Source organism: Macaca nemestrina, chromosome 1 (assembly GCF_043159975.1).
Source record: "Macaca nemestrina isolate mMacNem1 chromosome 1, mMacNem.hap1, whole genome shotgun sequence".
Classification (NCBI taxonomy): Eukaryota; Metazoa; Chordata; class Mammalia; order Primates; family Cercopithecidae; genus Macaca; species Macaca nemestrina.
In genome coordinates, this window is record NC_092125.1 from 142,192,241 (window position 1) to 142,264,329 (window position 72,089).

Genomic DNA, 72,089 nt, shown 5'->3' on the forward strand with positions numbered 1-72,089 from the left:
TCCTGTAAGTCAGCTTGCTTAGCTGCGCAGTCACCTTGAAATCAGGACAGAAACTTTTCTTCTTTACTTTGCTGATATATTTCCATAAAGCAAGGCTGGACCCTGGTTCTCCACCCCATCAGTGCAATGGCTGATCCAATGTTGTTTCTTGGTAGCGTCGTAGATTTTTTTTTTTTTTTTTTTTTTGCAATGGAGTCTTGCTCTGTCACCCAGGCTGGAGTGCAGTGGCACCATCTTGGCTTGGCGCAACCTCCGCCTTCCAAATTCAAGTGATTCTCCTGCCTCAGCCTTTTGAGTACCTGGGACCACAGGTGTACACCACCACATCTGGCTAATTTTTGTATTTTTAGTAGAGATGGGGTTTCCCATATTGGCCAGGCTGGTCTTGAATTCATGACCTCAAATGATTCACCTGTCTTGGCCTCCCAAATCACAGATTCTTTTTAAAGCAAGAGTTGTTCTAATTTATCTATCAGTCAAGTTTTATGTGTAGATGCCTCTAAACATTTAATGTCCATGTTACCTGGTAATATAAGTCAGCATTGCAGCAATACTCCTAGAAAATTGTTTGACCAGTTTTCGGAGATTTTTTGGGGGAAAAATTTTGTTTAACTTTGACTCAGGCAGGGAATATGGCATTATGGTCTACACAGAGAGGGAGATTTTGGCCTGTGGGTCTGGAAAGCAGGGTCATCTACTTCTCACCAGACTTAATCTAGGGCACCCTAGAATATTCCTATCAGAATCCATATTCTTGCACTGAGAATAGTTATGTTCTTGTGCTATGACTATACAGTGATTTGGCCATATGTGAAGTGTGAATTGCTTAATGTGACCTCTTCTCTGAATTTATTTACAGAAAATGAAAGTGTTTATGAGGAAGAGGAAGAAAAAGGGCCAGTGTCTCCCAGGTAATGCTGTGGAATTGTGGGCTGTTAATTCAGTAGTGACACCAGGAGATTGTAGATTTAGGGAAAATGAGGAAGTGATGAATAGAACTATTTCTTCCATTCACCCAGTTACAAATTGTCCTTATTAACAATGTGTGTTATTTGTGGCACTTGTATTGGTTTTAATTTCATAATCCTCTCAAGATAGGAACTTGCAATCAGATGAGCCAGATGAACTAGCCAAACAGGGTTTTCTTGTTGATCTTTTCAGAAAACCAGCTCCTGGATTCATTGATTTTTTTTGAAGGGTTTTTTTGTGTCTCTATCTCCTTTAGTTCTGCTTTGATCTTAGTCATTTCTTGTCTTCTGCTAGCTTTTGAATTTGTTTGCCTTGCTTCTCTAGTTCTTTTAATTGTGATGTTAGGGTGTCGATTTTAGATCTTTCCTGCTTTCTCTTGTGGGCATTTAGTGCTATAAATTTCCCTCTACACACTGCTTTAAATGTGTCCCAGAGATTCTGATACATTGTGTCTTTGTTCCCATTGGTTTCTGAGAACATCTTTATTTCTGCCTTCATTTTGTTATTTACCCAGTAGTCATTCCAGAGCAGGTTGTTCAGTTTCCATGTAGTTGTGCAGTTTTGAGTGACTTTCTTAATCCTGAGTTCTAATTTTATTTCACTGTGGTCTGAGAGACAGTTTGTTCTGATTTTTCTTCTTTTACATTTGCTGAGGAGTGCTTTACTTCCAACTATGTGGTCAATTTTAGAATAATTGTGATGTGGTTCTGAGAAGAATGTATATTCTGTTGATTTGGGGTGGAGAGGTCTGTAGATGTCTATTAGGTCTGCTTAATGCAGAGCTGAGTTCAAGTCCTGGATATCCTTGTTAAGCTTTTGTCCATTGATCTGTCTAATATTGACAGTGGGGTGTTAAATTCTCCCATTATTATTGTGTGGGGGTCTAAGTCTCTTTCTAAGTCTGTAAGGACTTGCTTTATGAATCTGGGTGCTCCTGTATTGGGTGCACATATATTTAGAATAGTTAACTCTTCTTGTTGAATTGATCCCTTTACCATTATGTAATGGCCTTCTTTGTCTCTTTTGATCTTTGATGGTTTAAAGTCTGTTTTATCAGAGACTAGGATTGCAACCCCTGCTTTTTTTTTTTTTTTTTTTTTTTTTTTTTTTTTTTTTTTTTTTTTTTTTTGCTTTCCATTTGCTTGGTAGATCTTCCTCCATCCCTTTATTTTGAGCCTATGTTTGTCTCTGCCTGTGAGATGGATCTCTTGAATACAGCACACTGATGGATCTTGACTCTTTGTCCAATTTGCCAGTCTGTGTTTTTTAATTGGGACATTTAGCCCATTTATATTTCAGGTTAATACTGTTATGTGTGAATTTGATCCTGTCATTATGATGTTAGTTGGTTATTTTGCTTGTTAGTTGATGCAGTTTCTTCCTACCATCGATGGTCTTTACAATTTGACATGTTTTTGTAGTGGCTGGCACCGGTTGTTCCTTTCCATGTTTAGTGCTTCCTTCAGGAGCTGTTGTAAGGTGGGCCTGGATATGAAATTCTGGGTTGAAAATTCTTTTCTTTAAGAATGTTGACTATTGGCCCCCACTGTCTTCTGGCTTGTAGGCTTTCTGCCTAGAGATAGGCTGTTAGTCTGATGGGCTTCCCTTTGTGGGTAACCTGTCCTTTCTCTCTGGCTGCCCTTAGCATTTTTTCCTTAATTTCAACATTGGTGAATCTGACAATTATGTGTCTTGGGGTTGCTCTTCTTGAGGAGTATCTTTGTGGCATTCTCTGTATTTCCTGAATTTGAATGTTGGCCTGCCTTACTAGGTTGGGGAAGTTCTCCTGGATAATATCCTGAAGAGTGTTTTCCAGCTTAGTTCCATTCTCCCCGTCACTTTCAGGTACACCAATCAAGCGTAGATTTGGTCTTATCATGTAGTCCCATATTTCTTGGAGGCTTTGTTCATTTCTTTTTACTCTTTTCTCTCTAAACTTCTCTTTTCACTTGATTTCATTAATTTGATCTTCAATCACTGATACCTTTTCTTCCAAATCACCTACTGAAGCTTGTGCATGCATCATGAAGTTCTTGTGCCATAGTTTTCAGCTCTATCAGGTCATTTCAGGTCTTCTCTACACTGTTTATTCTAGTTAGCCATTCATCTAACCTTTCTTCAAGGTTTTCAGTTTCCTTGCGATGGGTTTGCATATCCTCCTTTAGCTCAGAGAAGTTTGTTATTACCAACTTTCTGAAGCCTACTTCTGTCAACTTGTCAAACTAATTCTCCATCTAGTTTTGTTCCCTTGCTGGTGAGGAGTTGTGTTCCTTTGGAGGAGAAGAGTCTTTCTGGTTTTTGGAATTTTCAGCCTTTCTGCTCTGGTTTCTCCCGTTTTTGTGGTTTTATCCACTATTTTGGTCTTTGATGATGGTGACCTACAGATGTGGTTTTGGTGTGGATGTCCTTTTGTTGATGTTGATGCTATTCCTTTCTGTTTGTTAATTTTCCTTCTAACAGGCGGATCCCTCAGCTGCAGGTCTGTTAGAGTTTGCTGGAGGTCCACTCCAGACCCTGTTTGCCTGGGTATCACCAGCAGAAGCAACAGGTCCGAGGTGAGTCTGAGAAATTGTGGACAGTTAGTTTGATGTTGACACCTGGAGACGCCAAGTCCAGGGAAAACAGTACATGCTGAAAATAATGATTTCATCTTGTCAGACAAGTCTGAATTATACCTACTAACATTGCTTTTGGTTCTCATTACAGTAAATGTTTAGGTTTCCATTTCTTCCTACCCTTATCATTTACTAACCTAGTGAAGGTTGACCATACCTCAAAAGCTGTATTCTCATGGTGACTGCAGGGAAACTTAAGCACATTTTATGCAAAATTATTGAGCCCACTCTTTTCATGATCACTGTTCACTGTGTGTCCTGAGGGCACAAATGCAGAGTGTCCTTTGACTCCCTTATCAGTGTGTCACCTGGCCAATTCACTGAGCTCACTGTCTCTGTGTGTGTGTGCGTGTGTGTGTGTTTCTTTCTCTCTCTGTTTCTCTTTCATGCTTTTCTACCTGGTCCTGGTCTATCCCAACATAAAGGCAATAATTTGTTACCTCATTAATGGATCTGTCCTTTTTCTTCTCAAACACTTCCTTATGTTACCCATGAAATCTAGCTGGGGCTGTGTGGTTTCTGATTCCACCTGGCTTATTCTTTACTTTTTCCTCCTTTTCCAGGCTCAGCAGGGAGCTGCTGGAAGAGAAAGAGCTGAAGTCTTACAGAACTCACTGGATAGATGTTATTCGACTCCTCCTGGTTATCTTGAACTGCCTGACTTATGCCAGCCCTACAGAAGTGCCTTTTACTCATTGGAGGAAGAGTACCTTGGCTTGGCTCTTGACGTGGACAGTGAGTAACTTACTATGAAGGAGATAAGGCTCCACCCCTTCCAGATAGGGGTGATATTCCTCTTCCAAGTGGCCCTTACTGACCTGAGAGATGTCATTGCCGCAGGCAGGACCTATGGGCGCATATAGGTTGTAATGAAACTGTAGTTTCAGTTGGAAGCCCAGACATGAAATGGGTCAGTGAGCATGGCTCTATTCCTAGTCTCCAGCCATGCCTGTGGCAACCTGATCCCACTGTCAGCACATTGGACCCAGGCAGATTTAAGAAATTCACAGAACTATGATTTGGACTCAAGGGTTTGTAGATTTCCTCCTTCATTCTAATTTCAGTTTCTTGGAACCATGAACAAGCTGGGTATTTGATGAGACAGGGCTGGATACTGCAGCTTTCCTCCTAGAAATCATCTGGGGCATTTTCTTTGAATTGATGGGAACAATAAGGCATAACTGTTTGCACAAACTTGGGATAAATGATTTTGGGATAACAATCTACCAGAATAGGGATATTTCACCCTTGGTTCTGAAATGCAAACCAAAGAATCTCTATCATGACCGACTTTCAGACCTCCTGATGTATATCTTTCACATTGTCCTGTTCTCATGCTGAGGAGCCTGAGGTCCCCATGTGGGGATTAGACAGTGGACTGTTATGGGTTAGGTAAATTGGCTTATTTTGTCTGTCCCTGTCTGAATTTGTTGCAGGAATTAAAAAGGACCAAGAAGAGGGAGAAGACCAAGGCCCACCATGCCCCAGGTAACTTTGAGCAATTGTGAACAGCTAATTCTGTGTTGACACTTGGAGATTCCTGGTTCAGGGAAAACAGAGCGGGCCGACAATATCGATTACATCTTTTCAACCAAGCCTGAATTATTCCTACTAACATTGCTGTTGGTTTTCATTGCAATAGATATTTAGGTTTCCATTTCTTTCTCCCCTTATCATTTACAAACCTACTATAGGCCGACCATACTTCAAAAGCTGTATTCTCATGGTGACTACATGGAATCTTGAGCACATTTTATGGAAAATTATTGAGCACAGTCTTTTCATGATCACTGTATACTGTGTGTCCTGAGGGCACTAACTCAGAGTGTCCTGTTACTCCCTCATCAGTGTATCACCTGGACAATTCACTGAGCTCTCTCTCTCTCTCTCTCTCTCTCTCTCTCTCTCTCTTTCATTCTTTTCCATTTGGCCCTTTAGTGTCCCAATATGAAGGCAATAATTTGTTACCTCATTAATGGATCTATCCTTTTTCTTTTTTAACCACTTCCTTATCCTACCCATGAAATCTAGTTGGGGCTCTGTTGTGTCTGATTTTCCCTGGCTTATTCTTTACTTTTTCTACTTTTCCAGGCTCAGCAGGGAACTGCTGGAGGTAGTAGAGCCTGAAGTCTTGCAGGACTCACTGAATAGTTATTATTTGACTCCTTCCAGTTATCTTGAACTGCCAGATTCATGCCAGTCCTACGGAAATTCCTTTTACTCATTGGAGGAATGACACATTGGCTTTTCTCTTGATGTGGACGGTGAGTACCTTTCTATGAAGGTGATAAGGATCCACTGAGTCTTCCTTATAGAGATCATATTCCTGCTCCAAGTGGCCATTACTGAGCTGAGAGATGTCATTGCTACAGTGAGGACCTATAGGTACATGTAGGTTCAGTGAAACTCTAGTTCTACGTGGAAGCCCAGAGATGGGATGGGTCAGTGAGCATAGCTATCTTCCTAGTCTCAGGCCATGCCCATGGCACTCTGATTCTACTCTCAAGACATTGGACTTGGGCAGATGCACAAATTCAGAGAACTATGATTTTGACTCAAGGGTTTGTAGATTTCCTTTTTCACTCTAATTTCAGTGTCAAAAATCCTCACAACCATGAACAATCTGAGTATTTGATGAGAAAGGGCTGAAGATTGCAATTTTTCTCCTAGAAACCATTGAGGGCATTTGCTTTAAATTGATTGGAAAAATATGGCATAACCGTTTGCACAAACTTGGAACAAATGATATTGGGATAACGATCTACCAGAATAGGGACATTTTACCTTAGTATCTGGGACAAAAACCAAGGAATCTCTACCATGACCAGCCTTCAGGCCTCCTGAAATATATCTCTCACAGTGTCCTATTCTTATGCTGAGGAGCCTGAGGTCCCTGTGTGAGGATTAGACAGTGGATTGTTATGTGTGTAGGGGAATCAGCTTAATGCATCTGTCCATGTCTGAATTTATTGCAGAAACTGACAAGTACCAAGAAGGGGAAGAAGATCAAAACACACGAAATTCAAAACCCATCAGATTCACACATAACAATATTAACCTTAAATGTAAATGGGTAAATGCCCCAATTAAAAGACACAGACTGGCAAATTGGATAACGAGTGAAGACCCATCAGTGTGCTGTATTCAGGAGACTCATCTCATGTGTGAAGACACACATAGGCTCAAAATAAAGGGATGGAGGAAGATCTACCAAGCAAATGGAAAGCAAAAAAAAAAGCAGGGGTTGCAATCCTGGTCTCTGATGAAATAGACTTTAAGCCAACAAAGATCAAAAGAGACAAAGAAGGCCATTACATAATGGTAAAGGGATCAATTCAACAAGAAGAGCTAACTATCCTAAATATATATGCACCCAATACAGGAGCACCCAGATTCATAAGGCAAATTCTTAGAGACCTACAAAGAGACTTAGACCCCCACACAATAATAATGGGAGACTTTAACATCCCAATGTCAATAGACAGATCAACGAGACAGAAGCTTAACAAAGATATCCAGGACTTGAACTCAGCTCTGGACCAAGCAGACCTAATAGACATCTACAGAATTCTCCACCCCAAATCAACAGAATATACATTCCTCTCAGCACCACATCACACTTCTAAAATTGATGACATAATTGGAAGTAAAACACTCTTCAGCAAATGTAAAAGAATAGAAATCACAACAAACTGTGTCTCAGACCACAGTGCAATCAAACTAGAACTCAGGATTAAGAAACTCACTAAAAACTGCACAACTACATGGAAACTGAACAACCTGCTCTAGAATGACTACTGGGTGAATAGCAAAATGAAGGCAGAAATAAAGATGTTCTTTGGAACCAATGAGAACAAAGACACAATGTACCGGAATCTCTGGGACACATTTTAAGCAGTATGTAGAGGGAAATTTATAGCACTAAATGCCCACAAGAGAAAGCAGGAAAGATCTAAAATCGACACCCTAACATCACAATTAAAAGAACTAGAGAAGCAAGAGCAAACAAATTCAAAAGCTAGCAGAAGACAAGAAATAACTAAGATCAGAGCAGAACTGAAGGAGATAGAGACATAAAAACCCCTTCAAAAGATCAATGAATCCAGGAACTGGTTTTTTGAAAAGATCAACAAAAGAGATAGACTGGTAGCAAGACTCATAAAGAAGAAAAGAGAGAAGAATCAAATAGATGCAATAAAAAATGAAAAAGGGGATATCATCTCCGATTCCACAGAAATACAAACTACCATCAGAGAATACTATAAACATCTCTATGCAAATAAACTAGAAAATCTAGAAGAAATGGATAAATTCCTGGATACATACACCGTCCCAAGACTAAACAGGAAGAACTCAAATCCCAGAGTAGATCAATAAAAGGTTCTGAAATTGAGGTGCTAATTAATAGCCCACCAAGAAAAAAAATTCCAGGACCAGACAGATTCACAGCCAAATTCTACCAGAAGTACAAAGAGGAGCTGGTACCATTCCTTCTGAAACTATTCCATTCCATAGAAAAAGAGGGAATCCTCCCTAACTCATTTTATGAGGCCAGCATCATCCTGATACCAAAGCCTGGCAGAGATACAACAAAAAAAAGAATTTTAGGCCAGTATCCCTAACGAACATCGATGTGAAAATCCTCAGTAAAATACTGGCAAACCAAATCCAGTAGCACATCAAAAAGCTTATCCACCATGATCAAGGCAGCTTGATCCCTGGGATGCAAGGCTGGTTCAAAATACCCAAATCAATAAATGTAATTCATCACAGAAAAAGAACCAATGGCAAAAAACACGTGATTATCTCGACAGATGCAGAAAAAGCCTTCGACAAAATTCAATACCTCTTCATGCTAAAAACACTCAGTAAACTAGGTATTGATGGGACATATCTCAAAATAATAAGAGTTATTTATGACAAACCCACATCCAATATTATACTGAATGGGCAAAAGCTGGAAGCATTCCCTTTGAAAACTGGCACATGACAAGGATGCCCTCTCTCAACACTCCAACTCAATGTAGTATTGGAAATTCTGGCCAGGGCAAACAAGCAAGCAAAAGAAATAAAGGGTATTCAAATAGGAAGAGAGGAAGTCAAATTGTCTCTGTTTGCAGATGACATGATTATATGTTTAGAAAACCCCATCATTTCAGCCCCCAAACTCCTTAAGGTGATAAGCAACTTCAGCAAAGTATCAGGAAACAAAATCAATGTGCAAAAATCACAAGCATTCCTATACACCAATAACAGACAAACAGAGAGCCAAATCATGAGTAAATTCCCATTTGCAATTGCTACAAAGAAAATAAAATACCTAGGAATACAACTTACAAGGAATGTGAAGGACCTCTTCAAGGAGAACTACAAACCACTGCTCAAGGAAATAAGAGAGGACACAAACAAATAGAAAAACATTCCATGCTCATGGATAGGAAGAATCAATATCGTGAAAATGGCCATACTGCCCAAAGTAATTTATAGATTAAATCCTTTTCTCATCAAGCTACCATTGACTTTCTTCACAGAATTACAAAAAACTACTTTAAATTTCGTATGGAACCAAAAAAGAGCGTGCATAGTCAAGACAATCCTGAGCAAAAAGAACAAATCTGGAGGCATCATGCTAACTCACTTCAAACTATACTACAAGGTTACAGTGACCAAAACAGCATGTTACTGGTACCAAAAGAGATATATGGACCAATAGAACAGAACAGAGTCCTCAGAAATAACACCACACATCTACAACCATCTGATCTTTGACAAACCTGACAAAAACAAGCAATGGGGAATAGATTCTCTATTTAATAAATGGTGCTGGGAAAACAGGCTAGCTATATGCACAAAACTGAGATGGTACTCCTTCCTTACACCTTATATAAAAATTAACTCAAGATGTATTAAAGACTTAAACGTACAACCTAAAACCGTAAAAACCCTAGAAGAAAACCTAGATAATACCATTCAGAACATAAACATTGTGACTAAAATACCAAAAGCAATGGCAACAAAAGCCAAAATTGACAAATGGAATCTAATTAAAGAGTTTCTGCACAACAAAAGAAACTATCATCAGAGTGAACAGGCAACCTGCAGAATGAGAGAAAATTTTTGCAATCTATCCATCTGACAAAAGTCTAATATCTAAAATCTACAAGGAACTTAAACAAATTTGCAAGGAAAAAAACCCCACAAAAAAGTGGGTGAAAGATATGAACAGATGTTTCTCAAAAGAAGACATTTATGTGGACAACTAACGTATGAAAAAGAGCTCATCATCACTGATAATTAGAGAAATGCAAATTAAAACTACAATTAGATACCATCTCAAGCCAGTTAGAATGGCGATAGTTAAAAAGTCAGGAAACAACAGAGGCTGGAGACGATGTGGAGAAATAGAAACGCTTTTACACCGTTGGTGGGAGTGTAAATTAGCTCAACCATTCTGGAAGACAGTGTGGCGATTCCTCAAGGATCTAGAACCAGAAATACCATTTGACCCAGCAATTCCATTACTGGTTATATACCCAAAGGATTATAAATCATGCTACTATACAGACACATGTACACATATGTTTATTGAGGCACTATTCACAATAGCAAAGACTTGGAACCAACCCAAATGCCCATCAATGTTAGACTGGGTAAAGAAAATGTGGCACATATACACCATGGAATACTATGCAGCCATAAAAAAGAATGAATTTGTGTCCTTTGCAGGGACACGGGTGAAGCTGGAAACCATCATTCTCAGCAAACCAACACAGGAACAGAAAACCAAACACCATATATTCTCACTCACAAGTGGGAGTTGAACAATGAGAACACATGGACACAGGGAGTGGAACATCACACACCAGGGCCTGTCGGGGGGTGAGGAGCAAGGGGAGGGAGAGCATTAGGACAAATATCTAATGCATGTGGGGCTAAAAACCTCGATGACAGGTTGATGGGTACAGCAAACCACCATGGTACCTATATACCTATGTAACAAACCTGCACGTTCTGCACATGTATCCCAGAACTTGAAGTATAATAAATAATTTTTTTTAAAAAAGAAGGAACAAGACAGTGCTAGGAAGACTGTCTTTTCTTGTTAAAGACGTCAGTGTGTAAATAGTTCCCTCTGTCATGCAAAGAGCAAGATGGCTGAGGTTATTATTTATAATTAATATGTATATATCCACTTACAGTTTATAAAGTTCTGGCATAATACATCATGTCATTTGATCCTCACATCTCAGAGGTAAGGAGGACAGATATTATTATACCTGAAGCAATGAAAAGTTAAGTAATATTTTCAAGGTCACACAGATAGCAAACAATTGTGTGCAGATGCATTCTGGTTTCTTTATTTCAAATCTTGGGCTATTTCCTTTGCACTGTCTATGAAGTTGGATCAGAGAGCTGTGACAATGTGTGGCCCATAAAGCTGGGTTCGTCAGCATGACCAGGAAGATAAAGATGAGATTAATGAGCTTCTTAACTAGGCAGCTGGGGTGGCCTTCCAGCTGTCCTTAAAGGGCAGGTGGCCAAAGAAAAAATTGCAGCCTTGAGAGCAAAAGCAGAACGCAGCAGGGGCTGAAATGATGAGAGAATCTGGACCCAGAGCAGCGTTACCAAAGAATGGGTGCCAAACTCGCCAGTGCAGCAGTTATCTGCAGAGTTTGTTAGCAGTGTAGCTTCTCCAGCTGTAATTTAGGACTTCAGCTTAGAACTGAGTCTGCCGATTCAGCCAATCTGGGCTGGTGGTGGGGGACATGAAGAACCCCCTTTCCCACCCTAGAAAATCTGATAGAAAATATCCATTAAATAAGCCAGAGGATAAAAGCAGCCGAAAACATCTACAGAGATTTTTGATGTTAGGGTAGCAAAATGTTGGCAATATAATAACATATTTTTAAGAAACAGCAGAGGGGGTCTAGGCCTCTTTTAGAAAGTAATTTAATAATATTTGTTAACACCTGCCTTGTGCACAGTAATAAGCTACATACTAGGAGTGCAGAAGTGAGTAAGCAATTAAGACAGACTTGGTCCCCATTCTCAGGGAGCTTACATTGCAGATGGAAGACTGATATTAAATAATTATATAATTATTGTATAATGTTTTATTATGCAACAGTATGAATGTAACAATGGAGGATGTCAAAACAGGGACAGACAACAGGGGAGCCTGACTCTGGGAGATCAGGCCAGGACCATCCCCTGAGGAAACAGCATATGATTTCAGATCTGAAGAATTAGCTGGACTGGTCAAGAAAAGGGGGTGAGGAGGACAAAATAGGTACCCCAGTAGAATATTAATTTGCTGCTTCAAAAAATATTTACTGAGAACCCACAATGTGCCAAGTATTCTTCAGTTCCAGAATACAGCATTAAATAAAAGGAATAAACATTGAGCTTTATATCCCAGTTTATGAAACAAGACAAAATTTTAAAAATTACTAAACAGGAAATCAGCTCATAATAACAATATTGGAAGATTTCAGTTCTCCTCAAATCAATCTGTTGACTCAATGCAATGCCAATAAAAATCCCAGCGGGACTTTTTGTGGAATTTGACAAACCAATTCTCAAATTTATATGGAAACTCATATAAAAAGGAAGTCTTAAAGAATAAGGTTAGAAAACCTCTATCACTGAATACCAAGACTTATTTTAAAGTGGTAATTTAGACAATGTGGTATTGGCATAAGGATAGAAAAACAGACAATGAAATACTACAGAGCTCAAAAACAAACTCGCCTTTGGCATATGACAAAGGTGCCACTGTAGTTTTGTGAGGGAAAAGGTGGTCTTTTCAATAAATAGTGCCAGATTAATTGGATATTCATATGGAAAATTAATACACAAAATCAATACTTGTGCAAATGAAAGCAGTAACACTTCTAGAAGATAACATATAGCTTTGTGACCTGGGATAGGCCAAGATTTCTTAAACCAGGAGCTAATCAAAAAGGAAAATATTGATGAATTGAGCATCGCTAAAATTAAGAACTTCCATTGATCAAAGGACCATATTAAGAGGAGGTAAAAATTGGGACAGGCATTTCATATATGCCCCTCAAAAGTTACATAAATGGACAATAAAATGTGAAAAAGTGTCCAGGCTCCTTGGCAATAAGAGAAATATAAATTAGGTCGGGCACAGTGGCTCACGCCTGTAATCCCAACACTTTGGGAGGCCAAGGCGGGTGGATCATCTGAAGTCAGGAGTTCGAGACCAGCTTGGCCAACATGGTGAAACCCTATCTCTACTAAAAATACAAAAAAATTAGCCAGGTGTGGTGACATGTGCCTGTAATCCCAGCTACTTGGGAGGCTAAGGTGGGAGAATCACTTGAACCCAGGAAGCAGATGTTGCAGTGAGCTGAGATCACACCATTGCTCTCCAGGGTGGGTGACAGAGCGAGACTCTGGGAAAAAAAAAAGGTGGGGAGGAAATAGAAATTAAAACCACAAGGGGATATTACCTCACACTTCTCAGAATGGTTGACATTTAAAAAGTTAACACTACCAAGAATTAGGCAGGGTGTGGTGACTCACATCTGTAATACCAGCACTTTGGGAGGCCGAGGCGGGTGGATCACCTGAGCAGAGGAGTTGAGACCATTCTGAGCAACGTGGTGAAACCCTACCTCTACCAAATATACAAATATTAGCTGGGCGTGGTGGTGTGCGCCTGTAGTGCCAGTTACTCTGGAGGTTGAGGCAGGAGGAGAGCTTGAACCTGGGAGGTGGAGAGCCAAGATTGTGCCAGTGCACTCCAGCCTGGGTGACAGAATGAGACTGTCTCAAAAAACAAAAAAGAGGAATTAGCTAGGGTGTGGAGCAATTAGTGAAAGTATAAACTGGTACAACCATTTTGAAAAATAGCTTGGCAGTACCTGCTAAAACTGAACATGTGCATGTTGCATGACCCAGAGATTCTGCTCCCAGTATAAACCAAACAGAGATACATTCATAAGTGCACTAAGAAACGTGTATGAATGCTCACAGCAACATTATTTGTAATAGCTCCCAAACAGGAACAACCAAAATATCCATCAGCAAAAGAATGCTTAAACAAATTTGGTTTATTCTTAAATTGGAACACTAGACAGCAATGAAAGTCAACAAATCTACTACATGAAACAGTCATAAGCATGAAGGTATTATTGAGCAAAGGAAAGTTGTAACATAAGAGTACATATGATTCCATTTATATAAAGTTCAAGTACAGGCAATATTAATCTATGGAAGTTGTATTTGCAGGGAGATTATTTTATTTCTTGATCATGGGATGGGATGGGAATACAAGAGTGTTCACTTTGTGAAAAATCATGAAGCTATATACTTAGGATTTTTGTACTTTTCTGTATGTAGGTGCATTATAACTCAAAGCATTTGCTTAAGAATTGAGACCATCCAAATCTCTAAATCTCTCTACTTAGTGAGAAGGCATTGGTGCCTATAACCTGAATAACAACTTATTAAGAAAAATTAGTAGCAGAAATTATTAGAGTTAAACATTTCAGAAAAAGTGTTTAAAATTTATCTTTTGTGTGATTTAATTAAGTTCATATGATTACTTCTAACATCCCAGTGAGAGGATAGTCAGGTATAACTGAAGAAAAATTACATAGCGTATTAGGGTAGGTGAAGCTACAATGTGGTGACAATGTTCTCCCCTCCCCTTCACCACCCTGCTCCCAAATCTCAATGGCTTAAAACAACAATAGTTTATTTGTTGCACTTAACAGTCTAATGAGATGTTTGATAGGTGGCTTTCCATTTGAAGGTTCAGGGACTCGGGCTCTTTCTGTCTCATGACTCTGCTTTCTTCTAGGATCTTGAGTTCCTCCTGGATCCTCTCTATCTGGACAGCCAAGGAGCAAATAGAAAGTGGAAAAGACATACTATTTGTTAACCGCCTTGGCCCCAGGATGACACATCGCTTCTAATCACACAGTAAGAATTAGTCTCTTGATCCTGTAAAAGACAGTGGGACTGGGAAATGTGGTAAATCCTGTGCAGAGGAAGAACAAACACATTTAGTGAGGCTCCTGATATCTCTGACATATCTGGAACCCAAGACAGACCATGAGGTCACTAGAGAAATGCTCAGCAAAGAGCTGCCAGGGAACGGGCATTCTAACAGAAAGAGTTACAAAATGCCATCTTAGTCAGGAATCCTGCTGCATTCAGAGATTTAAAAAAGAAGTCGGAAAAGGAACAGCCTTTCACCATTTGAGAGAAAGAGGTTTTGTGAGGCAGATATTAATTAGAATAAAAATTGAGATGGAACTTCTTTTGTATTAGAGGAAGAAATATATGAAGATTAATATCTGAAGCAGACTGTTGGGAAGTTAGTGAATTCATGAGATACTGTACAGGTCAGTGAGACTTTAAGGAGAGGGAAACAAAATAGAGAGACAAGGCAGGCAGGACTATAAAATATTTTGCATTCTTTTGCCCTCAAGAGTAAGGAAGTCAAGAATATAGTACATATTTCACCAAAAAGAGTTAAATTCTCAGAGGAAATCCTCAGGCTTTTAGCCACTTCCCAACATCCCTGACAATGGAAGCTGTCCTTAATGGTAATAATATTATCATACAGAAAAAACAGCAATTAGACTCATGTGAACGCCACCTCCTAGAGTTGTTTAAAATGGTGTTCCTGACCACTTAGCTTCACTTTGGGAGAAGACTGGGGACAAGTGCGTAGGGTTTGTGTCCCAGAAAATAAGGGTAGGAGGTGAAGAATGTGAATTATTTTAAGACAGTTGATTTTGGTCTTCTCATGTAAGAGAGCTACTGGGAATTAAGCATATCTGTTATTTCTTCTGTCAACCTTGGTTAAAGTTGGTGTAGACAATAACTTGTATCTACATTGTCTCTCTGCCTAATCAACTCACATAGCTGCCTGGAAGGAATCTCACACTTGGAATAACAGGTGCATATTCTTCTGGTGTTCCATGTGAAAGCACACGGAATTGTAGAATCTGCTGCTTTGACTATTCTCTCTGTCCTTATTACCACCTAGAAGTACTGAGACCGAACCCAAGGTGTGTTAGGATAAGGCTCGCCTGCTGAAACAAAGACACATACATAAATTCAGTTTTTTAAAGAAGGTGTTAGTCCACTCTCACACTGCTATAAAGAAATACCCGAGGCTGGGTAATTTATAAAGGAGAGAGGCTTAATTGACTCAGTTCCACATGGCTGAGGAAGATTCAGGAAACTTAACAATCATAGCGGAAGGCAAAGGAGAAACAGGCACCTTCTTCACAGGGTGCCAGGATGGAGCGAACGCAAGCAGGGGAAATGCCAGACTTTTATAAAACCATCGGATTGTTTGAGACTCACTCACTGCCATAAGAACAGCATGAGGGAAACTGCATGATGATCCAATTACCTCCACCTAATCCCGCCCTTGACAAGTGGGGGTTTTGGGGATTATAATTCAAGATGAGATTTTGGGTGAGAACACAGCCAAACCATATCAGAAGTAAAGGTTTGTTCCACCCATATAATAGTCTGCTGTGATTGTCCCAGGCTGGCAGACAGCCCTTCTGATGGTGTTAATTTAAGGACCCATGTTTCATCCATCGTGTTGTACTGTCATCCCTGGGGCACTGCTGCCATATGCATGGTTAAAACGGGGTCACTGTGAGTTCTCACTGGTGGAAAAGAGAATGTATCTGAATGTCTGAATCAGAAGTGACACACTTCACTTTCATCACATTTTATTGGCAGGAACTCAGTTGTGTTATTCCAGTGAACTGCAAGTTGGGGTTACAAACGCTGTCCTTAGTGAGATAAGCCCAGTTATAAATTCATTTATATGAAAGATGAGAAAAATGGATGTTGGTGAATATTTGGTAGTATCTATCCAGGAAGAATAGAGAAAGTTAAACAGAATCACTCAAATGATTTTACACCTATTATTAAAGCAATATATAGTTGAACTTTGTTCATACTACAGTTGTGTACACCATTTATTGTAAAATATTCTCAAATCCTGAAAATTATGATTTTTGAAACTACCATTGTACATTACGGTTGCAGAGAATTTTTATCCCCAATTTTGAATTATCTTTAAATGACCAAGATTTCTAAGTCTATATCTTTAAGATTTTCTGTTTCTTCCTTTTCTAAGTCAAATTATTAATGATAAATAAGCAAACACATTGCAAGTTGGAAGCGATATAGCTACTATAAAGAAATGAAGGCAGAAGTTCCTTTTTGTGATAAGTTTATAAAGCAATAATCCTAAAAATTTGTTTGAAAGTTCATATTAACACACTGAAAGTATAGCCTTGTTAGTTACAGAATATGAGATTTTGTGATTTAGAGTACATAGAGTAAGATACTGAAAGATAATCTTACTTTCTGGTTTTGGATAAAGCTAGAAAGAACGTTTTATACAAGTCTTGGTGTATTCAAGGAAATCACATATCTGGGCCTAATATTTTAGTAATATACAAGATTTAAAATAAGTCCTGTATTTTTTACTAAGGTAGTGATTTCACTGATATATACAACTATCACAATTCATTAAATTGTATTTTTAAATAGGTGCAGTTTATTGTACGTAAATATTGTACATACCAATTTATTGCTTCTGGTGTGGAGGAAGAAATGAGAAGTATGAGAAATGCTAAATATATGGGTAACTGTGGAAAACAATTTTTTCTATTAATTTCTTTAAAATGTATATAATTTTGAGAAGCAAAAATTAGAACATTGCCTTGAGGGGTTTAAAATATAATGTAGAAGTAATGTATAGAACAACTATAACATAAATTATGGCAAGAATGGGGGTAAATAGACCTAGATTGCTACAAAAAATACTGTAATAACTCTAAGCAGACTGAAAAGTTTAAGAATATATATTGCAATACCTAAAGCAACTTCTTAAAAAGCTGTGAAAATGTATGATTAAAAAGTGAAGAGAGGCCAGGCGCGGTGGCTCACCCCTGGAATCCCAGCACTTTGGGAGGCCGAGGCGGGTGGATCACAAGGTCAGGAGTTCAAGACCAGCCTGGGCAAGATGGTGAAACCCTGTTTCTACTAAAAATACAAAAATTAGCTGGTTATCATGGAATACTATGCAGCCATAAAAAAGGATGAGTTTGTGTCCTTTGTAGGGACATGGATGCAGCTGGAAACCATCATTCTCAGCAAACTATTGCAAGAACAGAAAACCAAACACCGCATGTTCTCACTCATAGGTGGGAACTGAACAATGAGATCACTTGGACTCGGGAAGGGGAACATCACACACCGTGGCCTATTTTGGGGAGTGGGGAGAGGGGAGGGATTGCATTGGGAGTTATACCTGATGTAAAGGACGAGTTGATGGGTGCTGACGAGTGGATGGGTGCAGCACAACAACATGGCACAAGTATACTATGTAACAAACCTGCACGTTATGCACATGTACCCTACAACTTAAAGTATAGAAAAAAAAAAAATTAGCTGGTTGTGATGGCAGGTGCTTGTAATCCAAGCTACTCAGGAAGCTGAGGCAGAGAATTTCTTGAACCCAGGAGGTGGAGGTTGCAGTGAGCCGAGATTACACCAGTGCGCTCCAGCCTGGGTGACAGAGCAAAACTCCATCTCAAAAAAAAAAAAAAAAAAAAAAAAAAAAATTCAAATAAAAATAGAAGAAATATTTAATAATCTGAAAGAAGGCAGGAAAGGGAGAATTAAGAAACGAAAACTGAAATGAGTAGAAAATTAATAAAATAGTAGACTGAACCCAACCCTATCAATAATTACATTAAATATAAATTGAGTAAACACTCCAATGAAGAAACAAAGATTATCAGAATAGATTAAAAAGCAGACGTGACCACCTGCTGACTACAAGGAAGTACTCTAAATATGAAGATACATTTTAAGTATAAAAATGAAAATAAGATAAAATATAGGTATTTACATTAATGGAATTATAGTCCAGAAATAGAACCACAGATATATGGCTGATTGATTTTTCAACGAAGTTGCCAAAACAATTCAATGGGAAAATGAAATCAACAAACTGCTGGAAAATTTAGATGTCCATATGGGAACAAAAAGAAAAAAAGAACATCTACTCTTACCTCACATAACATGGAAAATTAACTGAAATGTATGACAGACCTAAAGATAAGCTAAAACTGCAAAACTACTGGAAAATAAAATAGGTGCGAATCTTCATCAACTTGAGATAGGCAATCATTTCTTAGAATAAGACACAAAAAGCATGAATCATGAAAGAAAAAATTTATGAATTAGATTTCATCAACATGAAATATTTTCTCTTTGAAAGACACTATTAAGAAAATGAAAAGACAGGCCACAGTATGGGAGAAAATACTCTCTGTCATGTGTTTGACAAAGGACTGACTGGTATTTAGGATAGATAAAGACCTCAACTCAACAATAAGAAGACACCTCAATAACATTTTATAAAAGATATTGAGTACATGAAAAGATGCTCAACTTTATGAGTCATTAGATACCATTACAACCATTAGAAAGGGTGAAATGGAAAAGACTGACAGAGCAAGTGTTAGCAAAGCAGAATTAACTAGAACTCAAACACAGCTAGCAGGAATGTAAAATTGTATAATTACTTTGAAAAACAATATGGAACTTTATAAGGTAAACATATGCCTATCATGTAATCTAGTTATTCTACTCCTAGGTATATGCCCAAAATAAATGGAAACATATGACTATATAAAAACTTTTACACAAATGTTCATAGCAATGTTATTCACTATAACTCCAAACTGAAAACAACCTGAATGCCCATCAGCCAGTGAATGGATTAAAAGGTGTTTGATATTCATATATGGAATAGTATTCCCCAATAATACTAAACTATATTGAATAATATTCAGCAAAAGGAATGAATTACTCATACACAAAACAATAGGGATAAATCTGAAAATCATTAGACTAAATGAAAGAAACCAGACACAAAAGAATACATGCTATATGATTCTGTTTATATAAAATACAACTACTATATAGTGATAAAAAGCAGATCAGTGTTTGCCTGCAGCCAAGGGCAGGTGGAACAATGGACTGTAAAGGAAATGAAGAATTTGGCAGGTGGGGGGTTCCTAGAAATGTTCTTTTTTTTTTTTTTAAGGTGGTGATATCACAGATATATATAACTATTGTAATTGGTTAAATTGTGCCATTTAAATAGATGCAGTTTATTGTACCTAAATTATTCATCAATAAATTTTAGAAGAAAAAAACAGGAAAACCTTCTTCGTATAATTCTTCATAGTTGAAATGTATTTCTTACCCAATAACAACCCTAATTCAATGGTACTGGTTCAGCCTTCTGAAACCACGCCTATAAAAGCATAAACAAAGAATATTTATTCCACTACAAGAATCCCTTAAATATTTGAAAAGAGCCAATTTTTTTAGCCTTTTCTTATCTATATTACATACTACCCTTCCTCAATCCCCCCGTTTGTTTTTCTTTTCTTTTTTTTTTTTAAGGTATTGTTTCAGTCCTAGGCTTTTTAACTTTCCTGTTTTCCCACCTTTGAAAACACTTTGTTGTCAATATTCCTTATAAACCAAATGCAAAACTCTAATTGTTATCTGCTAAGTCTTGTTCAATGGGAATAGTGTGGCTTGTGGAAAGAGTAGGAGATTGGGTATACAGAAATTTGGGTTTGCTGGCTCCGCCAATGACAGTCGTTTTTGTTTGTTTGTTTGTTTTATCATAAGCAAAGCAATAACTGTATATTTCTCAGCATCATGAGGGAGTTGGAATTATTTATTTTACCTAAGATTTTATTCATTTTTAGTATCCAGAAATGAAAGTATAGGTAAGAAACTTCTGAAAAACTTTCTCAATTAGGAAATATAAATCAACTGAGACATTCTGATCACAGGTTACTGAGGCCTAAAAATATTTTTTGGTTTAGATGCTAGGGTAATAATAGAAAATTTTAAAAAAGTTTTTTGGTATGATTTGAAAACAATCATTTAGCTTTGTATTTAATTTGTATCCATTTTTCTATTTGTATATGTATCATTAGCCCCTAATTTCTAATGTTGGAGATTTTCCAGTTATGTGCTTTAAACTGATAAAAACAAATACTGCACTTGATCTTAGCCAAAAGGCTGAGGAGTGATGCAGTCATGTGCTTTCAGACCATGCAGGTTTGTGACTTGCTACAAAATCTCCGTGAGTTCAAAAAATTCACAACATGTGGCAGCTCAGATGTTAGGTTGGGCGAAATAAAATATTAAAAAATTTGGAGCTGCTTAGAGGATGCTTTGCTATATATATTTTAATGTGACTTGTATATATGAATATGTTGGGAAAGATGTCACTTGGGAGTGAAGTTGAAAGAAAAATCTTTACGCTTTAAGTCCACTCTGGATAGCAGTAGATATTACAAATAAATTGGGAATTTGTTCAAAGCCAGATATTTTAAAAATATATTTCTTCTGATTGTAATGTTTAAGTAACAACAAAAATCAGTGTTATCTGCTGTTCAAGGGAAATGATGTGGTTTGTAGAAGGAGCTGGAGATCACATATAGGGAAATTCAGGCAAAATCACCGTATTCGATATCAAATATTCATGTCTAGGATACTTCCCAATTTGGGGAAAATATCAGCTAAATCATGTGAACAGTACTTTTATCCAGAAAAGAAAATATGTTTAAACTCCCCAGTATCATACCTTATAGCCTACAAAATAACTTATTTTGTCAAAACTTCCCCCAAATGACTTGTGATACAAACCATCCTGCTGGAAAAAGAAGCTTCCTACTACTTGAGTGAGCTACTTGTTCATTCCTAATGTGTGGATGGAATAGACAGTCGGAGCACAGGTTGCAGAAATTGGCAGGACTCCTTTTCAGAGCTAATGTTGTCATTTTTTTTCTAGGGAAGCAAATTTTATATTTTCTGTTAATTAAGAAACACATAAAATAGGTGAATAAAGATAAAGTTCCTAATGTTCAATGACACCTTACAATTTGATAGCTCTTTTACTTCACAGGTATCTGAAAGATGTCCAATATACATTAACTCATTTTACTTTTATATTAATCACTCTCTTATCTTACTCGTTGTTTTCTGGACTTATGAGGTTTTAATTCCCACTCCGTCTCCATGTCTTTTCTTAAATCCTCAGCCTTCACCTTTTGAGTTGTGTTTCTGGGCAGAACGCTTTCACTGGGACTTGCTTTAACCCATACTACTCCATTTACTAGTGGAAGGATAATGTTCTAATTCATCTAATATATATATCTAGTCTGTTCTCCATCTGCTTGGTTTCGTGCCATTGTCCTTCCCTCCTCATAATACATGCATACAAGGCACCTACCCTCAGCCACTCATTCAGACATGTACACACACCATTTTTATGAATTCTCAGAAAATTTCCCCATCCATTAAATGAGCAAATGCTTTTAAACTGTAGAGTGCTACTAAATTTTTTTGTGACACTGATGTTTCATAGGCCACTAATCTGAGTTAGATAAAGCAAAATAACAATGCAGATAACTCATTTCCTACCAAAAACCATGAAGCATCATTACTCTGAGAACATGGCCCAGTTGTTGGAATCCTAGATTCTTTGACACTCCCTACCCAATAGTCCCTCTGGTTTCCCAGCTGACAACTAGGAGAAGGGGCTTGCTAAACCTTCCTGGTTTTAGCAATCAGTTCAATTAATCATCATAATTGCATGTACTTTTCATAAACCAGGCTTACATTCCTGGTTGATTTCATAGCTCCTAGTTCTAGAGCTGCCCCTGCAGCCATGGTGACAGTTCTGCTGCCTGCTTCACTGCCTCTACCCTGACAACATGTTGTTCTGAGGCTAGCAGATCTCGCCCAAGGCAGGATTCTCAATTTTGGAAGGCTTAGTGGGGCCAGGCCCAGGGAATGGTCTGTGAGTATTGCTTAAGCCGCCTCTCCTTCACAGCCTGGTCCCTGCAGTTTCTCTTGCTGTGTCTTGCTCCATCTGTTGCACCCTAGATGTGAATGTGTCTCCCCTAGGGTGCTGGGCACTGGGCTGAGAGGGGCCTAACCTTACCACTCATTCCCTACTGAAGAGCTACTCCATTCCTTTTGTACTTCAACATCTCCCTCTCCCTCTAGAAAGCTATTTCATGTTCTCAGGACTGGTAGAAGCCATGAGCAGCCAGAAGTTCTAGAGAAAATGTTCAAATTCATCCCCTTTTCCTTCTTTAGTGATTATCGGTGGTGGCAAGTGTTGTGTAAAAACTGATGTGTCTATTCCCCTTTGTATGGGCTTCAGACTCTGGGTAGACATGTATACAGCACTCTCAACTTTGTTCCAAGGATCACTTGAGATGCTAAAATATATGCTATTGTATGTACTACGCATTCTCCATGCTTTGACAAATTTAAACATGAGATAACCCATGCTTACATGCATCCTAACTCAACATATATCACAAATGAATAATCATCTGCCAGTTGTGATAGCATCTCTTCCCTCTCCCTGTTTCCTGGAAAGGATTCCAGACAAATGCATTATTTCTGCTTCTACACAGTGTTTCTTATTTCTTGTTCTGTCTACACATCAATTTGTTCAGTATCTTAACTGGTTATTTGTATCATTGCAATATCTTGATTAACTATAAAATTATATCACCTGTAGAAACTATCTTATTTCTGGACAACATATATATAATAATAATGAATCTTTGATCATATGGCTGCAAGATCCTGCCAATTACTTTTTGGCCTGAGACAAAAAACAAAACAAAATATAACAAAAATGCTTTTTTAAAAGTATGTTTTCTACTCTGACTTCTGACATTTAAATATCTTTTAAAGATATCTGCCAGTGGCTTCTAAAAGTTCCTTTAAATAATCTTTTTGAAGATAAAATATGTTGCATGTTTCATTAATACAATCTTATATAAGATTCTGGATGCCAGACTATTAATTATAATAGTCAGATAAAGTCTACTCCAGACACCAACCACCTGAAGGAATATGTTAATTCTTATTTATACAGGGACTTTATAACAATGGCAAAAGAATTTGCTAAGAATGACTAAACCTAGTATACTCAATGTGAAGTATGTATAGTTTGCCTCACAAACCTAAATACAACTATGGAACATTCATACACTGGTTGTGAGTCCCCACATACTCCTCCTGAAGAAACTGGCATTCATTTTTACTTAGGAAATAATCTATGCTGGCGTAGAATATTTTCCTTTGTCCTCAATTTTGTGTCCTGGGATGTTTGCTTCCTAGTTCAGGGTTTGTGTTAACACATTTTAGAATCTAATTTATACAGTCAAGTACAAAGAACATCCATTGAATGCTGAACCTTTCTCAACTGATTTCTATGGAAAGCTTATGTTCTTTGTAATACACCTTAGCTGGCTGTGGTTCTATGGTGCATTGGTTCTAGGCCTAATTGGAACACCCTGTCTGGCAGTTCTATTAAGATCAACATTCTTGACTTTGGAGAACAGAAGGTATTTTAAATTCATTTTGGTAGGAGGAGTCAATTTTTGCCTGAAAAGAAAAAAAACCAGATTTCCTGAAATATGAGTACAGGATCTTATACAAGACCATTAAACACTCTTCTTAGCCATTTGGAACTCAAGGAATTGCTTTCTAATCAATTTATGTCATTATGTTCTCGGTTACCTAGATACTTACTAAATCTTTCCTAAAGAAAAATTATTCTGGCGAGGGATGGTGGCTCACACCTGTAATCTGAGCACTTTGGGAGGCCAAGGTGGATGGATTGCTTGAGGCAACGAGTTTGAGACCAGCCTGGGTAACATAGCAAGACCTCATCTCTACAAAAAATAAAAATAATTTTTTAAAAAATTAGCAGGGTGTGGTGTGGTGGTACATACCTGTGGTCCCAGCTGCTTGGGAGGCTAAGGCAGGAGGATTGCTTGAGCCCAGGAGGTTAAGGTTACAATGAGCCATCACACCATTGCCCTCCAGCCTGGGCAACAGAGCAAGACCTTGAAAAAAGAAAGAGAGAAAGGAAGGAAGGGAGGGAGAGAGAAAGGGAGGAAACAAGGAAGGAAGGGAGGAAGGAAGGAAACAAAGAAGGGAGGGAGGAAGGAAGGAAGGAAGGAAGGAGGAAAGGAAGGAAGGAAGGAAGGAAGGAAGGGAGGGAGGGAGGAAGGAAGGAAGGAAACAAGGAAGGAAGGAAGGAAGGAAGGGAGGGAAGATTTTCTTTTAGTTTGTGTTTAATTCAGTCTTCCTTTTGTTATTTAAATATCTACTGAATTGGGCCTACCTCCCTAAACTTTTCTTTCCTCCTGAGAATCCCATCATATCAAACTACTTTTATTTCCTTTTTTCTTTTTTTTTCCTCAGAAATTAATTTTGTAGTCCTCAGATTCTTCTCAAACGATCTCTTCACTGTTTCTTGTCCAAATCTGACGATAAAAAACACAACACATTTCTGGCTGTCACCTGCAGAAAAATAGTCTTGAAACCTCAACATTTCTTGGTTCCTGCTTCTCTAGAGCCGTCAACACTAATTTTTCTTTTTCTTTCTTGCTTTTTTAGATACAGGATCTTGCTATCTATTGCCCCAGTTGGAGTGCAGTGGTGGGATCACAGCTCACTGCAGCCTGGAATTCCTTGGTTCAAGCCATTCTCCTGCCTTAGCCTGCCAAGCAGCCAGGACTATAGGCACATACCATCATGCCTGGTTAGTTTTTAAAATTTTGGTAGGGATGAAGTCTCATTGTGTTGCCCAGGCTGAGACTAATTTTTCAATATCAATTCCTACTGACTAATCAGAGTGTAAAAGATGTGGATGTTACAAAGTAAAGAAAATTTTGGTTATATTGGATTTATCAGCTAGAACTCATGGCATTGGCTGTAACAGCATTACCATATGTCCCAGCAATTCCACTCCTAGGTACATATCCAAAGGAATTGAAAGCGGGCACTTAAACAGAGATATTTACACAGGAATCTTCATAGCAGTATTATTCACAAGAGCCAAAAGGTGGAAATGTGGGAACAACTCAGATGTCCATTAGCCCAGGATTACAAATGGATAAACAAAATGTGGTATATACATACAATGGAATATTATCGAGCCTTAAAAAGGGGTAAAATTCTGATCCATGTTACAACGTGGATGAACCTTGAAAACGCTGTGCTAAGTGAATGATCCAGAAACAGAAGAACAAATATTGTATGATTTCACTTATATGAAGTACTTAGGATAGGTAAACTCAGAATTAGAAAGTATAATAGAGGTTACCAGAAATTAAGGAAAGGGGAAAAGGAGGAGTTCCTGTTTAATGGGCAGAAATTTCTTTTTTTCTTTCTTTTTTTTTTAAAATTATACTTTAAGGTCTGGGGTACATGCACACAACGTGCAGGTTTGTTCCATAGATATACATGTGCCATGTTGGTTTGCTGCACCCATCAACTCGTCATTTACATTAGGTATTTCTCCCAACGCTATCCCTCCCCCAGCCCCCCACCCCCCAACAGGCCCCAGTGTGTGATGTTCCCCTCCCTGAATGGGCACAAATTTCTTAGTAGGGATAATGAAAAAGTTTTGGGTATGGATAAGAGTGGTGGTTATACAACATTGTGAGTGTATTTAATATCCCTGAATTATACACTTATATATGGTTAAAATTATAAATATTATTCAGGTTTTACCACAATGAAAGAAAGGAAGAAAGCGCGCCTTCTAGTGGAAGCTGGGTGCAGAGAGAGCTCTGTATTCTTGGCTGCAGCTGTCTAGAATGGAGACTGTCTCGCTAAGCTGGGACTTGGAGTCTTGGATAAAATACCACAGACCCTTCCCTTTCTTACCAAATTTTTATAACTCTTTCTTGAAGAGATGTTTCTTCTTTTGCTATTTGCCCTTAGGATCATTTCCAGAGGGTCTGAGTCATTTTTCTAGAATTTTCGCCAGTTTCACTGAGAAGTGAGATAGCAGAGCTCTTTATGCAGTCATGCCAGAAGTTGATTGGGAAGACTATATTTCAAATGTTAGTTATGTTATTCAATTTGGAGGATTGCTTATAACGTTGTTGCACTGGTTGTAAAATTAAATCTTTAGGATTAAAATGTTTTCTTGAGAAACATGGCAGCATTACTAAAAACCATGGCAATCCCTCCCCACAAAATGGGATTTTTAGTAACTTTATCACTGACCTGAGTCTTCCTTTTAAAAACTGAAGCTTTGACATTTTTTATTACATTATTTTAAGAGAAAGGTAAGGCTCTGTAGATTCCCCACACATTCTTGAATAAATGAGTGAATGAATGAATGAATGTTTTTGTTTATGAACATGGTGGCCATTTGCTACTGTGTGCTTTGACAGTAAGACTCCCCCTGTACCTGCTTGTTACTGAATTCTACAATTCTATCACTCAAACCCTATCTTAGTTCAAGCTGCTATAACAAATTACCATAGGCTGGGTGGCTTAAATAACAAACATTTTTCACAATTTTGGTGCCTGAGAAGTCCGAGATCACGGTGCAGGCAGATCCTGTATTTGGTGAGGGACTCCTTCCTTGCTTGCAGATACCGTCCTCCTGTATCCTCACATGGCAGAAAAAGAGCGAGCTAACTCTCTGGCCTCTTAAAAGGGCACTAATCCTACTCATGAAGGCTCTACCCTTGTGAGTTAATTACCTCACAAAAGTCCCACCTCCAAATACCATCACATCGGGGGTTAGAATTCAACGTATGAATTTCAACACACTGGGGGGGTTCACTATAGCAAATGCACGGTTTTGTTATTTTCCTCTGTGCAGCCTATGGAAAGTAACTTTCCTCTCCAGTATTTTTGAGAGGAATGATAATTCAACCTTTCTATTAAGAATAGTTTATGCAGTCAAAATGTTATTTTCTCCAAGAGACAAAGACTTGATATTTTATCAGTATCCGAATAACTGGCCTATCCAACTACTGGAATAATTTTACATCTCAGCGAAGGTGAAAGAAATTAATATTCATGAGCATTTACTGTGTGGTAGGACTATTGCAAATATTATTTTATTTAACCCTTGCAGCAGTATCTAGGAGTTAGAGCTTATTAGTATCATTGAAGATGAAGAATTAAGACTTAAAGGTTGGGTCTTTTCCAAGGTCATACAGCTAATTAACAGTAGAGCTGCAAGGAAAAAAGAGAACAGGAATAGGGCAGTCAGACAGCAGTAGGTTGGCCCTAGATGTCACAGGTGGGGGTTTCCAAAGGAAGGATAAATGTCTCTGCAAGAAAAGCATCATTGATTCGTTGCTATTTTATCATCTACAAAACATTCCCTGCCAAATCTTCAGACGACAATTCTAAAGAAACTTAAAAGGATAACTTCTAGTTTGTTCATGTTTAAAGTCGAAGAACACATTATTGCCCTGTTTTTATAAATTCATGTTGACTAAACATATTTAAAGATCATTGTGTTTTAGAACATTTATTTCTGAAATTTAACTTTATTTCTGAATCAGCTTCCTCAGTAATACCGACCTCATGAGTGCCATTGTGGTATTTTATAAATAATATAGGTAAAATACTTTTTAGATACGAGGAGACTGGAAGTCCCAGAGCTGAGGCCTGGCTAACTTTTATGAGAAAGGCAGGTTGGGGTGTGTTTGTGTAGTTGTTGTACCCTTAGGGAAAGGGTACCACTTAGTAGACCCTTAGAACCCAGGATTAGGAGCTGTATTTAACGAGAATAGACACAATAACCTGCAAGAGATAGATTCAAAACCAGTTACAAACTTTTGGAGAAAAAAAGGCAGGAAGGGAGAGGTTGGGGGCTCGGGCCATCCATTGCTTGGAGCTCGGCTTAGCCAGGCTGGGGGGTCCTCCCAGGGGCTGATGAATGGGCGCTCGACTGGCTTAGGAGCTGCCCGCAGGGAGGTGAGGTCTGGGGCCCGGACGCCCGCGGGGAAGGTGGGGACCGGGGCCCGGACACCCGCGCGGAAGGTGGGGACCGGGGCCTGACGCCCGCGGGGAAGTGGGGACCCAGCCCAGCCGTCCGGGCAGCAGTCGAGTTTTAGAGCCATCTGCCGGGCAGGCAGCGGACGGGTGCGGTGAGTTGTTGGTCACAAGCCGACTTCAGGCCGCGGGCTCGAGCCAGGCGCCTCAGCCGCGTTTCCAGTCAGAAAGCGGTGAGGCTTGAGGCGCGCTCGGGCGCAGGGCGGGCCCAGCTCCCCGCGGGGTGGGACTGACTGTGCGTCCGGCCCGCCCCTAGAGTCGGCTGATTGGTGTTCGGTTCCTGTGTCTTGTGTTCTGGTGTGTGGCGCCCCCTGAGCGAGCTTTGAGGGGACGTACCCACCTGTCTGAGCCGCCGGTTTCACAGCGGTGGTAGGAAGCGGGAAACTGGGGGTGGAGTGACGCGCCCCTGTGCCCGGTTCTTGCGCCACTCTCCGGGCCCTAAGGCCTCTGCCTTGGATGTAGGATATTCTCCTTAGGAAATCCACAGAGCTGTTATTTTGCTCTAGGTGCTGATTCGGTTCCCGGCCGGACCCTTCCAGCCCTGTTGGTGCCTGGGGAGAGGGGGTGACATCTGGGGCTCCGACAATTGTATGGTCCTTTCCCAGGCCGAGCCTTGGAGTAATTTGTTCCCGTTGATTTTTCCTTCTTTGTCAAATTCTCCGCAGTTATTTGACGGTCGGTTATTCCCTTAAATGTTCCCGACTTCTTCCTTAACTCACAAAAATTTCTAGCAAATCAATAATTTATATCTGAGTTTCTGTACTTTTAAAATAACGAGTATATTTCTGAGTAAAAATTGTAAGAAATAAGTAATAGGCCTGCAATTTTATATAAGTTTATGCAATAATTGTATACAATAAAATAATTTTATACAATAAGTAAAGACTACAGAAGACAAAACGGTGAATTGTCATTAATATAACTAGAGATTAATTGTATCTAGTTGTATTAATATAATTAGAGGTTGACATTAATATAACTAGAGAAGGTGCAGATCGGCACTGCAAATTATGTAGTCTCAAAAATAGTTTAAGTATTTTAACAGTGATTATAGCAGAGCAGACACTTAAAACTATCTGGGATGATATTGTTTATTTTGTTTGGCAATCTAATTTTGTGCCACATGCTGAAACTAAAACTTTAATAAGTAATAAATAATAGGAACTTAGAAAATCTGAATCTAAACCTAGAACTTTAATTAATTTAAAATAGCATCCCCTCACATCACAAACTCATACTGAACTGTAGCAAGGTCCCTTGTAGGACCTGTGTTTCTTTTTTTAAAAAAGATTTATTTACATTTTGAACGTGCTAAATTCATCATCTTTTAGAACCTTCAAGATTTTATTTACATAAATCCTGAACTAGAAAAAAATTTCACATTTTTTAGATTGGTCAAATTTTAAGTTTCTAAGTTAACAGAAAATTATTTTTATTTAACATTATTTTTATAAACTGGTTATTGCTAATGCATTTATTCCACAGTAGATTCTTATGGACCATTTACTGTGTGCCAGGCACTATTCTGGGTTATTGGAACACATTAGTGAGCAAAAATTCCCTGCTTGCTCTAGAGGGAGAAACATAATAAAGAACTAAGCTTATACTATAATGTTAGTTATCAATTCATGCTATGAAGAAAAATAATGCAGGATGAGAGGATGCAGTTTTAGATAAGGGATGTTTTTTTCCATAGGAGTGCATAAGAACTAAAATATGGCCGGGCATGGTGGCTCAAGCCTGTAATCCCAGCACTTTGGGAGGCCGAGGCGTGCGGATCACGAAGTCAGGAGATGGAGACTATCCTGGCAAACACGGTGAAACCCCGTCTCTACTAAAAATACAAAAAAAAAAAAAAAAAAAAAAAAAAAAAAAAAGAAATTAGCCGGGCGTGGTGGTGGGCGCCTGTAGTCCCAGCTACTCCGGAGGCTGAGGTGGGAGAATGGCGTGAACCTGGGAAGCGGAGCTTGCAGTGAGCCGAGATCGTGCCACTGCACTCCAGCCTGGGCGACAGAGCGACACTCCGTATCAAAAAAAAAAAAAAAAAAAAGAAAAAAGAACTAAAATATGTACACGATATTTGTATTCTGAACCCAAACAAGTTATATTCTTGTATGCTAGAGCTAGAAATAAGAAATTCTTTTGAAAATATATACTGTTTGTATAGGAGGTTTTTGTTAGTTCATGCAACACTTTTCTTCCCAAATGTTTTAAATTTGTAGTTTTGTTGTCTATTTGTAGTTGCTTTGGGAAGAAAGTATTCAAGTGTGTAAATGTTAGCCTTAAGATTTTCGACTTAAATTCTGAGGTAGCAAAGCCATATGAAAGTGGTCTAGTGAGATTTATTTTAGAAAAAGTTTCTTTTGTTTGAACGTAGTTTTCCTAAAACTAGAAAGGGAACATTTTATTTGTTACTTTTTGGGCACTATAAAAACGTGATTAACATTTTCATTTATACTTTTTCAGATAATTGTTTTCAAGTTCTGAAATTGTTTACTTAAAGCTGTTAAAGACTTCGCATATTTCTGAATGACTCCCTCTACCTCCTGCCCTGTTATCCTAGGCTTAAATTGTTTTAGACATTTATAGAACCACACTAATTTGTTTCATTTTTACACTTGTTTTTGTTGGTAACTGATTAATAGATAGAGAAAAATGAAGAGGGCAATTATATTAAACAGATGGAAGGGGGAAGAACCCAATAAGGAAAATAGCGAAAACCCCCACAATATTCTATATCAGTAAGAACAGCCCTAAAGTATATATACAGGTTTAGTTCTCATACAGTAGCATTTGTCAAGTGGAAACATTCTCCCTTCCCCACGTCACTCCCACTTGTATCTCATCCCCACATCAAGGAGGATTCAAAATTGGAGAGACATAATCTGACTTGGTAATGCGTATTTCTCCGCTAGATGGCATTAATACAATTTCTTTGATTGTAGTTTCTATCTTGAGGACAAATTTACAATGTATTAACTAAAGCAGAAGAAACAGAAATGTGATTTATGTTTTACAATTTGTTCATCTGATTTTATGTTTTGTCATATAGAATGTCCTATGGTGTTTAAGAATTTAGAAAAAAATTGGGATATGCAAGGAAAAATAATTCTAATGGGAGCAATGTGTGTATCTAGAGACTAGTTTTCTTTTTTAATCACGTTTGCATCTTTGTTCAACCGAGATTTTTGTTATGTTCCAAGATGGCCAATGCTGAATGTTTTTTTTTTTTTTGAGACGACATTGTATAATATTGTAAATATGCATATGTATGTTAAACTTATAATTTTTTTATTTGGGAAAAGTTCAAACATATGAAAAAAATTATAATGAGCCCCATGTACCTATTACATAGCTTTAGCTGTGATCAACTCATTGTCGATATTATTTCAATACTCTTTCATCTCTCCCCTTTATTTTGAAGCAAATCCCTGCATATGTACATAGTATATTGTTAGAGGTGCACATATTCACAATAAAATGTGCTGCCCTAACTCAAAAATAATGATGTGAACAAAGTATTAAGAGCCCAAGAAGACTGATTAATTCTTCCTTGAGGAAGAAGACAAATTCAGAAAAGCCTTTGAAGAAGAAATGACATTTGACCTATACCTTGAAGGATGGATAGGAATTTGCCAGTTGGAGAATGGAAGAAAGCACATTCCAAGCATTGGAGCACTATGAAGAGAAGGGAGCAAGTTTGAATCCATGAATGAGTGGAAAGCAGAGAATAATGTATTTGAATGTTGAGGTGCTTTGAAGGAAGTTGCAGACGATGAAGCTGGAAGGATAGTCTTTGGTTATATTTTACAGGAGACTGTGGAAAATTAGTGATTATAGTTTATACAGAAATATTTTTCTACATCTTTATAAACTGCTTTTTCCATATTTTGTAGATTTATGACAAAGTCCAGTTCTCAACAATGCTGGAATCAAATGATTGCTTATTTTCCTTGGATAATTTGTTTTTTGAAAAACCAGATGAAGTTGAAAAGTAAGTCTCCCTTAAAGATTGATAACACAGTGTATTACTTTAGGGTTTTTTGAATTTGGGTGAGTTTTAGTTTTCTCTCTGGTAAATATACAAATAAAAATGAGGAATCCACAGAATGATATTTCAGTTACATATTTGGTAAACATGGAATTCTCTTACCAGTAAGAGGGGAGTAACTGAAGTTTAACATCTTAAATGTTATAATTTTTAAAATAGAATAGATTTGGGCCAGGCGTAGTGGCTCACGCCTGTAATCCCAGCACTTTGGGAGGCTGAGGCGGGTGGATCACCTGAAGTTAGGAGTTCAAGACCAACCTAGCCAACATAGTGAAACCCTCTCTCTACTAAAAGTACAAAAAAATTAGCTGGGCTTGATGGTGCATGCCTCTAATCCCAGCTACTTGGGAGGCTGAGGCATGAGAATCGCTTGAAGCCTGAGGCGGAGGTTGCAGTGAGCCAAGATGGCACCACTGCACTCTAGCCTGAGCAACAGAGTGAAACTCTGTCTGAAAAAAACACAAAGAAAGAAAGAACAGATTCTTGCCTATTTGGCTTGCATTTATTTGCATATCTGGTTTGTTCATATTATTTTTGGCCAAGCTAAAAATGGGAAATAATGCTCAAAGAGTAGCTCAGGACAAGGAATGACATCACCATTTGGAAACAATGAACAGTATGCCAAAGGCAAAGTATGATAGGCACATTAAGTGCTGGCAGGAAGTAGGGATGGGAATAAAGATGTGAGACCAAAGAAAACAAGACTAGAGAGTAGGTAGTGTGTTAAATACTGACTTTTATGGATTTTCATGTGCATTGTTCAATTTTGAGTTTTCTATGTATTTTTAGTGTATTGTATTATCCTATTTTAATGAGGTGTATTTATTGCCTTGTTTATTATTTTACTTGTTCATTCAAATATTGATTGAAAGTTGAAAGGGTTATAAAAAGGATGAAACAGACTTTTACTTACAAAATACTTAAAATCTAGTTGAGATTAAACACACAAATGGAAAGGCATTTATAAGTAATATGACCATGTAAATAATCATCTATACTGGGACACTTTTGAGAGTGAAAGAGCACATCCAACTGGGGCAACATGTGTTAATCAGGACTGGCCAATGCAAATTTTGTAACATGGTTGTTTTTCTGAAAATATAGTCAAAAATATGTGCGAAACAAATGAGAAGCATGTGTTCATGCAGCGAAATTTCAGACTTGGAAGGAAGGTTGTCATGCTCTACACAGTCAGGTCAGGCTTTTTGGGTAGTAGGGGGAGACTTCAGGAGGCTTTGAAGGATTTGATAATTTCTATAGGAAGAGAAGAAGTAGGCATTTGAAGGCAGAGTGGTAGAGCAAGAGAAAAAGGATGGAGATGGGACAATTCATGGTACTTTTAAGGATAACGTGTAGAGAATTTTCCTTGAGTAGATGATTCATGAAGTGGAAACATTGGGACATAAAGTTAGAAATTCTAAGTTGAGGTTAGATGGTGATGTGTGTTAAATGCTGGAATAAAGATTTTGGATAGAATTCACTGTGGGTTAAAAACCTTGGAATTAACAAATATTTATTGAAATTATGTAAAGGACTTTGCTAAGTATGCTAATGTAAATGGACATAAAAATAAAACTCTTAGGTGTTTATAATCTAGAGGGAGTATCAAATATGTATCTGTCACATCTATTCATCTACGTATCTGTCTGTTTCTGTCTATTATCTATTGGTACATTCACACAGCTCAAGGCAGACTATGATACATACTATAGGTTCCCTCTATAAGAAGAAGGGAGGAGAAAATCTTTGGGAACCTAGGGAGATTTCTTGGAAAAGGTAGGATTTGAGCCAGCCTTTGAATATAAGCTCTAGTGCCTAGAACAATACATGGTACATAGTACTCAGTAAATAATTACTGAATGGATTAATGAATGAATAAAACGGTGGATTTCTGTAGGTAGATATCAGAGTGGGGCAAGGCACAGGGGAAAGCTGAGTAAATATCTTTGAATGCAGGTGAGGAGTGACCAGGCACGGTGGCTTACACCTGTAATCCCAGCACTTTGGGAGGTTGAGGTGGGCAGATCACTTGAGTCCAGGAGTTTGAGACTATCCTGGCCAACATGGTGAAACGCCGTCTCTGCTAAAAATACAAAAATTAGCCAGACATGTTGGTATATGCCTGTAATCCCAGCTACTGGGGAGGCTGAGGCATGAGAATCACTTGAACCCAGGAGGTGGAGGTTGCAGTGATCTGAGATCTCGCCACTGCACTCCAACCTGGGTGGCAGAGTGAGACTTGTCTCAGGAGGAAAAAAAAAGATGAGGAGAGACAGAATGCATTATCTATTTGTTATACATCAGGGAGTTCAGTTTAGTTTGGACTATAAGGTATGTGTAGGAGGGTTAAAACTGTAAGGTGGTCTAAGGCCACTAGGAAGTTTGGCAATCTTTCAAAGCCACTGAAGGATTTTGAATGGAGTAATGTAATGAAAACAATTCCAAATGAATGTGGTAGGAACCTGTAAAATTAATTAGAGAGAAAGCCTGGAGGCAGTGAGGGCAGTTAAGACAAGTTAATAAGAGCCTTGATAATGATAATGACCATGGAAACACAAAGGAAATGATGAATTTAAGAAGCATTACAAGGAATATACAGTAAGACCTAGTATGTATCTAGATCTACTTAGTAAAAAAGGTACTGTGGTTTGGATTCTGGGTAACTGGGATGATGATGTCACCTCTGGAAAAAAGATTGGGAAATTATAAGGAAGATTTGATTTTATTAAGAGGCAGAATAGTAGAGCTATTATTCCTCTTTCTTGAATTTTCTGAAATAGTCCTTGTGTAGAAAAGAGTTAACATAGCAGCCTAAACTGCTGTTCTTGAAAAGGCCTGCTTGCAAGGTTGGCTTTGGCTAGCGTCTGAGAACTTAGATTTCAGGAAGATCCCCTCCATTAGCTGACAACAGTGGCTTGCTGTGTGTAAACTGTTTATACAAATAATATGGTTTATGTGAACACCCGCTTTTTTTCTGTGGTTCTGGAATTTAGGTGTGTGCCAGACAGGGGATGCTTATGCTAATGTTAGTTAGCCCCCAATAAAAACCGGGGCATTAAGTCCCTGAAGAGCTTCCCTTCTTTGGCAACATTTCATGGGTATTGTCTTAAGTCATTACTGAGATAATTAAGTGCCTCCCACAGTCTGCTGGGAGAAGACTCTTAAAAGCTCATGCCTGGTTTTCCTTGAACTTTGTCCTGGTAGCCATGAGTAGGACTGTATGCTGAGTCTTATGAGTCATTTTAGGGAATTATTGAACTGGGGGTGATCTTGGGCACCCTCTGACATAGTCCTAAATTTTAAAAGATGTGGCCTGTTATTAAACAGTCTGTCAGACGTTGCCAGATAATGCGTTGTAGATTTTTTACTTGGAAAATATGGTCGGAGTAGCTATGTGCTAGGGTGCTCTGAGAGACAGAAAAGTAAAAGACTGAGTCTCTCACTTTAGAGAGCGTAACATCCTAAATGACTAGGTCATAAAATTTTTGAGACTTGGTATAGACAAAATATATGATGCTCTTCTCAACTTTATTTCCTGTCACCCAACACTTATCTTTTTGTCCTAATGAAGAACAAGTCAACTTTGATGGGAAAGGAACCATTAAAGCAGTATCAGTTAACACGATCATAGTTGAAAGACAAGGAGGGGTAGTTAATGATGCCAACAGGGTGGCAAAAATTTCAATTACTATAGGTTATAAAGAGATTGTCAATTTCAAATGATTTCTTGGCTTTTTCTGTAGTTTGTAGATGGTTCTGGACTAAGAATATTTAGGTTAGGACATTAATTTGTAATAATGTTGTAGGAATACTCTAGAACAATGGTCCCCAACCTTTTTGGTACCAGGGACTGAATTTGCAGACAGTTTTTCCACAGATGGTTTCGGGATGAAACTGTTCCACCTCAGATCATCAGGCATTAGATTTTCATAAGGAGCATGCAACCTAGAGCCCTCTCATGTGCAGTTCACAATGGGGCTCGCACTCCTGTGAGAATCTAATGCCCTTGTTAATCTGACAGGAGTCGGAGCTCAGGCAGTAATGCTCACTTGCCCGCTGCTCACCTCCTGCTGTGCAGCCAGGTTCCTAACAGGCCAGTATCAGTCTGTGGCCCAGGGGTTTTGGATCCCAGCTCTGGAATACCAGTGATGGTGTAATTTACACATTGGTGACCTGTGATTAGTTGTGAGATATGTCAAGTAATTTGTTACTTGTAATAGTTAAAATGCTAAAGTTTGAGAATGATTTACTCCTTTTTTTTTTTTATATTGGAGCAGATTTAAGATTCCTGTTACTGACATTTGAATTGGAGAAAAGGAAATAGAGTTATTGCCATTATTTAGGTAGCATATCTCTCTCACACAACAGAATCATTAATCCTATGATACATGAGGGTAAAAGGTTGAGAACACTGCTGTGTAGGGATAAATCAAAGTGCTGACAGAAAGTTAATTTATAGGATGTTTAAGAGTCTATAATTGAGTAATGTTTAATAAATACATAGCTTCTCATGTTACATCTTTATTAATATATATACTCACATTTTTATATTTTACGTAGCCATCCAGATAATGAAAAGTCATTAGATTGGTTTCTCCCTCCTGCTCCATTGATTTCAGAAATTCCAGATACTCAGGAGTTAGATGAAGAATTAGAAAGTCATAAACTGTGAGGTAAATTATCGCATATTTGTTTTGAAGCCAAACCCATACAGTTCATGGCAATATATTTTTTAAAGCCCTGATTTGATTGTTACACATTGTGTATGCATGTATCATAATATTGCATATGCCCCCAAAATATGTGTACTCATATTGGGTATTGATTTCAGAAATTTCAGATACTCAGGAGTTAGAGTAAATTAGAATGTCTGGGAGGCCGAGGTGGGCGGATCACGAGGTCAGGAGTTCGAGACCATCCTGGCCAATATGGTGAAACCCCATCTCTACTAAAAATACAAAAAAACTAGCTGGGTGTAGTGGCATGCGCCTGTAGTCCCAGCTACTTGGGAGGCTGAGGCAGGAGAATGGCATGAACCCAGGAGGCGGAGGTTTCAGTGAGCCAAGATCGCACCACTGTATCACTCTATCCTGGGCAATAGAGGGAGAATCCGTTTCAAAAAAAAAAAAAAGAAAGTAATAAACTGTTTGATAAATTATCACTTATTTATTGTGAAGCCAAACCCATACAGTTCATGGCAGTATTTTTTTAAAAAACTCTGATTTGATCATTACACATTGTGTATGCATATATCAGAAATATCAGATATCCCCCCAACATATGTATACTCATTATGTAAACAATTAAAATTTCTTTATTTTAATGAAATAAAATGAAAGTCAGATCCTTCTTTTATTAAAAAGAGTGCTCACCAAGCTGGATGCAGTGGCACTTGCCTGTAGCCCCAGCTACTTCGGAGGCTGTGAATAGCCACTGCACTCCAGCCCGGGCAACATAGTGAGACCCTATCTCTAAATAAATAAACAAACAAACAGACCCCCCCATCTCTAAATACATACATACCCCCCCAAAACAAAATAGTGCCCACCAAATCTTAAAATTTAAAACATTTGTCTTCTCTGTACATATAATACACATACATATGCATACATAAATGCACACAATACACTATTACACACACGTGTTGATTTTTTGTTTTATGAATATTTTTTCTGTTACTATTAAAATTCCTATCACTACTGTTCAGTTTTTGCCTTGCCATTTACTAAAGGTAAGATCGCCTGGTAACCAGCTCCCAGAAATACTGAGTGAAAAAAGTGAGATGCAGAAGATTAAATATAGTGTGATACCATTTTTAAAAAGCTCAAAAACAAGCACACTCAAACAATGTATGCGAGCTAATGGAATATTAGTAAAATTTTAATTTTTAAATTGGATCATAGGCTCATACACATACATTTTATGATTAAGCTTTGTAATTTACATATATGTTATATATATACTTATATCAAATAATATATAGCATAGAGTATAATGTAGATACATAGATGCTAAAGCAAATTTAAGTTCTAGTAAGACATCCAAATTCCCCCTAAACTTCCCTAAAAATTCTTATAAAGCTTCGAAAGAAACCTTTAAAATTCTGTCACTCTGATGAAAACATTCCTTTATTTTGATTTTAGAAACAAGACTACAAACTTAAAAGCATTAGATATGTTAATAATGAATTGTGTTTGGTAACATTTTATATAATTGGTCATGGTATTTCTGTGTATAAATCATTTATATAAATTTTAAATCTTCATAATTACTTGTATAATTATATCATTTGTTATGGGTCAGAAAGAAATTAAACCTATTTTGTAATGCAGGTACTATGGAAACTTCAGATTTAATTCAATAATTCCATATTAACTTCTGGGTGTCATTTAGTGATGTAATATACCATAAGTGTAACAATTACCTGTATTTTAAAACCTATGGTGTCACTGATTATCTTATTATTAGTGCTTTGCTTTTGGCTTTCATATTTAACTTGGAATTTTTATTGAAGTTTTTCATCATTTTGAAAATTTCCTTTAATGGAGAACATGTAATAATTAATATATTCTTTTTTTGTAGGTCAGGAAAAGAGGCCAAAAATGTTAACATCAAATTTAAAGATAACTAATGAAGACACAAATTATATTTCGCAAAGATAACTAATGAAGACACAAATTATATTTTGCCAACACAAAAATTCCAATTTGCCTTTCCTTCTAATAAATATGAACAGGATGATCTAAATTTAGAAGGGGTAGGTAAAAATGACTTATCACATGTTGCTGGCAAGCTGACATATGGTTCTCAGAAATATAAAAATCACATTGGCACTGAGATAGCACCTGAGAAGAGTGTTCCTGATGATACAAAATTAGTTAATTTTGCAGAAGATAAAGGAGAGAGCACATCAGTATTCTGGAAAAGGTAATTATTATAATTAAACCAAATAATATTCTGTGAATAAATTTGAATATTTGTACATCTAAAAGTATTAAATATGGTAGAATGTGAATGAGAAAAACAGCAAAATTCTATCTCCTAAATAATTCCTTACTTTCTGCATTCCTGGTGTCATAGTCCTTGTCCTACACATAAAAATAACCATAATTGTAATATTTAACTGTCTACTACAAATGGTACCACAATAGTCCAGGTGGGACACAGGAATCTTCATTTTGAACAAATTTTCTAGGTGATTATTATGCATACAAAAGTTCGAGGCCCATTTTCCTAATGCCTTGAGTTTTAAACAGAGGAGTGAAATTAGATTTTCTTTTCTTTAAGAGTTCATTGGCCCCAGTATGGAGAATAAATTATAATAGAAGGGAGTTAAAATAAATTGTGAAGGTCCACTTAAAAGATTGTCTTATTAATCTAGATGGGAGAAAGTGGTAGCCAGACCTAGGACAGTGGTATCAGGAATGGAGACAATCCAGAATGATTTAGGAGATACAATCCCACAGGACTTAAGTGATTATTGGATATGAGATCTGACTCCTAGGTTTTTGGTTTGAGCCAGAATGATGAAGGCTGGTGGTGCCCTTTTTTGATTTATAGAACTGTAAAGTAAGAACAGGTTCAGGGGAAGGTGATGAGTACAGATATGGCCATGTTGATTTTAGATATTTATAAATAGTCCAAATATTCAATTGGGTATATGGATTCAAGATTCAGAAGAAGTTTAGTTGATTGTTTTTGTTTTCTCTGACATAGGAGATGTGGTTATCTGTGGAGTTTGAGGGGAAAAGTGAGAGTACTGAGCAAGAATGAGAAGAGTGGAATAAATTATGGAGAATGGGAAAGCAGTCTAATTAGAATAATGGTAGGATTGATGGACACTGTAAAGGGTCTGGCTGATGTTGATCTCTATATGTTTGTAATAACGGCTTTATTAAGATATAATTTACATACCATAAAATTCACCTTTTTAAAGTGTAGAATTACTTTATTTTCTTATTTTTTTCATTCTTACATATTTACCCACATTGGTTTTTATAATACAGTTTTGCAACCATCACTATTAACTAATTTTAAAACATTTTCATCTCCTGCAAAATAAATTCCTTATTAATTAACAGTTACTCTTCATTCCTCCCTTTCCACAGCACCTGGTGACCACTAATCTACTTTCTGTCTTTATCATCTCTATGGATTTACCTATGCTAAACATTTCATATAGGTGGAATTATACAAAATATGGCCATTTGTCTGGCTTCTTTCACTTAACATTTTTTTTGGAGGTGAGTATTTTTTTCTTTTCTTTTTTTTATTACACTTTAAGTTCTAGGGTACATGTGCACAACGTGCAGGTTTGTTACATATGTATACATGTGCCATGTTGGTGTGCTGCCCATTAACTCATCATTTACACTAGGTATTTCTCCTAATGCTATCCCTCCTCCAGCCCCTCACCCCACAACAGGCCCTGGTGTGTGACGTTCCCCACCCTGTGTCCAAGTGTTCTTATTGTTCAGTTCCCACCTATGAGTGAGAACATGTGGTGTTAGGTTTTCTGTCCTTGCAAAAGTTTGCTCAGAATGATGATTTCAAGCTTCATCCATGTCCCTGCAAAGGAGGTGAACTTATCCTTTTTTATGGCTGCATAGTATTCCATGGTGTATATGTGCCACATTTTCTTTTTATTATTATTATTTATTTAAGTTCTAGGGTACATGTGCACAATGTGCTGGTTCGTTACATATGTATACGTGTGCCATGTTGGTGCGCTGCACCCATTAACTCGTCATTTACATTAGGTATATCTCCTAATGCTATCCCTTCCCCCTCCTTCCACTCCACGACAGGCCCTGGTGTGTGATGTTCCCCTTCCTGTGTCCAAGTGTTCTCATTGTTCAATTCCCACCTATGAATGAGAACATGCGGTGTTTGGTTTTTGGTCCTTGCGATAGTTTGCTGAGAATGATGGTTTCCAGCTTCATCTATGTCCCTACAAAGGACATTAACTCTTCCTTTTTTGTGGCTGCATAGTATTCCATGGTGTATATGTGCCATATTTTCTTAATCCCATCTATCATTGATGAACATTTGGGCTGGTTCCAAGTCTTTGCTATTGCGAATACTACCGCAATAAACATACGTATGCATGTGTCTTTATGGCAGCATGATTTATAATCCTTTGGGTATATACCCAGTAATGGGGTGGCTGGGTCAAATGGTATTTGTAGTTCTAGATCCTTGAGGAATCGCCACACTGTCTTCCACAATGGTTGAACTAGTTTACAGTCCCACCAACAGTGTAGAAATATTCCTATTTCTCCACATCCTCTCCAGCACCTGTTGTTTCCTGACTTTTTAATGATTACCATTCTAACTGGTGTGAGATGGTATCTCACTGTGGTTTTGATTTGCATTTGTCTGATGGCCAGTGATGATGGGGATTTTTTCATGTGTCTGTTGGCTGTATAAATGTCTTCCTTTGAGAAGTGTCTGTTCATATCCTTTGCCCACTTTTTAGTGGGGTTGTCTGTTTTTTTCTTCTAAATTTGTTTGAGTTCTTTGTAGATTCTGGATATTAGCCCTTTGTCAGATGAGTAGGTTCAAATTTTTTCTCCCATTCTGTAGGTTTCCCGTTCACTCTGATGGTCATTTCTTTTGCTGTGCAGAAGCTCTTTAGTTTGATTAGATCCCATTTCTGTATTTTGTCTTTGGTTGCTATTGCTTTTGGTGTTTTAGTCATGAAGCACTTGCCCATGCCTATGTCCTGAATGGTATTGCCTAGATTTTCTTCTAGGGTTTTAATGGTTTTAGGTCTAACATTTGAGTCTTTAATCCATCTTGAATTAATTTTTGTATGAGGTGTAAGGAAGGGATCCAGTTTCAACTTTCTAAATATGGCTAGCCAGTTTTCCTGGCACCATTTATTAAATAGGGAATCCTTTCCCCATTTCTTGTTTCTGTCAGGTTTGTCAAAGATCAGATGGTTGTAGATGTGTGGTATTATTTCCGAGGACTCTGTTCTGTTCCATTGGTCTACATCTCTGTTTTGGTACCAGACCATGCTGTTTTGGTTACTGTAGCCTTGTAGTATAGTTTGACGTCAGGTAGTGTGATGCTTCCAGCTTTGTTCTTTGGGCCTAGGATTGTCTTGGTAATGTGGGCTCTTTTTTGGTTCCATATGAAGTTTAAAGTTGTTTTTTCCAATTAGGTGAAGAAAGTCATTGGTAGCAATGAATCTATAAATGACCTTGGGCAGTATGGCCATTTTCATGATATTGATTCTTCCTATCCATGAGCATGGAATGTTCTTCCATTTGTTTGTGTCCTCTTTTATTTCGTTGAGCAGTGGTTTGTAGTTCTCCTTCAAGAGGTCCTTCACATCCCTTGTAGGCTGGATTCCTAGGTATTTTATTCTCTTTGAAGCAATTGTGAATGGGAGTTCACTAATCGTTTGGCTCTCTGTTTGTGTGTTATTGGTGTATAGGAATGCTTGTGATTACTGCACATTGATTTTGTATCCTGAGACTTTGCTGAAGTTGCTTATCAGCTTAAGGAGATTTTGGGCTGAGACGATGGGGTTTTCTAAACATACAATCATGTCATCTGCAAATAGGGACAATTTGACTTCCTCTTTTCCTAGTTGAATACCCTTTATTTCTTTCTCCTGCCTGATTGCCCTGGCCAGAACTTCCAACACTATGTTGAATAGGAGTGGTTCTAGAGGGCATCCCTGTCTTGTGCCAGTTTTCAAAAGGAATGCTTCCATTTTTTGCCCATTCAGTATGATATTGGCTGTGGGTTTGTCATAAATAGCTCTTATTATTTTGAGATACACCCCAACAATACCGAATTTATTGAGAATTTTTAGTATGAAAGGCTGTTGAATTTTGTCAAAGGCCTTTTCTGCATCTATTGAGATAATCATGTTGTTTTTGTCTTTCGTTCTGTTTATATGATGGATTACATTTATTGATATACATATGTTGAACCAGCCTTGCATCCCAGGGATGAAGCCCACTTGATCATGGTGGATAAGCTTTTGATTTGCTGCCGGAATTGGTTCACCAGTATTTTATTGAGGATTTTTGCATCTATGTTCATTAGGGATATTGATCTAAAATTCTCTTTCTTTGGTGTGTCTCTGCCAGGCTTTGGTATCAGGATGATGCTGTGCCACATTTTCTTAATCCAGTCTATCATTGATGGACATTTGGGTTGGTTCCAAGTCTTTGCTATTGCAAATAGTGTCGCAATAAACATACATGTGCATGTGTCTTTATAGCAGCATGATTTATAATCCTTTGGGTATATACCCAGTAATGGGGTGGCTGGGTCAAATGGTATTTGTAGTTCTAGATCCTTGAGGAATCACCACACTGTCTTCCACAATGGTTGAACTAGTTTACAGTCCCACCAACAGTGCAAAAGTGTCCCTATTTCTCCACATCCTCTCCAGCACCTGTTGTTTCCTGACATTTTAATGATTGCCATTCTAACTGGTGTGAGATGGTATCTCACTGTGGTTTTGATTTGCATTTGTCTGATGGCCAGTGATGATGGGCATTTTTTCATGTGTTTGTTGGCTGCATAAATGTCTTCTTTTGAGAAGTGTCTGTTCATATCCTTCGCCCACTTTTTAATAAGGTTGTTTTTTTCTTGTAAATTTAAGTTCTTTGTAGATTCTGGATATTAGCCCTTTGTCAGATGAGTAGATTGCAAAATTTTTCTCCCATTCTGTAGGTTTCCTGTTCACTCTGATGGTCGTTTCTTTTGCTGTGCAGAAGCTCTTTAGTGTAATTAGATCCCATTTCTGTATTTTGACTTTGGTTGCCATTGCTTTTGGTGTTTTAGTCATGAAGCACTTGCCCATGCCTATGTCCTGAATGGTATTGCCTAGATTTTCTTCTAGGGTTTTAATGGTTTTAGGTCTAACATTTGAGTCTTTAATCCATCTTGAATTAGTTTTTGTATGAGGTGTAAGGAAGGGATCCAGTTTTAGCTTTCTGCATATGGCTAGCCAGTTTTCGCAGCACCATTTATTAAATAGGGAATCCTTTCCCCATTTCTTGTTTTTGTCAGGTTTGTCAAAGATCAGATGGTTATAGATGTGTGGTATTATTTCCCAGGTCTCTGTTCTGTTCCATTTGTCTATACTTCTGTTTTGGTACCAGTACTGTGCTGTTTTGGTTACTGTAGCCTTGTAGTATAGTTTAACGTCAGGTAGTGTGATGCCTCCAGCTTCGTTCATTTTGCTTAGGATTGTCTTAGCAAGGCAGGCTCTTTTTTGGTTCCATATGAAGTTTAAAGTTGTTTTTTCCAATTATGTGAAGAAAGTCATTGGTAGCTTGATGGGGATGGCATTGAATCTACAAATGACCTTGGGCAGTATGGCCATTTTCACAATATTGATTCTTCATATCCATGAGCATGAAATGTTCTTCCATTTGTTTGTGTCCTCTTTTATTTCGTTGAGCAGTGGTTTGTAGTTCTTCTTGAAGAGGTCCTTCACATCCCTTGTAAGTGGGATTCCTAGGTGTTTTATTCTCTTTGTAGTAATTGTGAATGGGAGTTCACTCATGATTTGGCTCTCTGTCTGTTATTAGTGTATAGGAATGCTTGTGATTTTTGCACATTGATTTTGTATCCTGAGACTTTGCTGAGGTTGCTTATCAGCTTAAGGAGATTTTGAGCTGAGACGATGGGGTTTTCTAAATATATAATCATGTCATCTGCAAACAGGGACAATTTGACTTCCTCTTTTCCTAATTGAACACCTTTTATTTCTTTCTTCTGCCTGATTGCCCTGGCCAGAACTTCCAACACTATGTTGAATAGGAGTGGTTCTAGAGGGCATCCCCGTCTTGTGCCAGTTTTCAAAGGGAATGCTTCTGGTTTTTGCCCATTCGGTATGATATTTTCTGTGAGTTTGCATAAATGGCTCTTATTATTTGGAGATATGTCCCATCAATAACTAGTTTATTGAGAGTTTTTAGCATGAAGGGCTGCACTTAACATAACATTTTTAAGGTTCATGCATGTTGCGTTATGTATCGGTCTTTCTTTCTTTCTTTCTTTCTTTCTTTCTTTCTTTCTTTCTTTCTTTCTTTCTTTCTTTCTTTCTTTTTCTTCCTTCCTTCCTTCCTTCCTTCCTTCCTTCCTTCCTTCCTTCCTTCCTTCCTTCCTTCCTTCCTTCCTCCTTCCTTCCTTCCTTCCTTCCTTCCTTCCTTCCTTCCTTCCTTCCTTCCTTCCTTCCTTCCTTTCTTTCCTTTCTTTCCTTTCTTTCCTTTCTTTCCTTTCTTTCTTTTCATGGAGTCTCGCTCTGTCACCCAGGCTGGAATGCAGTGGTGCAATCTTGATTCCCTGCAGCCTCTGCCTCCCAGGTTCAGGCAATTCTCCTGCCTAAGCCTCCCCAGTAGCTAGAACTAAAGGCGTGTGTCACTGCACCCCGCTAATTTTTGTATTTTTAGTAGATACAGTGTTTCACGATGTTTGCCAGGATGGTCTTCATTTCTTGACCTGTGATCTGTCTGCCTTGGCCTCCCAAAGTTTTGGGATTACAAACGTGAGCCACCACACCCGGCCAGTATTTCAGTTTTCTTCTGGCTAAATAATAGTCCATTAAATAGATATATCACATTTTGTTTATTCACTTATCAGTTGATGGACATTTGGGTTGTTTTCTCTTTTTCTATATTGTGAATAATATTGCTATGAAAATGCATGCAAGTTTTTGCGTGAATGTGTGTTTTCAATTCTTTGGATATAAACCCAGAATAGAATTGCTGGGTCATATGGTAACTTTATATTTAACTTTTCTGAGGAACTGCCAAATTGTTTTCCAAAGTGGCTGCATCACTTTACAGTCCCATTCAGTAATATTCGAGGGTTCCAGTTTCTCCACATTCTGGTCAGCACTTGTTATTGTCTGTCTTTTGTATTATAGCCATCCTACGGGGTGTGTGAAGAGGTATCTCATTGTGGTGTTGATGTGCATTTTCGTAATGACTAATTGTCTTAGTTATTTTGGGCTGCTACAATGAAATACTATAGATTGGGTGGTGTAAATAATAAACATTTGTTTCTCATGATTCTGGAGGCTGGAAGTCAGAAATCAGAGTGCCAGCATGGTTGGGTTATTGATGAGGACCCTCTTCCTAGTTATGTTCTCCAATGCTTTTTCTTTGGTGTGTGTATAAACAGAGAGAACTCATGTTTCATCCTCTTATTATAAGGGCATTAATTCCATCATGGGGAAGTACCCTCATGACCTCATCTAAACCCATTGACCTTCCAAAGGCCCCACCTCCAAATACCATAACATTGGGAGGCTGAGGCAGGCAGATCATAAGGTCAGGAGTTTGAGACCAGCCTCACCAACATGGTGAAACCCCGCCTCTACTAAAAATACAAAAATTAGCCGGGTGTGTTGGCAAGCACCTGTAATCCCAGCTACTCATGAGGCTGAGGCAGGAGAATCGCTTCCCGGGAGGCGGAGGTTACAGTGAGCCGAGATCACGCCCGCCACTGCACTCCAGCATGGGTGACAGAGCAAGACTCCATCCCAAAAAAACAAAAAACAAAAAACAAAACAAAAAAAACGTTGGGGATTAGGGCCTCAACAAATGAATTTGGAGGGAGGGACATTAATATCCAGTGTATAGCAAAAATTTTAAGAATCTTTTCATGTGATTATCAGCCATTTGTATGTCTTCTTTGGAGTAATGTCTTATTCAGGTCTTTGTCCATATTTTAATTGGGCTATTTGTCTTTTAATTGTTGAGTTTTAAGAGTTCTTTATTCTCAAAGTCTCTTATCATCTGTATGATTTGCAGGTATTTCCCCCTATTCTGTGGGTTTTCAGTTTTTTGATGGTGTTCTTTGCAGCACAAGTTTTAAATTTTGATAGAGTCCAGTTTATCTAATTTTTCTTGTATTCTTATGCTTTTGTTTTGATGTAATACTTATTTGGCGTTACTTTGGTTGCTTATGTTTTTGGTGTCATATCTAAGAAACTATTGCCTGATCCAAGGTCATGAAGATTTACTCTTAAGTTTTCTTCTAAGGATTTCAGAGTTTTTAGCTCTTACATTTACGTTTGTGATCTGTCATTTAATATTTTAAATATTTGTGTGAAGTAGGAGTCTGTCCTCATTCTTTTTGCATGTGGATAGATACTCAGTTGTTTCAGCGTCATTTGTTGAAAAGACTGTTCTTCCCCTACTGAATGTCATGGCACTGTCATTGGAAATCAGCTGACCATAAATGTAAAGACTGGGTGTTGACTGACACCGATTGATTCTCTGACACCAACTTGGCATCTAACAGTTTAAATCAATTTGACACTTAACTCCTGGAATTAGAATCAGACCTACAGTTTGAAGGCTCAGTTTTTTGTTTTTGTTTTTTTAATTATACTTTAAGTTTTGGGTACATGTACACAACGTGCAGGTTTGTTACATATGTATACTTGTGCCATGTTGGTGTGCTGCACCCATCAACTCGTCAGCACCCATCAACTCGTCATTTACATCAAGTATAACAGTTCTATAAGACTGACCCCACTTTGAATTCCAGCTGAAAATGAGATTCCCAGGCTACCCACATTTCTGTCTGGCTGAGTACAAATTTGAGGCTTCCCATGGCCCCATCTTAGGTTTAGTAATTTGCTAGAATCACTCAGAGACCTAAGGGAAACACTTTACTTACATTTACCAGCTTATTATAAAGGGTACAACTCCAGATGAAAGAGATACATATGGCAAAATATGAGGGAGGGAGTACAGAGTTCCCACAACTTCTCTGAGCATGCCACTCTGTCAGCAGCTTGATGTGTTCACCATTCCAAAAGCTCTCAGAACCCTGTTGTTTAGGCAAGTTTTAATGGAGGTTCCATTTCATAGACAAGATTGATGAAATCACTGGCCATTGTTCATTAAACTTGATCTTCAGCCCTGAATGGATAAGTCATCTCCATTACTTATTCTATAAGATGTGAGTGTTTTATTAGGAACCTTAATGGTTGCTTCATCCCTTAGGGATATTGTGAACAAGTTATTTTGATAGATTGTCTTTTGATCAGTCAAATATAATACAGTACAGTCATAAAGATAAAGTGTTTCCTTGTTTTTAGAACTTTGCAAAGAAGTAGTTCTTACATTGAAGTGGTTGTTGGATATAGAGTTTGGGACGATTTAATCTGCTAATATTCTTAGTTTATATCTTTTCCTTTTTGGGGGGGTACACAGTGCTGATTTGATTGGCTAAGAAAACTGTCTTATCTGGTAGCTGGTAGCTTCTGTGGCGTGAAATGCAGTTGCTGACAACTTTTAATTCATTACAAGTCTGTTAATTTATTCCTATAAATTTAATATGTTAATACAATTGAGTAACTTGAATCACTTCAGTTAAATTTAACTACTATTAGGTGTTACAAAATTTACTATTTAATGTGACTATATTTAGTAGGTTTTTCTCTCTCTTAAGCACTTTACTGACTTTAAATGGAATATTAGTTATCTGTTGTTGTGTAATAAAATTATCCCAAAATTTAGTAGTTTAAAACAACAGTAAACATTATTATCTCTCACAGTTTCTACAGGCTAGAAATTTAGGAACAACTTAGCTAGTAGTCCTGGCTTAGGCTCTCTTGTGAGAATGCGTAAAGATATTGGGGGCCTCTCACAAGAAGGCCACAATCAAAATGTTAGACATGCTGCAGTCATCTGAAAGCTTGACAGGAGCTATCAGGTCTCTCTTCAAGGTGGCTTGCTGTCCTTGACTGAAGAGTCAGTGCTGGTTGTTGACAGGAGACCTCAGTACCCCTCCACCTGGCCTCTTCATAGGGTTGCTTGAGTGCTCTCTTTGTATTGTGACTAGCTCTCCACAGAGTGAGAGATCTAAGAGACCATGGGGAAAGGGGCAATGTGTTTCATTACCTAGCCTTGTAAGTCAAACATTTGCACTTCCGCAGTACTCTGCTAGTTAGACAGGCCAGTCCTGATTCCGCGATTCAATTTGTAGGAGACTGCAAAGGGATGAGGAGCAGGCAAGGATCATTGGGGCAGTTTTTGGAGGCTGACTACCACAAATGGATTTCTCTGAGTTTTAGGAAAGTAGACATACTTCGGTGGTAAACTTAGCAAGTTATATTTTAGGAGAATGTTTAGCTTTTTTGAGTAAACCATAATCTATGAATGTTTTTAAAGGGGCTAATTTTATGCTAGTTTTTCATATTCCAAGCAAGTGTTACAAGTGAGGAAATATGTGGGTCTTTTTTTTGCAGATTATTTAAAATATCTGACAGTATACATGGGAGTGCTTATTCTAATGAAAGTGAATTGGACTCTCACATTGGCTCAGTGAAAATTGTACAAACAGAAATGAACAAAGGGAAATTAAGGAACTATAGCAATAGTAGGCAGAAATTTCAATATTCTGCAAATGTGTTTACAGCAGATAATGCTTTTTCTGCTTCTGAAATCGGAGAAGGCATGTTCAAAGACCATCTTTTCCAGTTTCTTGCCAGCCTCATGATATTCAAAGTAATTTCTTGCTTTTTCAGTTCGTTTTATGAGTACAGACTAATCTGCATTTCTCAGCATATGGGAAAATGTAAAAATACAGTAAATTTGAGTAGATTATCTCTCTGTGCAATTTCTGCATTTTTTATTATGTTGCATTATTTTCTAAGCTGGGCTGTGTGTTAAAATATTTTATCCGGTGTGCTAAAAATATTTTTAACTTTGCTCTCAATAAAAAGTTGTGTTAGTTTTATTGAAACAGTTTTTATGGAAAGGTTAAAAATTCATTTCAGGTCCTAGCTTCTGACCATTACATTTTTTTTTAATGTTTATATAAATATGTAGGATTTTTTTCCAGAGGTAACAGAAAATGGTTTAGGTTCCTTGAAGGCTGTCACAGAAATTCGTATCCTTTAAGTTATTTACAATAGCTGCTTTATATTTATTAAATCATAATTTTAAAACATTTTGTTTAATTGTGTTTCTGTTTATTTTGGTTGATGGAGAAAAAGAGGGTAAAGTTAATCTTTTTGGTAATGTAAGAGGTACATGTGGCCAGGTGCAGTGGTTAACGCCTGTAATTCCAGTACTTTGGGAGGCCGAGGCAGGCAGATCACGAGGTCAGGAGTTCGAGACCAGTCTGACCAACATGGTGAAACCTCGTCTCTACTAAAAATATAAAAAATTAGCTGGGCGTGGTGGTGTGTGCCTGTAATCCCAGCTACTCAGGAGGCTGAGGCAGGAGAATTCCTTGAACCTGGGAGGCGGAGGTTGCAGTGACCTGAGATTGTACCACTGCATTCCAGCCTGGCAAAAGGGTGAGACTCCATCTCAAAAAAAAAAAAAAAAAAAAAAAAAAAAAAAAAAAAAAAAAAGAAAAAGAGGTATGTGTGTGATAGTGCTACTCAAGGTGTGACTGCAGACTGGTGCCAATTTGTGAACTGTTTGTTATCAGTTTATGACAAGTTAAGTACAGAAGTCAGATTTGTATTATTGGCAGAACTCTGAGCATATTTACTTACAAATGGGTAGAGATTACTTCGGGACATTTCCACAGATCTAGTATTTTTGAAAATCTAATTTGGAGTTTATACATAGGATCCAAGTTTCATGTCTGGGCATTTCCAGCATAAATATTTTGAGTACATTTGTGTGTTCTGGAGGTAACATTGTCTTTGCTTCTTTAATACCCTTTGTATGCCTATAATAGTGCATTTATTCTGTTTTAATTCACCAACAGTTTATGTGACTATTTCCCCATGATCTATGAATTATTTGAAGGCAAGGATGATGACTTACTTACCTGCCTATTTCCAAATACATTGGAAGGCAAATAAAGTAAGGCAGGTAAAGCAAGGAAATTGTTCTGGCAAAAGTATAGACATAAGCAAGGGTGAAGGTAAAAAAGTATGAAATACATTTGGAAAGAATAAGCTTTCCAGTTTGACTGAAGGGAAAGATATGATTAAAGAAGTAATAAGAAATGTTGGCTAGTTATCTTAGGATCATATCATATAATGTCATGAATACCAAGGTCAAAAGTTTATTTTATTTTATTTTTATTTTTTATTTTTCCCCCAGCTTTGTTGAGGTATAATTGACAAATAAAAATGGTATATATTTAAGGAGTACAACATAATTTTTTTATATGTAAACATTGCAAAAATAATTACCACAAGCAGGCTAATTAATGTATCTATCACCTTTCATAGTTACTTATTTTTTGTAGTGAAAATACTTACAATCTCTGTAATAAGGAGAAACCATGTAATATTTTTGAGCAGGTCAAATATCATCATTAAAACTATGCTTTAGGAATATATAATTAGTGACTCAATGCTTGGGAGTGTTCTAGCATCCACAGAAGTTATAGTCTAGTTGACAAAATGAAAACTGGATTCCAGATATTGCACAGCTGCACTAGAGAAATCTGGCAACAATAACTCTAATCCTGGGTACGCAAGGGATCATCTGAGATAATTCTGAAGAATGGTTAGAAAATATTTGCCTGACTTCTCATGAAAAATCGCCTCCAATGCAGATAGTAAAAATGAGGGAGAGGGATCAATAAGAGGGTTATACATGTTGATATAGTAACTATAAACAGAGCCAGTGTTTAGCACTTTATTCAGCATGGTGTCTCAATGCTGCCACACTTTCTTTCCTCTGGTGATCAAAATAGGATGGAAACATGGGAAATACATTAGCAGTAACCTGTTAAAGATGTTTAATTATCTGTACAATGGCTGATTCTTCTTATCCCTTACTGGAAAGCCTTTCCATAATATGACACTGACTTTTAAAGAGCTTTGAGGATCTTTATGCTATATTAGCACAGCTGAAGTGGTTCTGTTGTTTAGGGGTCTTTATTAGTTAGGACTACTGCTTACACTTGTGTCCACTGATTTATTGTCCAAAAAGTTCATTTTGTATAAAACTCATTGTCCTATACCTTGTTTCCAAGTGTGTATTTACAGTGGAAGACTGAATGCTATTTGTGATAATTTGAGAGTTTGCAGATTACTTGGGCACACCTTATTTTCTTATTCTCTCTAAATATTTTACTACATTTGAATCCTCAGGGTAATAGAAGTTTTCTCAGATTGATCCTACCACAGTAGTCTTGTCATTTTCAGTTCTGCAGACATTTTCCCCATAATTTCAGTGACACTGCTGAGAGTTTATTGAATGTAAGGCCAAAAATTGATTTCAGTTGTTGATAGTGATGATAAATGATGTTAGCAGTTGAGTTTTCCTATGAGCTGAGACACTGATTCTATAAATTGATATGGAACTATCTAATGAGAGAAAACCAACATAATGGCCCACTTGTGGGCTTGTTACAAATAAAAATTTGATAGTAAGAGACATGTTTTGAAGGAAAAATGAGATTCCTTCTAAAGCTGATAGATTTTCAAATTCAAAATTATGTTTTAGTTTTGGCACAGATATGACACTTTGCACACCAGAAAGTAAAATGAGGATTTATAAATTAACTGCTTGATGTAATAATTGCAAACCTATATTAACTGAGTACTTACTGTGTGTCAGGCACTGTTCTTGGTATTTGGGATATGTCACTGAAGAAAACAGACAATGAATCCTTGCTTTTGAGGAGATATCATTCTTGGGATGAGGGTGGGGAAGAAGCTAGATCTCAACAACTGTAATAACATATAAATAAGTCATAGAGTTTTTTAGAAAGTGGTGACTATTATGGAAAAAGAAAAAAGTAGAGCAGGGTAAGGGGGTTAAATTGGGACTGCTGGGATTCGTGGCTCAGGGTGTAGAATTAAACAGTAGTTAGGGTAGACCTTGAGAAGGTCAGATGTAAGCACTTAATGGAGGGAAAAGAGCCAAGGAAATATGGAGGGAAGAACAGTCTAGGCAGGGGAAGGCCTCATGGCAGGAACATGGCTGATGGTTTTGAAGAACAGCAGAGTTCAGTATAGCTAGAGGAGATGAGTCAGGGGGAAAGAGTAGTAGGACATGAAGTCAGAGAGATAAAGGCAGGGGCTGATGCGGGGAGGGAGTGGCAGTGGGAAGACAAGATCATGTACAGCCTTATAGCCATATACTTTGAGAGAAAGGAGGAATTTGATCAGAGAAGTAATATGATCTAAGTTTAAACAGGATCACTACAGCAATCCATCAGTTCTTGTATATCTTTATAAAAATCCAGTTGTTTAAATAACTGTGTACTTGTGTTCTCAGATAATGTTCTTAACCGTCTTATATCTTCTAATAGATTATAACAGTCTCAATTGTAGGAACTCATTTTCTTCTTTATTTACAACTTCCCACAGCTTTCTAAATCTATTAATGTATTCTGTATATAGTGTTCAACGACTGTAGTTGATATATTGTAAGAAGAATACCATGTAAATACAGATATCTCCCAATCTGTCAATAGACCCTCACCTTGGAGAGGGCACAGTTTATTCTTCATATCTATTTATATTTTTGAACTTTCTTATAGGGGAAGGATGATTTAAGTTCTTCCTGTCAAGCCAGTGTGTTGATAATTACAATTAAACCCACCACCTAACACAATTCAATTATCAAAAACAAAGAGATTTAGTATTAGGTAACCAGAAACACATCAGCTAATGAAGTACAATCAATGCTTAATAAAATAGTTGACTGAAATTCTGTACATTGAAGAAGAGATAAAAATCAAGTGGCCTTGTCAAGGTAAATAAGAAAAAGCACTACTCTGGAAAAGATAAACCAGAAGTAGAGTTCTGATTTACTTGCCATTATGTACTTGCATCTCTTCCATCATATTTAGCACTCAACTATAACCCTTATTTAATCTCTTATTTCCCTATAGGAACTTTGCAAGTTCTTTTCAGAATATGGAATGTGACTGGAGACTAGAATAATTTATGATAATTCTTTTCTTAAGATGCCAAATAGCAAATGTTAAAACCTCATCATTAAATGTTGTCACAATCAATATTAATGTAACTTAATTTTAAAATTAAAAGTAACCAATTTTTAAAATTCTGAAATATTTGACTCCTTAATGTTATTGTAAGCGGCAAAATTTAGAAGTATTTTCAAAGAATTTCCATATTTCAACTATATACAGTCCAAAGCCTTTGATGATGTATTTTATTTAACTTATTGATTTTTCTACCTTTCACTAGGTTGTGATCACTAGATTGGGACAGCTGGAATTTACTAGATCTTTATGTTTGCACTGCCACACTCAGTGTCTAGCACATTATAGGAGCTCAGAAAATATTTGGTAAATGAATACGTGTGATTTTCATAGGTGGATTTGTTTGTATTTGAGTGCGGTAGTGAAATCTCAGCTCACTGCAACTTCTATTTCACAGGTTTAAGTGATTCTCCTGCCTCAGCCACCCAAGTAACTGGGGTTACAGGTGCGAGACACCACTCCTGGCTAAGTTTTGTGTTTGTAGTGGGGACAGGGTTTTGCTATGTTGGCCAGGCTGGTCTTGAATTCCTGACCTCAAGTGATTGGCCTTCCTTGGCTTCCCAAAGTGCTGAGATTACAGGTGTAAGCAATCCCGCTTAGCCAGGAATGATTTTCTTCTAGATCTGCATTGACAAATAAAACAGCATGATAGGCTGGGCGCAATGGCGCACGCCTGTAATCCCAGGACTTTGGGAGGCCAAGGCAGGTGGATCATGAGGTCAGGAGATCAAGACCATCCTGGCTAACACGATGAAACCCCATCTCTACGAAAAATAAAAAAATTAGCTGGGTGTAGTGGCGGGCACCTGTAGTCCCAGCTACTCTGGAGGCTGAGGCAGGAGAATGGCATGAACCCAGGAGGCAGAGTTTGCAGTGAGTGGAGATCCCGCCACTGCACTCCAGCCTGGGTGACAGAGCGAGACTCCATCTCAAAAACAAACAAACAGCCCCAGAGCAACATGACCGAATAGGAGCAGCTCCAGCCTCCAGCTCCCAGCGTGAGCAACACAGAGAACGGGTGATTTCTACATTTTCAACTGAGGTACTGGGTTCATCTCACTGGGGAGTGCCAGACAATCAGTGCTGGTCAGCTGGTGCAACCCGACCAGCGAGAGCTGAAGCAGGGGGAGCCATCGCCTCACCTGGGAAGCACAAGGGGGAAGGGAATCCCTTTTCCTAGCCAAGGGAAACTGAGACACACAACACCTGGAAAATTGGGTAACTCCCACCCTAATACTGCGCTTTACCAGGGGTCTTAGCAAACAGGACACCAGGAGATTATATCCCACACCTGGACGGGAGGGTCCCATGCCCACAGAGCCTCCCTCATTGCTAGCAGAGCAGTCTGAGATCTAACTGCAGGGCAGCAGCGAGGCTGGGGGAGGGGCGCCCACCATTGCTGAGGCTTAAGTAGGTAAACAAAGCCTCTGGGAAGCTCAAACTGGGTGGAGCCCACCTCAGCTCAAGGGGGCCTGCCTATCTCTGTAGACTCCATCTCTGGGAATAGGGCATAGCTAAACAAAAAGCAACAGAAACCTCGGGAGAGATAAATGACCCTGTCTGACAGCTTTGAAGAGAGCAGTGGATCTCCCAGCATGGAGGTTGAGATCTGAGAATGGACAGACTGCCTGCTCAAGTAGGTCCCTGACCCCTGAGTAGCCTAACTGGGAGACATCCCCCACTAGGTGCAGACCAATACCTCACACCTCACACGGCAGGGTACACCCCTGAGACGAAGCTTCCAGAGCAAGAATCAGACAGCAACACTTGCTGTTCAGCAATATTCTATCTTCTGCAGCCTCAGCTGCTGATACCCAGGCAAACTGGGTCAGGAGTGAACTTCAAGCAATCTCCAACAGACCTACAACTGAGGGTCCTGACTGTTAGAAGGAAAACTAACAAACAGAAAGGACACCCACACCAAAACCCCATCAGTTCATCACCGTCATCAAAGACCAAAGGCAGCTAAAACCACAAAGATGGGAAAAAAGCAGGGCAGAAAAGCCGGAAATTCAAAAAATCAGAGCGCATCTCCCCCTCCAAAGGAACGCAGCTCATCGCCAGCAACGGATCAAAGCTGGACGGAGAATGACTTTGATGAGTTGAGAGAAGAAGGCTTCAGTCGATCAAACTTCTCAGAGCTAAAGGAGGAACTACATACCCAGCACAAAGAAACTAAAAATCTTGAAAAAAAAATGGAAGAATGGATAACTAGAATAATCAATGCAGAGAAGGCCATAAACGAACTGAGAGAGTTAAAAACCATGACACAAGAAATATGTAAAAAATGCACAAGCTTCAGTAATCGACTCGATCAACTGGAAGAAGGAGTATCAATGATTGAAGATCAAATGAATGAAACGAAGTGAGAAGAGAAGTCTAGAGAAAAAAGAGGAAAAAGAAATGAACAAAGCCTCCAAGAAATATGGGATTATGTGAAAAGATCAAATCTACGTCTGATTGGTGTGCCTGAAAGTGAGGGGGAAAATGGAACCAAGTTGGAAAACACTCTTCAGGATATCATCCAGGAGAACTTCCCCAACCTAGTAAGGCAGGCCAACATTCAACTTCAGGAAATACAGAGAACGCCACAAAGATACTCCTCAAGAAGAGCAACTCCAAGACACATATTGTCAGATTCACCAAAGTTGAAATGAAGGAAAAAATGTTAAGGGCAGCCAGAGAGAAAGTCGGGTTACCCACAAAGGGAAGCCCATAAGACTAACAGCAGATCTCTTGGCAGAAACTCTCCAAGCCAGAAGAGAGTGGGGGCCAATATTCAACATTCTTAAAGAAAAGAATTTTCAACCCAGAATTTCATATCCAGCCAAACTAAATTTCATAAGTGAAGGAGAAATAAAATCCTTTACAGACAAGCAAATGCTTAGAGATTTTTTCAGAACCAGGCCTGCCCTACAAGAGACCTGAAGGAAGCACTAAACATGGAAAGGAACAACTGGTACCAGCCATTGCAAAAACATGCCAGAATGTAACGACCATCAATGCTAGGAAGAAACTGCATCAACTAATGAGCAAAATAACCAGCTAATACCACAATGACAGGATCAAGTTCTGACATAAAAATATTAACCTTAAATGTAAATGGACTAAATGGTCCAATTAAAAGACACAGACTGGCAAATTGGATAAAGAGTCAAGACCCATCAGTTTGGCTGGGTCTTCAGGAGACCCATCTCACATGTAGAGACACACATAGGCTCAAAATAAAGGGATGGAGGAAGATCTACCAAACAAATGGAGAACAAAAGAAAGCAGGGGTTGCAATCCTAGTCTTTGTTAAATCAGACTTTAAACCATCAAAGATCAAAAGAGACAAGGCCATTACATAATGGTAAAGGGATCAGTTCCACAGGAAGAGCTAACTATCCTAAATATATATGCACCCAATACAGGAGCACCCAGATTCATAAAGCAAGTCCTTAGAGACTTACAAAGAGACTCAGACTCCCATACAATCATAATGGGAGACTTCAACACCCCACTGTCAACATTAGACAGATCAACAGGACAGAAAGTTAACAAGGATATCCAGGAATTGAACTCAACTCTGCACCAAGCGGACCTAATAGACATCTACAGAACTCTCCACCCCAAATCAACAGAATATACATTCTTCTCAGCACCACATCACACTCATTCCAAAATTGACCACATAGTTGGAAGTAAAGCACTCCTCAGCAAATGTACAAGAACAGAAATTATAACAAACTGTCTCTCAGACCACAGTGCAATCAAACTAGAACTCAGGACTAAGAAACTCAATCAAAACTGCTCAACTACGTGGAAACTGAACAACCTGCTCCTGAATGACTACTGGGTACATAACGAAATGAAGACAGAAATAAAGATGTTCTTTGAAACCAATGAGAACAAAGATACAACACATCAGAATCTCTGGGACACATCTAAAGCAGTGTGCAGAGGGAAATTTATAGCACTAAATGCCCACAAGAGAAAGCTGGAAAGATCTAAAATTGACACCCTAACATCACAATTAAGAGAACTAGAGAAACAAGAGCAAACACATTCAAAAGCTAGCAGAAGGGAAGAAATAACTAAGATCAGAGCAGAACTGCAGGAGATAGAGACACAAAAAACTCTCCAAAAAATCAATGAATCCAGGAGTTGGTTTTTTGAACAGATCAACAAAATTGATAGACTGCTAGCAAGACTAATGAAGAAAAGAGAGAAGAATCAAATTGACGCAATAAAAGTGATAAATGAGGTATCACCACAGACCCCACAGAAATACAAACTACCATCAGAGAATACTATAAATACCTCTACGCAAATAAACTAGAAAACCTAGAAGAAGTGGATAAATTCTTGGACATATACACTCTCCCAACACTAAACCAGGAAGAAGTGGAATCCCTGAATAGACCAATAACATGCTCTGAAATTGAGGCAATAATTAATAGCCTACCAACCAAAAAAAGTCCAGGACCGGACGGATTCACAGCCGAATTCTACCAGAAGTACAAGGAGGAGCTGGTACCATTCCTTCTGAAACTATTCCAATCAATAGAAAAAGAGGGAATCCTCCCTAACTCATTTTACGAGGCCAATATCATCCTGATACTAAAGACTGGCAGAGACATAAACAACCCCATCAAAAAGTGGGCAAAGGATAGGAATAGACATTTCTCAAGACATTCATGCAGCCAACAGACACATGAAAAAATGCTCATCATCACTGGCCATCAGAAATGCATATCAAAACCGCAATGAGATACCATCTCACACCAGTTAGAATGGCAATCATTAAAAAATCAGGAAACAACAGGTGATGGAGAGGATCTGGAGAAATAGGAACACTTTTACACTGTTGGTGGGACTGTAAAGTAGTTCAAACATTGTGGAAAACTGTGGCGATTCCTCAAGGATCTAGAACTAGAAATACCATTTGACCCAGCCATCCATTACTGGGGATATACCCAAAGGATTATGAGTCATGCTGCTGTAAAAACACATGCATATGTATGTTTATTGGGGCACTATTCACAATAGTAAAGACTTGGAATCAACCCAAATGTCCATCAGTGACAGATTGGATTAAGAAAATGTGGCACATACACATCATGGAATACTATGCAGCCAGAAAAAAGGATGAGTTCGTGTCCTTTGTAGGGACATGGATGCAGCTGGAAACCATCATCCTCAGCAAACTGTCGCAAGAACAGAAAACCAAATACTGCATGTTCTCACTCATAGATGAGAATTGAACAATGAGATCACTTGGACACAGGAAGGGGAGCATCACACGCCGGGTCCTATTGTGGGGAGAGGGTCGGGGGGAAGGATGGCGTTAGGAGATATACCTAATGTAAATGACGAGTTAATGGGTGCAGCACACCAACATGGCACATGTATACATATGTAACAAACCTGCACGTTGTGCACATGCACCCTAGAACTTAAAGTATAAAAAAAAAGGAGACCCACACTTGTGGTATGGATTGTTGATAGCTTATTTTTTAGTATATTCAGTTTTTAACATGTTTAATACAAAAGTTATGGATTTATTTTCAGGTTTGTGCAACAAAGAAGGGTATGCAACAGGCTGCTTCTATTCTTGTGAAAGATGCTAAATTTATTATGACTGTGGGACAGAAACAGTGGTATAGTTTTTCATTTTTTCATGGAAGTAGAAGGACTTTTAGGGCTCATCTAGATGAGATGAGAAAATTAGGCTTGTCCCATAACCTTGGGGTAAACCTCAGTGTCCTCATCTATAAAATAAGGATAATGGTAATTTTGAGGATTAAGTGAGATAATGAATCTTAGTGCAGGGGTGATCCAGATTTCTTGAATGATAAAGATCATCCATACTGATAATCTGATGGTCAGATTTCTTGAATGATAAAGATTATCCATATACTGTCTATTTTTTTAACCTAATTTCAATCCAGCATCTTTTATAGTCTTTCACTAAAGCTGATCTTGTGAATTAATCTTTAAGGACTTTCTATCATATTTGGCCACTTCCACCTTACTTAAACACTCTGGGCTCTGTGCTTCTGTGATCATTTCTACTGATTTTCTTCCTACTTTGCAGACTGCTCATTCTCAGTCCCTTTTCACCTCTTCTACCAACTCTTAAATGTTGACATTCAAGTGAGTATATCTGAGTTTCATTCTTTCTAATTCCACACTCTTAGTTGTTTGTAACTACTCACATGAACTTCAAATAATATTTATGTGTGTCTATGCATTCCCACATTTATGCCTTCAGCCCAGGCTTCCCTACTGAACTCCAGGCCTATAGTCCATCTGTGTAACTGAATCCAATTGTATGTCTACCGACAGTCATCTCAAACTCAGTATGTATGAAATAGAACCTTGGTTCTTGCCGTCAGAACAGCTCCTTCTCCACTGTTCCCCATCTTAATTATACATTATCTCCCTAGTTACTCATAGCAGAAAACTATCACTGATATCTTCTTCACCTTATACCTCATAGGCAATCAATTACAAAGTCCTGTTTATTCTTCTAAATATATCTCAAATATGTCATTTTGTCTCCATCAACACTGCCACTTCCCTAATTCAAGTCACTATTAATCTCTTGCCTAGGCTGTATCCTTTTCTTTAATTACTACACACACACACACTCTTATCCCGCTTTGTTCTCTGCATAGCATAGATTGTGTAAGATTGCAAATCTATATGTCATTTTCCTGCCTAAAACCCTTTAATAGCTTCTTATTGTCCTGGGGATTAAATGCTAAATCCTTAGTGTGGCCTGCAACAGCCCATATAATGTGATGCCTCGCCAATTCTCCAGACTTATCATGACCATTCTCCCCCTTTACTCACCACGGTCAAGCTGTATTGGCCTCTCTGTTCTGTGAATGCACCAAACTGTTACTCTGTACAGCATCGTCTTGCATCATGCTTTCTTTTACTGGAATGTTTTTTAACCTAACTCCTGTTTATCCTTCATGTCTAAACTTTAATATCAGTTTTCCATAGTCATCAGTTTCCCTGTATTTACTTTTATAAGCAACCTGTACTTGATTTCATAACACTATAATTATAATATCCTTTTAATACTTATTTTAATATCTTTTCCATTCATTAGATTATCAACTTCTTCAGGAAAGGGGGACTCATGTTCATCCTGCTTACCACTCAATCTTAGCAGGTGTGTTAGGTCATTCTTGCATTGATATAAAGAAATTTCTGATACTGGGTAATTTATAAAGAAGAGAGGTTTAATTGGCTCACAGTTTTGCAGGCTGTACAGGAAACATGGCACCAGCATCTGCTCGGCTTCTGGTGAGGCCTTGGGCTGCTTACAGTTATGGCAGAAGGCAAAGGATGAGTTGGTGTTTCACATGGTAAGAGCAGGAGCAGGGGTGGGGCGGTGCCATACACTTTTAAGCAACTAGATCTCACAAGAACTCACTCACTGTTGTGAGGACAGCACCAAGCCATTAGGGATCTGCCCCCGTGATCTATTCACCTCCTACCAGGCCTCACCTCCAACACTGGGGATTTCAATTTAGCATGAGATTAAATGGACAGCATCCAAATTATAGCAGAAGGTCTCAGCGGAGTGGTAGCACATGATTACTATGTAATGAACATTAACTTATTATTATTGTTAATAACTTCTGGAAATCAGTAAATATGTTTAGTGGTAGACCTCAGACTAAAATGGGACATGTGGATATGAGCAGATACTTACTTTTCTGCCTAATTTTATATGGTGGGGGAATATACTTCTCTCTGCTTTGGGTCAGATCAGCTTTCCAGTTACCTTTCTGTTCCTTTGCCACCACCTCTGGTTGCTTGTCAACCAAAGACACGTAGCAAGCCTAGAGGAGCCAATTTAGTCTTCTTTACATTCTTTGTTTTTTTGTTTTTTTTGTTTTTAATCCACTAAAAAGGTAGACTATAAAGATAGTCTATTAAAGCATTACAAACATAACCACTTATTCACCCTCTAGATACTATTTTGACACTTTTCCTTCCATTTGAAGGATTTAACTTGATCTTAGTTACTACCATATGAGAAAAAATCTCTAGGATGTGAAGACTATAGAGTAGTTCTTTTATAATACACATCAACAAAGCAAGATTAAGCAATAAGAAACAGTAGAGAGCAAGACAGAATGAGAAAAACCAACAAAGAGCTCACAGCCAAAAAGTAGATGAAGTCTGAGAGGTAGATAGAAAGGGAGAAAGTGAAATTATTGCTACAAAGGTAAGAATACCATCAAATAATGATTAATAATTTTCATACCAACTGCATGTAGTTTTATAGCATTCTTATTAATTTTCTAAGTTTTTAAAACAAAGATGGGGTTTCAAAAACATTGACCAGTTCATTATAAAACTAGTAATAGAATAAAGGTAAACTGGGATTTTTAAAAAAGTGTAGGTATAGGGCAGAGAGGTTATAAGTAGCTATAAACAATTTGAAGCTTTCTACTTGTTGGGTGAATAAACTAGATGATCAGGTTGGATCATAATCACTTTTTGTCAGAAACAAGATGTGGGATCAAGTAATGAGACTTGTTTTCTTGCTCATAAACTTAACTCTGAAGGCAATTTTGAAAGACTTATGGAATTCTTTGTGCAATGGCGACATCATTCACATAGAAATATCTGGTGTCCTAAGGTGAATACATAATAATTAACATTTTTGAACTGAAGTTATCTATATGAGTAGGAAACTGAAATACACTATACATTCCCTTAAATCTAATGTACATTTCATCCTCTCCCTTTATTCTGTTGCACACAAATTAGCTAATTTTGTTTCAGATAATCGTTTTCTTGCAAGCATATATCTTAATTCCTTTTCTCATTTCCCACTCTTACCTAGTTACTTCTTTCTTCAGTCTTTGCTCCTTATTTTTTCTTTATCTCCTTGTTTTTTCTTTTTTTTGTTGTTTTTTCAGGAACATACTGGAGTTAGAGAGTCAGATTTGAATTACAGTACTGCTACTTTTACTAGCTGTGTACTATTGGGTATATTACTTAACTTCTCTTACCTTCAATTTCTTAATATTGTATACGTGAGAATCAATCATCTCAATGTGTTTCTATGATAATTAAGTAAGGCAACATTTCTAAGATACCTAACAGTGGGTAGCAGAGTTTGTACTTAATAGTAATATGCCCTTTCCTCTTGCCTTATCTTATTTCCATTATGAATCCGTAAAAAAAGTCATGAGTATTATAAAAGTAATTCATCCTAGTGTCATATCTGCAACAAGGAAATAGAAAAATACTAGATTTTTTATATACTTAAGAACCAAGCCTACCAACTTTCAAAATCTTTTAATGTACCCAGAATTCATTTTCAAATTATCAATACACTTCCTTAATTTGCTCTTCTCTTTTAACTTAACATAGTTCTGTTTTAAAAAATAAATTTTATATGCATATTTGAGGTTTACAGCATGATGTTATGTGATTCATATAGCTAATAAAATGGTTACCATAGTGATGCAAATTAATATATCTCTCATCTCATAGTTATTTTTTTGACAAGAGCAGCTAAATCTACTTACTTAACAAGAATCCCTAATCCAAAATAATTTTATTCACTGTAGTCTTCATGTTGTACATTAGGTCTCTAGACTTGTTCACACTATATATCTGCTTTTCTGTGTATCCTTTGACCTACATCTCCCCATTTCTTCTCCTGTTCCCACCCTTCCTGCCTCTGATAGCTACTATTTTATTCTCTATCTCTGTATATTTGATTTTAAATAAAAGGTTTCACATATGAGTGAGAACATACAATACAATATTTTTCTTTCTGTGACTGGCTTATTTAATTTAGTGTCTTAGCAGTGTCCTCCAGGTCCAGCCATGTTGTGGCAAATGGCAGCATCTCATTCTTTTATAAGACTGCATAATATTCCGTTGTGTGTGTGTGCATGTGTGCATGTGTCTGTGTGTATACTATGATGCATGTATATGATATATATACACACACACACCACATTATATATCATATATATATTATATACCACATATATATATCATATATATACACACACACACACAACATTTTTCTTATGCATTAGTTCATCAACGGACCTTTAGGCTGTTTCCATGTCTTAACTATTATGAACAGTCTGCAAGGAACATGGGAGTGCAGGTATCTTTATGAGGTAATGATTTCTTCTTTGGGTGTATACCCAGAGAACAGGTTGCTGGGTAATATGGTAATTCAATTTTTAATATCTTTAGAAATCTCAGTAGTGTTTCCATAATGGCTGTACCAATCTGCATTACCACCATAGTGTACTAGGATTCCCTTTCTGCACACCCTCACCTACATTTGTTGTCTATAATATAGTGGTTTTAATTTACATTGCCTGATAATTAGTGATGTTGAACACCTTTTCATATACCTGTTGGCCATTCTTATGTTGTTTTTTTCTTCCACTTGTAAGTTTAAGGATACCTGTGCAGGATGTACAGGTTTGTTATATAGGTAAACATGTGACATGGTGGATTGCTGTACAAATCATCCCAGAACCTAGGTATTAAGCTCAGCATCCATTAACTATTATTCCTAATGCTCTCCCTCCCCAACCTCCCCAACAGATCCCAATGGTGGTGTTCCCCTCCATATGTCTATGGGTTGTCATCATTCAGCTCCCACTTATAAGTGAGAACATGTGGTGTTTGGTTTTCTGTTCCTGTGTTAGTTTGCTGAGGATAATGGCTTCCATCTCCATCCATGTCTCTGCAAAAGACATGATATCATTCCTTTTTATGGCTGTGTAGTATTCCATAGTATATATGTGCCACATTTTCTTTATCCAGTCTATCACTGATGGGCATTTAGGTTGATTCCATGTCTTTGCTATTGTGAATAATGCTGCAATGAACATATTTGTGCATGTAGCCTTATAAAATAATAATTTACGTTAATTTGGGTATATACCCAGTAATGGGATTGCTAGGTCAAATGGTTTTTCTGGTCTTTGAGGAATTGCCACAACGTCTTCCACAATGGTTGAACTAATTGACACTAGCAACAGTGTAAAAGTGTTCCTTTTTCTCTACTCACCAGCATCTGTTGTTTTTTGACTTTTTAATAATTGCCATTCTGACTGGCATGAGATGGTATCTCATTGTAGTTTTGATTTACATTTCTCTAATGATCAGTGATGTTGAGCTTTTTTTCATAATGTTTGTTGGCCACATGTATGTTGTCTTTTGAGAAGTGTCTATTCATGTCCATTGCCCACTTTTTAATGGGGTTGTTTGTTTTTTTCTTGTAAATGTGTTTAAGTTCCTTGTAGACTCTGGATATTAGACCTTTGTCAGATAGATAGATTGCAAAAATTTTCTCCTATTCTGTAGGTTGTCTGTTTACTCTCATGATAGTTTCTTTTGCTGAACGGAAGCTCTTTATTTTAATTTTAATTTGATGCCATTTGTCAATTTTTGCTTGTGTTGCAATTGCTTTTGGTGTTTTCATCATGAAATCTTTGCGCGTGCCTCCGTCCTGAAGAGTATTGCCTAGATTTTCTTCTAGGGTTTAATAGTTTTGGGTTTTAAATTTAAGTCTGTAATCCATCTTGAGTTAATTTTTGTATAGGGTGTAAGGAAGGGGTCCAGTTTCAATTTTCTTCATATGGCTAGCCAGCTCTCCCAGCACCATTTATTAAATAGGGTGTCCTTTCCCCATTGCTTACTTTTGTCAGATTTATGGAAGATCAGATGTTTGTAGGTGTATGGTCTTATTTCTGAGTTCTCTATTCTGTTCCTTTGGTCTATGTATCTGTTCTTGTACCAGTCCCATGCTGTTTTGGTTACCGTAGCCTTGTAGTATAGCTTGAAGTTGGGTAGCATGATACCTCCAACTTTGTTCTTTTTGCTTAGGATCGTCTCTGCTATTTGGTTTCATATAAATTTTAAAATAGTTTTTTTCTGATTCTGTGAAGAATGCCAATGGTAGTTTAGTGGGAATAGCATTGAATCTATAAATTACTTTGGGCAGTATGGCCATTTTCACAATATTGATTCTTCCTGTCCATGAGCATGGAATGTTTCTATATTTGCTTGTATCCACTTTGATTTCTTTGAGCAGTGGTTTGTAGTTCTCCTTGAAAAGTTTCTTTACTTCCCTCATTAGCTGTATTCCTAGGTATTTTATTTTTTTTGTAGTAATTGTGAATGGGAGTTCATAGACGGTTTGGCTCTCTGATTGCCTGTTGTTGGCTGTAGGAATGCTAGAGATTTTTGCACATTGATTCTGTATCCTGAGAATTTGCTGAAATTGCTTAATAGCTTAAGAAACTTTCATGCTGAGAAGATGAGGTTTTCCATATATAGGATCATGTCATCTGCAAACAAAAATAATTTGACTTCCTCTCTTCCTATTTAAATACCCTTTATTTCTTTCTCTTGCTTGATTGCCCTTGCCAGAACTTCCAATACTATGTTGAATAGAAGTGGTAAAAGAAGGGATCCTTGTCTTGTGCCAGTTTTCAAGGGAAATGATTCCAGTTTTTGCTCATTCAATATGATATTGGCTATGGGTTTGTCATATATGGCTCTTATTATTTTGAGGTATGTTCCTTCAATACCTAGTTTGTTGAGAGTTTTTAACATGAAGGAGTGTTGAATTTTATTGAAGGCCTTTTCTGTGTCTATTGAGGTAATAATGTCTTTAATTCTGTTTATGTGATGAATCACATGTATCGATTTGTGTATGTTGAACCACTGTTGCATCCTGTGAATGAAGTCAACTTGATTATGGTGGGTAAGCTTTTTGATGTGCTACTGGATTCAGTTTGCCAGTATTTTATTGAAGCTTTTTGCATCAGTGTTCATTAAGGATATTGGCCTGATATTTTCTTTCTTTGTTGTATCTCCACCAGGTTTTGGTATCCGGATGATGCTGACCTCATAAATGGGTTAGGGAGGAGTCCCTCCTTTTCAATTTTTTTGGAATAGTTTCAGTAGAAATGGTGCCAGCTCTTCTTTCTACTTGTGGTAGAATTTAGCTGTGGATATTTCTGGTCTTGGGCTTTTTTTGGTTGGTAGGCTAGTTATTACTGTCTCAATTCCAGAACTCATTATTGGTCTATTCAGGGATTCAGTTTCTTCCTGGTTCAGTCTTGGGAGAGTGTATATGTCCAGGATTTTATCAATTTCTTCTAGATTTTCTAGTTTATGTACGCAGAGGTCTTTATAGTATTCTCTGATGGTTGTTTGTATTTCTGTGGGGTCAGTGGTGGTATCTCCTGTATCATTTCTGATTGTGTTTATTTGATCCTTCTCTCCTTTCTTCTTTATTAGGCTAGCTAGCAGTCTATCTATTGTATTAATTTTTTCAATATACTAGCTCCTGGATTTGGTGATTTTTTTGAAGGGTTTTTTTCATATCTCTATCTCCTTTGGTTCAGCTCTGATCTTCATTATTTCTTGTCTTCTGCTAGCTTTGGGGTTTGTTTGCTCTTGGTTCTCTAGTTCTTTGAGTTGAGATGTTAGGTTGATAACTTGGGATCTTCCTAGCTTTTTAATGGGGGAATTTGGTCCTATATGTTTCTCTCTTGACACTGCTTTAAGTGTGTCCCAGAGATTCTGGTATGTTGTCTCTTTGTTCTCATTAGTTTCAAAGAACTTCTTGATTTCTGCCTTAATTTCATTATTTACCTAAGAGTCATTCAGAAGCAGGTTGCTCAGTTTTCATGTAGCTGTGTGGTTTTGAGTATATTTCTCTATCTTGAGTTCTAATTTGATTGTGCTCTGGTCTAAGAGACTATTTGTTATGATTTCCATTCTTTTGTATTTGCTGAGAAGTTTTACTTCCAATTATGTAATCAGTTTTAGAGTACATGCCATGTAACTATCAAAAGAATGTATATTCTGTTGAATTTGAGTGGAAAGTTCTGTAGCTATCTATCAGGTCCACTTGATCCAGAGCTGAGTTCAGGTCCTGAATATCCTTGTTAATTTTCTGTCTCAGTGATCTGTCTAATATTGTCAATGGGTTGTTAAAGTCTCCACTATTATTGTGTGGGAGTCTGAGTCTCTTTGTAGATCTCTAAGAACTTGCTTTACAAATCTGAGTGCTCCTGTATTGGGTGCATATATATTTAGGATCATTAGCTCTTCTTGTTGCATTGATCCCTTTACCATTACGTAATGCCCTTCTTTGTCTTTTTTGATCTTTGTTGGTTTAAAGTCTATTTTGTCAGAAACTAGGATTGCAATCCCTGCTTTTTTCTATTTTCCATTTGCTTGGTAAGTTTTCCTTGATTGCCTTATTTTGAGTCTATGTGTGTCTTTGCATATGAGATGGGTCTCTTGAAGACTGCATATCAGTGGGTCTTGGCTCTTTATCCATCTTGCCATCCTGTGCCTTTTAATTGGGGCACTTAGCTCGTGTACAATTTAAGATTAGTATTGTTATGTTTGAATTTCATTCTGTCATCATGATGCTAGCTGGTTATTTTGCAGACTTGTTTATGTGGTTGCTTCATAGTGTCACTGGTCTGTGAACTTCAGTGTGTTTTTGTAGTGGCTGGTAATGGCTTCTCCTTTCCATATTTAGTGCTTTCTTCAGGAACTCTTGCAAGGCAGGCCTGGTGACTTCCCTCAGCATTTGCTTCTCTGAAAAGAACCTTATTTATCCTTTGCTTATGAAGCTTAGTTTGGCCAGATATGAATTTCTGGGTTAGAAATTTTTTTCTTTAAGAACATTGAATATTGGCTCCCAGTCTCTTCTGGCTTGTAGGTTTTCTGCTGAGAGATCTGCTGTTAGTTTGATGAGTTTCCCTTTGTAGGTGACCTGACTTTCTCTCTGGCTGCCCTTAACGTTTTTCTTTCATTTCAACGTTGGAGAATCTGATGATTATGTCTCTTCAGGTTGATGTTCATGTGGAGTATCTTAATGGGGTTCTGTGCATTTCCTGAATTTGAATGCTGTCCTGTCTTGCTAGGTTGGGGAAGTTCTCCTGGAAGTTCTCTTGAAGTATGTTTTCCAATGTGATTTCATTCTCCCTGTTTCTTTCAGGTACCAGCCAGTTGTAAGTTTGGTTTCTTTACTTAATCCCATATTTCTTGGAGGTTTTGTTCATTCCTTTTCATTCTTTTTCTTTTCTTTTCTTTTGTATTCTTGTCTGCCTGTCTTATTTCAGAAAGATAATCTTCTAGCTTGGAGATTCTTTCCTCCACTTGGTCTATTCTGCTATTGATACTTGTGATTGCATTGTGAAGTTCTTGTGTGGTGTGTCTCAGCTCCATCAGATCAGTTATGTTCCTCCCTAAACTGGCTATTCTGGCTATCAGCTCCTGTATTGTTTTACCATGATTCTTACCTTTTTTTTGCATTAGGTTATATAACATGCTCCTTTAGCTCAGTGAATTTTGTTATTAGCCACCTTCTGTAGCCTACTTCTGTCAATTCTGCCATGTCAGCCTCAGCCCAGTTCTTTGCCCTTGCTGGAGAAATGTTACAGTCATTTGGAGAAGAGACACTATGGCTTTTTCAGTTTTCAGCATTTTTACGTTGATTCTTTCTCATCTTTGTGGGCTTATCTGCCTTTGATCTTTGATGTTGCTGACCTTTGAGGTTTTTATGGGGTCTTTTTTGTTGATATTGTTGTTGTTTTCTGTTTGTTTGTTTGTTTTTGCTTTTAACAGGCCACTCTACTGTAGGGCTGCTGCAGTTTGCTGGGGGTCTGCTCCAAACCCTAGTTGCCTCAGTTTCTCCCATACCTGGAAGTATCACCAGTGAAGGCTGTGAAACAGCAAAGATGACAGCCAGCTACTTCCTCTGGAAGCTCCATCCCAGGGGAGTACTGACCTGTTGCCAGTCTGCATGTACCTGTAGAAGGTGGCTGGAAACCCCAGTTGGGATATCTCACCCAGTCAGCAGAACGGGATCAGGGACCCCCCCCCCCACCAAAGAAGCAGTCTGACTGTTATTTGGTAGAGCAGGTGTGCTGCATTGTGGGGGACCCTTCCTTGTCCAGGACACCTGTATTCTCCAAAGCTGGCAAGCTGGAGCAGCTAAATCAACTGAATCAACTGAACCACAGAGATGGCGTCTTCACCTACCTCCAGGAACTCAGACCCATCTCTGGCAGACTCCAACCCACTGCCATTGCTTGCTGGGATTCCAAGCCAGTGCCATTGGCTTGCTGGGATTCCAGTGGGTCTTAACTTGTGAGGTGCCATGGAAGTGGGGCCCACAGAATGATATTTTTGGCTTCCTGGATTCACCTCCCTTCCTAGGGATATGTACTGATGGATTTATGTAAAACTCCTGGATCTCTGTGTGTGCCTGAGTGGCTGCTCTCTCAAGACTCCCACAGCTCTGTGTATCAGACCCAAGGCCCTGGTGGCATGGGCTCACGAGGGGATCTCCTTACCCATGGGCTGCAAAGATTTGTGGGAGAAGTGTGGTTTCCTGGGTGGGGCTGCACACTCACTCACTGGTTCCCTTGGCTGAGGGTGGTGGTTCCTTTGGCTCCATGCCACTCCTGGGTGGGCTGTTGCCCCCCCACCCCCCACTTTCTTTGTTCTTCATGAATTGTGTTTGCCCACTCAGTCCCAATGCAAGAACCTCGACATGTCAGTTAAAAGTGCTGAATTCACTCACCCCTTTTCATTCCTCTCTGTGAATGTTGTAGACTGCAGCTGCTTTTAATTGGATCGATCAACCTTTATGTTTTCTTTGGAGAAATGTTCTTTCAGATCATTTGCTCACTTTTAAATTGGCTTTTTTAATGCTATTAATTTGTAAGAGTTCTTTATAAAATTTGGATATTAACCCCTTATCAGATATGTGGTTTCCGAATATTTTTTTCTAGTCCATAGATTGTCTTTTTTATTTTAATGATTGTTTCCTTTGCTTTGCAGAAGCTTTTTAGTTTGATGTAGTCCCATTTATTTATTTTGGCTTTTATAGTCAGAGCTTTTGGTATGATACCCCAAAAATTCATTGCCAAGGCCAATATCAAGGTGCTTTGCCCTATGTTCTCTTCTGGGAGTTTTATGATTTCAGGTCTTACATTTAGATCTTTTGTCAATTTTTGAGTTGATTTTGTGTACGATATAAGGGTGCAATTTTATTTTTTTGGATATGGAAATTGTTTTTCCAGCCTCATTTATGGAAGAAACTATTGTTTCCCTATTTCTTCTGGTGCCCTGATGGAAAATTAGTTGACTGTGTATGTGTGGACTTATTCAGGGCTCTCTCTTCCGTTTCATTGGTCTACTTTTCTGTTTTTATGCAAGTACTATATTGTTTTGGTTAGTCTAGCTTTGTAGTATAATTTTAAATCAGAAAGTGTGTACCTCCAACATTCTTTTCCTTCTCAGTTTTGCTGTCACTATCCAGGGTTTATTGTAGTTCCATACTAATTTTATGATTTTTTTCTTCTCTTTCTGTGAAGGATGCCGTTGGAATTTTGATAGGGACTGTATTGAATCTGTACTTCTTTGGGTAGTATGGACATTCTAACGATATTAATTCTTTTAATCCATCAACACAGGATATCTTTCCATTTACTTTTGTCTTGAATTTCTGTCACCATTGTTTGATAACT

General features: G+C 38.0%; 1 long non-coding RNA gene and 2 pseudogenes across 4 annotated transcripts; 2 read left to right on the top strand and 1 right to left on the bottom strand.

The window, feature by feature from the left end:
- Positions 1-10,615, top strand: part of LOC105485488 (NBPF family member NBPF3-like) — a 17,890-nt pseudogene extending 7,275 nt beyond the window's left edge.
- A 10,002-nt stretch (positions 10,616-20,617) lies between these two features.
- On the bottom strand, positions 20,618-20,729 carry LOC112427377 (U2 spliceosomal RNA; annotated as a pseudogene).
- Positions 20,730-28,353: 7,624 nt separating this feature from the next.
- LOC105485377 (uncharacterized) lies at positions 28,354-54,691 on the top strand. 4 transcript variants are annotated; one of them, XR_011614558.1, is made up of 5 exons: positions 28,354-28,844; positions 32,444-32,541; positions 37,159-37,271; positions 39,181-39,355; positions 40,707-40,845. It is a non-coding gene; the product is annotated as an uncharacterized lncRNA (long non-coding RNA). The 4 variants fall into 4 exon arrangements; XR_003018870.2 differs by lacking the exon at positions 40,707-40,845 and adding an exon at positions 54,412-54,691 and having other exon boundaries at positions 28,355-28,844; XR_011614521.1 differs by lacking the exon at positions 40,707-40,845 and having other exon boundaries at positions 28,354-28,916; positions 39,181-40,420.
- Positions 54,692-72,089: the final 17,398 nt, after the last annotated feature.